Genomic DNA, 53009 nt, shown 5'->3' with positions numbered 1-53009 from the left:
TAGGCAACACACCTGTGGGAAGAGTTAAGGCTTATGTAGACATACTGTGCACAGTCCTAGAAAGATTACTAGAGAAGGTTGAAGCCTAGATGTATTTTTTCTTAACAAGCCCACCTCAATATAGGGGGCAGGGTACTTAGCACCTATAGGTTCCCTTCTTATCCTAATTAGAGCCTCTGGGGAAAACAAGCTAATTTTTGTGGGGATATCCTACCTGATGGGAGCATGAAGTGGCTGCTTTGAAGAAGGGCAGGTTGTTTGCTCCTCTGATAGCTAGCACTGGGCTGAGTTTTAAAGCTTGTCTTGTAAAATCAGAAAGGATTCAAGGGGAGAGTGTGGGAAGTACTTTAGGAGCTGCATCAGGGGGTTGTAAGAGGAGGGGGACAAAGAAGTGTAGGAAGTGGAGGCACAAGAAGTAGTAGTATGGGAGAATGTCTGCCACTTGAGGTAGGTTTCTTGAAAACTTGGTGGAAAGAGAAATGCTGGAAAGGTTGAAACTGGTACACTGGTAAGATGACCTGGTATCTGGGGAGAGTAAGTCTGGAGTTGATGTATGTATGAGGAGTTCTGAAAAAACAGTAGGATTTTTAAGAACTAGAGCAAAATGGGAGACTGATTCTAGCTGCTGGAAAAACTAGAAGAGGGGGATTTGAGAGAAACCTTGGTGTGAAGATAAGGGAGTGGGAGAGGATAGGCCTGTGCTCTGTGCTTTTGTGGAGTAGGGACCAAGAAAAAAAGCTTGAGGAGGACCAGAAGTATGGAGTATGTGGTTTTTTTCAAGGGTATGGCCCCAGTGATGAGTAGGAGAAAAGTTGTGAGGGAAAGCTGGGGCTGGGGGCAAATACGATTAAGAGAATTCTTTTCCTCAAGCAAAAAATTAGGATAAGCTAATATGTAAACTCTGATTATCTTATGCATGTGAAGTGTTAAAGCACAAGCTATAATCTGTTTGCTCTTATCCTGGCAGATACTGCAGATGAGATGGATGGGAAGGTTGAAAGATATGGTTATGAAGTGAAAGGTGAGTGTATATGAGAAAAGAAATGCCCAGCTCTGATATGAGCTTGAATGTTGGTGTCTTTCTCGGTGTATTTGAAGGAAGAAACACGAGGGTGTGCTGAAAGAAGAAGAGAGAAGGCTTTGGTCTGGCCTGTGCTGGTGTGTGCTCTTAATGATCTAAGATATCCTAACCTGCAGCTTGCCCCTTTAGCCCGGTATTGAATCGCAGGGAAAAAGAAACGTTTGATGGACTTGAAAGTTGAACTCGCGCAGCGGTATAGTAGATGGCATGCTTTACTTGGCTGCGAATTCCTGGTTTTGACTAATAAAAGAGGTTTGAAATTAATAGAGTCCTTGTGTTTACATTTTCAAGGAAATTACTAAGACCAAGCACAGAGCCAGCTTATGCAGAGAAGGACCGTCTAGCTGTGGTTATGGTTAAAAACTTTAGCAGAACTAAGGGTTTATCTTGAATTAGCTGATGGTAAATCAAAAGGAAAGTGTGCCTCAAAAGGCTACTGCAGAATTACTACTAATAGCGTGAATTATTGGGTTCTGATGTGTCCAGATCTTGTAGCAGTGTTGAGTGACTGTAGCCAGTGTGTATGGCGGGCATCGGTATCCTCTGTAAAAGCTCAACTATTTATTTCCAAAATTGTCTACCAAAATCCCTCCTAGCAAAGCCTGCTGCTGACATGGCCCAGCTCTTGGCCCGTTAAGAAGGTGCTTGGTCTTGGTATAGTGCGCTTGTATATGTTCTGAGATATCTTATGGCTGTAATTACCGCTCTGAATCCACCAACTGTGCAAAAGCTGCTGCCTTTTGGTTAATATGAGCAAATATATTTTGTGTTTCAGACTTTTTTTTCCCCAGTGTCCCTCTTCAGCTTCTCTTTTGAGTTGTTTTGGCTGCTTGCCTGTTTGTTGGCTCAGTCTTTGCCTTTTTTCTCTCAATAAATCAGTTGTTTGGTTCAACGGCCCAGTTGCCAATGAAACTGAATACTGTGACTAGATAATGATCTCTGGCTGCTTTTGAAAATAGTATTTTCAGCTGCACCTTGATGTTTGTTTTTTCTGTAAATGTCTCAACATTTCCCTTGCAGCAGGAAACCCATTATCCAGTTTTGAAGCTTACTGCCAGTGACATTTTTGCTTTGTTTTTTATTAATAAAACGTGTCATCATTATCACACAAATTATGACAATGTTTTTAATGAGATGGATAAAACGGAGAAAGCTATTGAGTCACAGTGCAAGTCTGACCTTTCTATTTAACACATTTCCTTTGTAAGACTCTATTATTTGCTGTTCTGCCTTTTTTGTTTTATGAATTTTATAATTCTGTTTAACCGCTGAGCGAGTACATCCTCGCCAGTGTTAACTGTGGGGTGTCTGGGGGGGGCGGCGGCCCCTTCTCATTCCACTGTCCCCTCAGCCCTGGGCTTCCCCACCCGCCCTGAGGGGCCGCCTCTCCCCTACCGCCCCGCGGGCTGGGGCCTGCTTAGGGGTTCCGGGGGTGGCGGAGGGGCTGGGCTCGGCGAGGGGTGCTGCGGAACGGTACCGCCGGCGGGGTGCGGGTGTGTGTGCACACAAAAAAGGCTGTTTTTTCCTTCAGGATTCCCGGCGGGTGGGAGGCTCTCCTCCCTTTTCCCGTCTCCCGCGTCACGTGCTGGGGGAAGCGCACGGGGTGCAGGATGGTGGTGGTGGCGGCGGCGGCGCCCGGCAGCAGCAGCGGGTAGAAAATGGCGGATTTCGAGGAGCTGCGGGTGAGGCAGGGGAGAGGCGGGATAAGATATCGCCAGGCCCTTTCCGCGGAGGGGGGACAAGAACCTTCTCGCCGCGCCCCCCCGGCCTTCCCTCCCGGGGAGCCCCTGCCGCGCGCCCCTCGGTGCTTACTGGGGACGGGCGGGCGGACGGACGCGGTGAAATCGTCAGCACCTCCCGCCGAGGCGGCGGATCGTAACGGCCGCCCGGAAACTACCGGGGCTCCGCGGTTGCCTGCGCCTTCCCCGGGGAGGAAGCGCGGCCGCCCCGAAAGGCTGGTGGTGGGGGCGGTGGGAGCCGGCGGCGCTGCCCTGGCGCGGGGGGAGGCCCCTTTCCATCTCTACCGTGTGGGTTGTGATGGCGGTGGGGTGTCCTTCCACCCCACCCCGACATTTTAAAAGCCGTTTCGGCTGTTGCGAGAAGCCGGGCCCCGGGCCGGTGCCGGAGGCTCGCATGGCGCCCTGGGGAGGGCCCGGCGCCGCGGTGCCCTTACTACCTACTGAAGGGGGGATGCCGAATAATAAATGGATTTTTGTAAATACTAATTATTACTGAGTTTTTTTAAAAAAAACTATTTAAGCGCTTTTACACCGGGAAAACTGTGCCTGTGAAGCGTGAGATCCAGTATTTCTTTTCAGATCTGTTTTATCTTTAGTTAAATGCCTTTTATATTGCACTCGTGGACTTCCTGTAACAGATTTTTCAGTGGAGGGGGTGGCCTTTCATATTTTAAGGTGTGTACACAAAGCTGACTACATCGTTTCTGTTTTTCCTTACGTTTCTTGAACAATCTGTGAGTATCTTTGTTCAGAAGGAGAATGTTGTCCTGCAACATCCACATCTGCAGAAGTGCTGCCGAGGCAATACTACATGCATGCTGAAACCCCTGACCTAGACTTTCCTACAGAAGGAATAAAAGCCAGTTAAATAGGAACAACTGAGTTAGGCTTTAGTGTAAAGAAAGGTCTGATAGCTGAACTGACTGTAGTCTGACCAACAGTGGAAAATATGTTGCAATTGCCGAGAATTTCCTATACTAAGGTTTCTTCCAGCACTGACACCGCTTGGGTCTAAGTGGCTGTAGCAGAGCTGAGGAGCTCGGAGTACAAAAATCTCATGGAAAGAACTGAGTTTCTTTATTTGAGGACAATGGTGCTCTATCTCAATCTTAGGTTTGAGAAGCATTGGCTTATTTTTTTTTCCTAAGTTATGTGTTGGTTTCTTTTTTTTTTTTTTAACTTGTTTGTGTTTGCGTGTTTGCCTGTTTAGTGACCTCACTCATTTTCAGTGCTCTTTCCAAGGTGTCTCAAAGAGTGTAGCTATATAGGTGGCTAAACCTCCAGTGTTAACTTTGTAGCAGAGGTAACTCTTCTTAGCGTAGCTTCTTTTCTCCAGGCTTGAGCCGGAGCTATGATCCGTGTTTTCCAAAGCACTATAATTACTTATCTAGAGATGCATAAGTATTGATAGACTCTGTCTAGGAATTGGGTACCTAAATACCTTTGAAATTACATATGCACTTGAGTTGCTTGCCAGAAGTAACACAGGAAGTATGGGGGGGGAAGGGAACTAGGTTTTAGTCCAAATACAGGAGTGCCCTCTCGTCACTCAAAAGAATAGGTATCAGTAAAAAAAAATACTAGTCTGAAGAAATGTCTTTTGATGTTCCCATTCATCCTATTTGTAAACTGGAGTGCCTGTGAAATGAATCTGTTAGTCTGGAGCTTCTCTAAATGTTCAACATCTGGCTGATGATAATTCATGGTCTATTTGGGGAAAGCTCTAGGTATTTTTTTTGGAAGAGAATAGAATAGACTGCCTCATGTCTTCAAGGCCTTTACTGACTTTTTTCTTTTAAGAGTATGCATTTGAATGTGTCTGCTTGAATACCAGGCACTTGGTTTGCAGGTTTAAGTTGTGTGTGGTTTCCCCCCCCAGACAACCAATTCTTCCTGCTTTTGGCCAAAGAAGACACACCTACCTCCCCCCCAGTACAATTTCCTGTAGTACGTGATCTCTACCTGCCTTATAAAAGGCCACTAGGGCAATTTGGAAAGCTGAATTTATTTTAGTAAATCGTTAAGGACTGACTAAAGGCAGGAGGTCAGAGTTGTGTCTTAAATCCTGTTTTTGAGGGAAACATGCAGGGGGAGCATTTTTCTATTCTTGGGACAAAGGATCTTTTTAATATTTGTTAGTACCATCCCTGCCATCCTCTGGATCTTCAGAGAAAAAGTTCTGGGGAGCTGTGACCAAAGGGTTATAACTGAGAGGCTGTAGTGAAAGAAAACAAGAGACTCAAAGGAACCTGCTGTTAACATCGTGCCTTTTGGAAAACTTTTGTTTTGTTAAAGGATTTGGAAGTAGCCGTAACCACAGTCACTGCTCTTCAAGATATTGGTCAAAATGTCCAGTTTAAGGACATTCCAGACCTTCAGACTAACCCTTAATTAGTTAGTGGTGTTTACTGAAATCTGTAGGTCACCAGTTTCTGGAATATCAGGGAGTTGCTGAGAAGACGTGGTGAGCACAACTTTATCTATCTTGTATTTTTGAGAAACGCTTTCCAGACTCGCTCTTCACAGATGTGTTTTTAAACATGACTCATACTTTTATCCATAATCCTCACTCACGGGCAGCCCGATGAATGTCAAAGGGATTACACAGGTATAGACAGACTTGGAACAGACGTCAGTAGTCTGGTGTGGAGGCCAGAGATGGCATGTAAACACATTTTTTGAACAGAATTGGCCCGGAAGTAGGGAACTACAGCTCCTTCCGAGAGCCATCTGTGAGAAAAATGATTCTGGCTCCCAACAAATTCTGAACTTCCTGAGATTTGGCTTGAAGATATGGTTTGCATACAGCAAAAATACTGCAGATAAGAGGATAGGTTATATATTATGACTGAAGGGGAGTGAGCGAGAGATTTCTTGGGTCCCCTGTGTTTCTGGTGGCATCCTGACTAATTTGGAAACAAGTGATACAGAGTGCATGCCTTGAAACACTGCAGATCCCTAGTTTAGAAAATAACAGCTTCAGCCTCATAGTTTGTATTTAATGGGGTTTTGAAGTAATGTGTTAGTTCCATCTTTATTGGGGGGGGGGGGGGGGGGGGGGGAGTTCTTTATAGGCAAATAAATATGCATGTACCAAAACTAATTTATGTGATGCTAGTGATCAGTTTCATGGCTGTTGTGGCAATAATCTCATTTTAGTGGGAAGAGATGGGAGTGGGCTCATAAGTCTGATGTGGAAGGGAAGATTACACAATTTACTGGAAAATCAGGGTTTATAGATTCTGAAAATAAGTTCCACTTTTAATTTTTGATCTTGCACACCCAGTACTGAAGTCATGTGATTCAAATGTCACTGTCTTCCATAACACCCTCATAGGTAAGCTTCGGAAGTGTGGGTTGGATGAGTGGACAGTGAGGTGGATAGAGAACTGGCTGAACAACAGAGCTCAGTCCTGTTCAATGTATTCATGAATGATGTGGATGAAGGGATAGAGTGTACCCTCAGCAAGTTTGCTGACAATACCAAGCTGGGAGGAGTGGCTCATATGCCAGAAGGCTGTGCTTCCATCCAGTGAGACCGGGACAGGCTGGAGAGCTGGGCCCAGGGGAACCTCATGGAATTCAGCAAGACCAAGTGCAAGGTCCTGCCCCTGGGGAGGAACAACCCCATGCACCAGTACAGGCTGGGGGCCGACCTGCTGGAAAGCAGCTCTGTTGAGAAGGGCCTGGGAGTGCTGGTGGACAGCAAGTTGACCCTGAGCCAGCAATATGCCCTTGTGGCTAAGAAGGCAAACGGTACCCTGGGGTGTGTGAAAAGGAGTGTGGCCAGCAGGTGGAGGGAGGTTATCCTCCTCTTCTATTCTGCTCTAGTGAGGCTGCATCTGGAGTACTGTGTCCAGTTTTGGGCCCTCCCAGTTCAAGGACAGGGAACTGCTTGAGCAAGTGCAGCAGAGAGCTATGAAGATGACCAGGGGACTGGAGCATCTCTCTCATGAGGAAAGGCTGAAAGACCTGGGTTTGTTCAGCCTGTAGAAGAGAAGACTGAGGGGGGATCTTATCAATGCTTATAAATGTCTAAAGGGTGGGTGTCAAGAGGATGGGACTGGACTCTTTTCAGTGGTGCCCAATGACAGGGCAAGGGGCAATGGGCACAAGTTGGAACATAGGAAGTTCCACCTCAATATGAGAAAAAAACTTCTTTCCTGTGAGGGAGATGGCAGCCTGTTCCACCGCTCTGAGGGAGGTTGTGGAGTCCCTTCCCTGGAGACATTCAAAACCTGCCTGGATGCGGTCCTGTGCCCCCTGCTCTAGGTGTCCCTACTCAAGCAGGGGGATTGGATGAGATGATCTCCAGAGGTTCCTTCCAACCCCTACCATTCTGTGAAATGTGAAGAGCAGTATGGTTCAGATACCATATTAAAACACAGAAATTGAAGTCTCATTCTTGTACGTACCAGCTCATACCAGACTTGGTGGCTTTCTACTCCTCTTGCTTTATTTTTTTCCCATCTGAATGGGCAGTGTCTGTCTGTTTACCAGGTAAAGCAGTGCTTAGTGCTAAATTGTTAGCCAAGAAGAAAACACTGAGAGTATTTTCATGTGTCATCTTAAGCCTGTTGCCAAACACTCTGTTGTACTCTATTTTATTTTAGCTGTGTTAATAACATTTTTTCTATGTGCTGACCAGTTTGGGGGTTTGATGTAGAAATCAAGTTCCACATGTTGATCTGGTATAAACTTGAAATGATGGACAGAATAGATATTGAGAAGTTTGTTGGTGATGTAGCAATCTTTAGGTTGCAGTTAACATTGAGTATATTAAATAAGATACCCTCTGATAATATACTGTTATCTTGTATCTGTACATTATTTCCCTGTTCTTTCTAGATGTATACTCAGTTTTTCAGACCAGCGAGGCTTATTGTGGTACCTTAAAAGTTTGTTGTATCTAGAATAGTTAACAGTTAATGATCATGCTGAGATACGTTGATGGGGGAGAGGAAGGAGATAATGTAGTTTATGGTACTTAAAAAAATTAGGTTGTAGTGAAATGGGTCAAGTTTTGTTTTCAGTGTCTTGTGAAATGAACGCAAGTATTTGATTTAGGATTTTCACTGTTAATTAAGTGCATGCAACTTTGATGACTAATGCCTAATTTAGGAGCCAGGCTAGAGTTAGTCCAATGAAAAAATCCCTGTAATACTGAGGACCTGATGGTCATGCTGTGTGCGCCAGCTGGTGTGTTCCTCAGAGCTGCTCTTGCCTTGCTGTACGTACTTATACAGATTTAACTAGTGACATCTTCGTTCCTTCCCAGGACTTGCAGTTCTTTATCTATTGTTCCATCAGTTTCCACAATACATTTATATTTGTCTTTAGGGTCAGCATACAGGTCCTCAGCTATCCTAAGGCACAAGTTGCTCTTTCTTACCAGTATTACACATTTTTAGCCTGCTATAAATCAGCATGTATGCAATTTATTGCAAAATATGTCACAAATGTGCTTCTCTGCTATGAGTGTCCAGAAAAGGGCTTAAAGTCAGTGTGCTGGTTTTGGCTGGTATAGAGTTAATTCTCTTCATTGTAGCTGGTATAGTACTGATGGCACACTGATGCTTTAGTTGCTGTTAAGTAGCGGCTCAGTGTCGCTAAGTAGTGCCTATACTAGTTAAGGACCTTTCCAGCTTCCCATGCTCTGCCACATGGGCAAGAGGCCAGGAGGGGCGGGGCCACAGCCAAGACAGCTGACCCCAACTGGCCAATGGGATGTTCATTCCATACCATGTGATGCTATGACCAGTATATTAACCGGGGCAGTTGGGGTGTGTGGGTGGGTGGTTGTGGCTTGGGGACTGGTGGTGTTGGGGCAGTGAGCAGCTGTGTCATGTGTTGTTTGTTTTGGTTGTTCATTCTCCCTTCCCGGGTTTCGCGCCTCTCTCATTGTTTTCCTTTCCATTGCATTATTGTTGCTGGTGTTGTTGTTATTGTTTTATTTTAATTATTAAACTGTTCTTATCTCAATCCACAAGCATTACCGTTCTGATTCTCTCCCCCATCCTGCTGGTGGGGGAGTGAGCAAGTGGCTGTGTGGGGCTGAGTTGCTGGCTAAGCCACAACAGTCAGGAGTGAGGATTTGTTGGGTTGGTCCTTGGTGTGTCCCTTCCCTATAGCCTTCAGACATGCCAGAAAATGTCTTGCAGCCAGTGGGGCTGAAGCAGAGCTCTTAGGTGGAGACTGACTAGAACTTGGGAGTTGACTTGAATTGTTTCTGCAGGTTCAAGTGCAGGGTTCAAAATTATATATATATAAGTACAGTGACTGTTAAAATTGCAGGTGGCTTTGTCAGGGGGAGTGTGGAGAATCACGTACCTCTTGTTTGAGAGATATGTTTGATCCCTTTGTTCTGAAACATGCCTCCCCTTAATTTGAGTGGCATGTCAGCATTTCCTGGGCTCCCTAAGATCATCATCCCTGTGAAATGAATGCCATTCCAGATACGCCTACGGCTTAATGCTTTAGAACAATATTTCTGCTTATGAATCATGGTTGCTATAGTTCAACAATAAGAAACAAAAAACCCTGTGAAACTTCTTGTGACCTTCAAGTTTGAATTTCAAAGGAAAGAGTGTTTCTGGAATGTAGAAGTACTTCAGTTATCCAGTCTGATTTCCTTCCTTGAAGTTCTGTCAACATTAAAAATAAAATGGCTTTGGTCTTCTTTGTTAAAAAAGCTTTTTATTGGGCTGTGCAGCTGAAAAGAACTCTTCTTAAGAGAAAATTGATGGCATTTACATGACACAACTTGAATGTCTAATCTTAATGCGGTGAAAAGCATGTTAATAGCTAGGCTGCAGCCTTCTGCAGTATTGCTGGAACCCCAAAAGAAAATAACTTGGTAGGATTTGTTGGAATTAATATCTGTCTTACACAGTGAGTATAAATGCTCATAAGTGTATGTTATGCCTCCATAAAACCTTGTTGATTATAACAACTGTCCACTTTGATATAGCTGTAAATGGAATAATAAGCTAAAACGTGTAGATTGGACTAGCTGTGTTTTCATGCACGTGGTGGTTGTTGCCTTAAAGGGAATGTAGAATCAGCTTTAGGGGGAAAATGTGGTGTTTGTTTTTTGTTTTTTTTTTTTTTAAATGCCATTGTTTAATTACTTCCAGTAGAACTCAGTTTTTGCAAGACTTCTTTCAAAAGCATATGTAAGATTTTTGTGTTGATGGACAAAACTTTTTTTTTATACTCCCAAGCATTTTTAATGGAGGTGTCAATTTAAAATCTTGCTGACTATGGTACTGAAGTCAGCCTGTGTGTTCTAATAAAATGAAATCCATCTTGTAACAAAATACTAGTTTGTGGAATTTCCACTAAAACATTAGCTGTTTCAAGGCATGATTGACTGCACATTTCACCTTGATTAACTTGCAGGAATGCACAGAAGGCAGCAGGCAGGGTAATAGACAGTATACATGCCATTTTCTTAATCTTACTATAAAGGATTATTTTATTCATTTGCATTCTGATGATGGAATCCAGAATAATGCTTACTGCCTGCATCTGAAATAAAGGAGCTGACATTGCTGTCAAGCTTATGCAACTATCCATGGAAGCATGTAACATGAAGTTCTCGGTAAATTCTTGAATGTCAGTATAATCTTTAACATAATTTCTCTTTTATGTGGTGTGACTATAGCGTGACTTCGCCGTACCCAAACTGGCTGTCTGGAAATGTTGAAATTCAGTATCTGAAATAGGATAACCTCATCCCCTCAACAATGAGGAAAGGGTGTGCCTGATGAGAGTACTACCACAGTATTTTAGATGGTTGTTTTGATATGCATGAATAATGTGGTCCTTGAAAAGGCAGGTCCTGGCCGCTTGCTCCTGCTGTCTTGTAACAGCACAAGTTCAGTTTTCATCTGGCTCAATTCCCTCATCTGTCTTACTGTAAAAAACAATTTTCTCAACATAAAGGAGAGAACAGGGAGCAAGCAGCTAGGGGCACAGGGGGAGTTCAGATTTCTTCTCGGTGGCTGACTGCGTGGTTGTAGCATAGCTGTGTTAAAACTTCAGCTGAGGTGTAAATGCTGTAACTGTATAGTAAGGGTTAAGGAAGGTGAACCCAAAACATTGTGTCTTGAGTTGTATCCCCTCTGAAATCAATGCCCAAAGCTTTAAATGTTGTATATTGGAATACTATTTAAAAGTCAACAATGTACTTTTGAACTGGTTTTAAAAATATCTTTTATCATCCTAGATGTCTATTACTTCATACTTTCTGTTAGGGCCTTTGCCTGCCAGTCCTCGGGCCTGGAGTTGGTACGGTACAGCAGTACAGATTGAAGTTGGATGTTCTTTCATCTTTAAAACTTACCCTCCTTGTTACAGTGGAAGAGTCCCACAGAAATGCGAAGGAAGTTGCTTAGAAGAATTCTGGATGATTTTATCTCTCTCTGAAAAGAGAGCTTGCTCACAAAACTGTGAGATGATGTGCCTATACTAAGTTACTCATTTGTAGTAATGGATGGAGAAGATTGCTGATTCTTGCATAGTGGGCTTTTTTATTTCTCGTTTTATTTTTTTTAAATGAGAATCTTTCTGTTTATGAGCTTCATAGTTGTGGAAGACAGGATTGAACTAATTCTGATAACCAAGTAAACAGTATTATTTCCTTTGAAGAGATCCTTGTACCAGAATGTGATATGAAAAGGACAGGAAGTTTTCTGTGATGTTCTAGAAGAATCAATTATGTTGGTTAAACAGTTTGTTAGTATGATATAATGTAGCTTTTAAAAAGTGTCCACCTTGCTGTGCTGTCCTTTCAAGAGTGAAACCTGATGTGCCTGTCTGTGCATGTTTTTAACATGTTGCCCAATATAAAGGATGTTTTAGAATAAACTCTGCAGAACTTAAACAGTTGCTTATTTTATTTCTTAAAATGTGTTGGAAGACAGGTGATAATAATGATTCATCTGATTTTTGTTGTTTGTTTCATGAAGTGAGACATATTTTATGTTAGAGCTCACACTTCTGCCTGTGAATTTAAGATAGCACTGCATGGGTTGCATTAAGATGTTGCTATTGCTATTGTTTGAGCATGGAAACAATTAGAAGTCTTTGAAATCAGTAACATGACCAAACTGAACCTTGATCCTAGACACTTTGTTTCTTAGCTTTAACTGTACCCTTGTGTCAGGTAAGGGTATGGGTAGTTCTTAATATGGCAAGCGTGAAACTGGACTGATGGAAGTTCAGATGCTTCACCATGCTTCTCAAAAAGGCCTAAATAGGGTACTGTTGGTTCACCTGTGCTTCTCTCTTGTCTTTCTAGAATATGATATCAAGTTTTCGTGTTTCTGAACTACAAGTGTTGTTGGGGTTTGCTGGACGTAATAAAAGCGGGCGGAAACATGACCTCCTGATGAGGGCACTGCACTTACTGAAGAGCGGCTGCAGCCCAGCAGTTCAGATAAAAATCCGAGAACTCTATAGGCGTCGGTACCCAAGGACGATTGAAGGACTTTCAGACTTATCAGCTATAAAACCTGCGGTTTTCAATTTGGACAGTAGCTCATCTGTTGAGCCTGACTTGGCTGTTGCTGGCATTCACCCACTCCCTTCTACTTCAGTCACGCCTCAGTCTCCTTCCTCGCCTGTCAGTTCTGTGCTCCTCCAAGACACTAAGCCCCATTTTGAAATGCAGCAGCCATCCCCTCCGATTCCACCCGTTCATCCCGATGTTCAACTGAAAAGCCTACCTTTCTATGATGTGCTTGATGTGCTCATAAAACCTACAAGTCTAGGTAAGTGTTTAATAGCTCTGCAGGTCACTTAATTAATGAAATGTGTTGCTTATGACAGTACTAAGTCTGGACTTAAATGGCTTTTTGCAGATGGGGAAAAGTGGAAACTCCCTTCCCTTTTCTCTTCTACCCTTGTCCTTTCCACCACTTGTCCCCAAAAGTGCCAAGCCACGCTTCAGAAAAGTGTTCTCTTCTGTAAATGTTACATGATTAAAGATCTCTGTCTTTTGACTATTAAATAATAGAGTAGAATACTTCAGTTGGAAGGTACCTGCAATGATCATTTAGCTGCCTGACCGCTTCAGGGCTGACCAAAAGTGAAAGCATGTTGTTAAGGGCATTGTCCAAATGCTTCTTAAACACTGACAGGCTTGGGGCATTGACCACCTCTCTAGGAAGCCTGCTCCAGGGTTTGACTGCCCTCTCGGTAAAGAAATGTTTCCAAATGTCAAGTCTGAACCTCCTTTTGGCTGAAAGATTTGGAGCTGAAGTCTCTGCCTGGTACAAGTGAGGAACACATCTGTCAGGGCCAACAGGAAAAGAATTTCAGGGTCAGTAATGAATAAGTTGCAACAACATAAGGAGAACAAGTTTGTTAGCTTGTGTTTATCTCACTGCAACAATTCTGCAGGTTGCATCTGGCACTGAAATAGATACTTTGTGCAACAAATGATCAGTGTTGTACTCAATTTAATGATGGTTTTCTCAGCCTATTGGTTGTTGCCATACTCTAATTGAAAATGTAGAGTGGACCTTTGTCTGCCAAATAACCTGAAACCTCAGTTTAACTTCCTCAAATGCCTCACTTCTAAACGTATTTATTTGGAAATACATTGTTTTCTGTCTTGAAGGTCAGCCTGTCTTACTGTACACAGTAGAAAATGTTCCCTATGTATTTAATAATATTGCTTAGAAACACTTCAACATTTCGCAAGCTGTTTGCGTCCTCTTAAACACTTTAGCTTCTTAACTGAAACTGAAAGTCTTTTAGGCTGTGACTTTACCTCAGCGAGGCATATACAGATGATTGGTCATCCTCCAGTATGCTAAAGCAGCAAATATTACTAAAAAGCATTATTTATAATGCCTGTTGTCACCTTTGTGTGTCATGCTACCATGCTCAAGAAGAGTTTACTATTGAACCCGTGTATTGGTACAACAGCTTCTGTGGTGTTGGACAGCTCTGTGGCTCATGCTGCCATTACCTTTACAAAGATAATCTGTCAGTGCCACGATGTCCTGGCTAACTCCTCCTTATGTTCACTGAGTGCAGTAGCTGAGTATCTTAACTAGCTTCCTGAATTGTTCTGTATTATGTGACACCTGTTGGCTCATAGCTAACCAGATCGGTTGCCAGCCACATAAGTCACTCTGTCCCATATAATGCAGCATGTGCTCTGCATTATATTTCTGCCGTGGAGTTACCTTTTTTTTTCTGGTTAGTGATATCTAGATGTGGTGGTGATATGCTAGAAATTTCCTGAACAGCTGTTTTCCTCAACTTTGGAAATGATCCTTTTTTTAACCTGAAAGAAGAACTCTTCCTTAGGGGTGTCACTGTTATTAGAGCTGCATGTAGATTCCTCTTTCCTTTGAAGACTGTAGGCTCTTTGCATGTTGCCCAGTCTTCGTGGGAGTGAGGATTATCTAGTCCTGTAACACTTTTGTGCTGGGGACCCCAGAGCCTGAGAACCCAAGACATGGACCTGTTGGGGTGGGTCCAGAGGAGGGCCACGAAAATGATCAGAGGGCTGGAACACATCTCCTACGAGGAAAGGCAGAGAGAGAGTTGGGGTTGTTTGGCCTGGAGAGGAGAAGGCTCTGGGGAGACCTTATTGCAGCTTTTCAATATATAAAGGGGGCTTCTAAGAAAGATAATGAGACACTTTTCCCCAGGGCCTGTAGTGACAGGACAAGGGGCAGTGGTTTTAAACTGAAGGAGGGTAGATTTGGATTGGACATAAGGAAGAAGTGCTTTACGATGAGGGTGGTGAGACACTGGAATGGGTTGCTCAGAAGTTGTGGATGCCCCATCATTGGAAGTGTTCAAGGTCAGGCTGGAGGGGTCTTTGAGCAACCTGATCTAGTTGAAGATGTCCCTCCTCTTTGCAGGGGGGTTGGACTAGATGATCTTTAAAGGTCCTTTCCAACACAAACCATTCTATGATTCTATGACATAGGTGATAGGGACAAGGTTAATTTAACTGAGTACTTGCTTGCCTTCAAATTCTTTCCAGAGCACAGTACCTGAAGATGGCAGCAGCCAGAGCTACAACTCAGATCTGTGTGAGGAGGAGTGGGGAAATGAGATGTGAGGAATGGCTTAATATGCAAATAATGGGCCCTTCTGACATTAGAAGGATATGAATATTGGCTGAAAATCACTCTAACATTGATTCATGAGCAAATTTGGAAATGAGGCTTTATTTAATAGTTTTAGATTGATATGTGTAGCTTGTAGTCCCCATTAGTAGACTGGGGTGATTGGGACATGGAAAAAACCAAGGTTTTGTGTTTGAGAATTAAGGATTCAGAAATCAAATGGATCAGAGAGCTAGGAGTATAGTCTGCTTCACTGCGACACTAAAAGGGATGAGTGTAGGTGGTATTTTGTGCTAATATGAGAACATGAGAGCAGGTGTAGGTGTGCGGTTTAGTTTTAACCCACATTCAATTCAATAACAATATTTCCATGATCTTTTACATGTGTTCAAGTATTATTTTAAAATATAAAATGCTGTCTGGTGTGTGTGTATGTGTGCATGTATGCACAATGTAGCTGTTTTGAATTGCTTGAGGAACTTGGTGTGCGTGTTTGCTCCACCTGGGTTCTATTTCATGCTTGTGTCCTTTTTGTGTGTGTTTTCTGGGCATAGAGATCATCTTCTCTGAATGTCACTGTGTACAGGAGAGTCTAGTGCTTCCAAACTTGCCTGGTTTAGTTGTGCTATTTTTACATTTGTCCTCCTTGCTGGTTACTTTAAACTGTTGGACAAGTCCAGTCTACCTTTATTTCAGGTCAAGATTTTTAACTTTTCAAGTTGACAAAGTAGAAAAGTAACATGTGCGTACTGTGAACCCTTAATACTAAAATATTACTGCTTCCCATCACTGACAGATAAGTAGGATTCTGATATGAAAGTTGTATTTATTTTTTTGCTAAATTCCACTGAGGGGTAATTCTCAGACGTGAAATCTAGCTGGCTTCTCTGGCATATTAGGGGTTGTGCTCCCTTCCTTCCTCCCCAAAGGCTTGGTTACCTTTAGCTGTTTCTGAATTGAGTAAATTTCCAGCTGTCCATTAATAACTTCTGGTGCATGTTCTCTTCTTGCAGTACACTAAAATAGTTGTAAACATCATCTCTGTGGTACTCTTTTCATCAGGTAACTGGTGTTGTATCTTGTTGTGTGACCATTTGAACCTTTCTCCCTTGGGAGAAAGGATTATAATGCGGCTTGCCAAGCTGCTTTAGTACTGAAGTATAACGTGATATTAAGCCATCTGAATATAGTTGAATGAATGATTTGTTCCATTGCTTTCGTGTTGACGGTTACATGCAGTTCGACCACAATTTGATTATATAAAGTGACTTATGCCTTGTTACAGGAAAAACTCAATTGCAGATCCTGTTTTAATCAATGACTTCAATCACCATGGTTAAACCTCTTCTGTTTTGTGTGTGTTTTTTTTTTTTGTTTTTTTGCTTGTTTTTCTAGTACAGAGCAGTATTCAGAGGTTCCAAGAGAAGTTTTTTATCTTTGCTTTAACACCTCAGCAGGTCAGAGAAATCTGTATTTCCAGGTAAGGAGTAAGTGTGGCATAGCATGGGTAAACTTTTGCAAAATTTCAGGAGAAAGTGTGGGGTTTTGTTTTATTTTATGCATCATAAAAGCTTGCAGATGCAGAGTGATAATCCTCACTGAAGTTATGCTGAGTTTATCTGTTCTGTTTTCTTCAGGAACTACTGGGCACAGAATTTATGTGCAGTTGGGATAAATCCTACACCATTAAAGAGTTAACAGTTACTTGGTTCCAAATAATTGTGACTAGAGAGGTGGTAAGCTTGTCTTCCCTGCATGTTTCTTGGCTGCAGGAATGGAAGGCTGCTTTTATCTCTTGTCCCAGGGTTCATGTTGCAAGATCTGTGGTGTAAGCCAAGAGAATTCATAGGGTTTTTTCCTCTCTGGCAACATCATACTTTATTGTTGCTATAAACTCCTGACAGAGGATGCTGATCCTTAAGTCCTGCTTAACTTGCAGTAGCTAAACAGAGGTGTCGCTCGTAAGACTTGTTCATAGCTCAGTAAAAGTCAAATAAGAGCAAAGTTTAGTGATGTTGGGGCAGGCGTGCCAGTTCTTTCTGCATCTGACTGGAATGATATCTGCTGTCTAAATGGGTACTTTTTTTTTCTTTTTCCTCCTCTTTTTGTCACAGGGACTTTTTGCCAGGGGGCAGGAGAGATTACACAGTCCAAGTTCAGCTAAGGTACCTTTTTTTATAGTGTTCTCTTATAACTTCTTAATTGGTTAGTTTAACATAAGTCTGGATGTTTGTGGGGACATACGAATGTGGTGACGCTTGAAAATGATGCTTTCTCTTTTGGGGAATATAGGTTATGCCTAGCAGAGACAAGCTGCCCTCAAGAAGATAATTACCCTAATAGTTTGTGTATTAAAGTAAATGGGAAGCTGTTTCCATTGCCGGTAAGCTTGTTTGTATGTGTTTGACTTCTTTGTGACTTGGGGTGTGTGTGGTGTTTGTTTGTTTTGTTTGTGGGTGTTTTGGTGTCATCCCCAGTCCCTGTCCCCCCGTAATGTTAGCTTGCTAAAACAATCAAGCTTTTTTTATTATCATCACTTAAATTTCTCTAGTTACTAATGTTAAGCATATGGTTTGTACATTTGCTGTGTGAGATAGCTATTACTACTATTAATCACGTTACAGCTCCTGCGTGGATTGTGTTTTAGCACAGTTAACACAACAAAATATGTCAAAAACGAACCAGTGTCTGCACGTGGAATCCTCCTTGTAGGTCTTCAAACTGAGTTTATTTAACTCGATTGATAGTAACCCTCACTGCTTGAGCTATCTATATTTGCTATTGGCTTGAGTTCCTTCTTGTTACATGGGAATGGTATCACCTTCTGGTGTACAAGTTTGAATGCTGCTCTGCGTCTGTCTGCTTAGAGCAGAACTCATTGCAGGGATGAAGAACAGACATGTTTTAGGGTTCCTAGCATTCTAGTATTTCCTGATACTGGAAAAGAACAGCGTTGGCAGTCATACACTTTACTGGTGTCTAATGTTGCAAAAGTTAGTACGTAGGCAGGGTCACCTCAAGGCTTGAATGTATACAAAAAGGGAAAAGCACTCTCATTATTCTTGAAAAAATCTCTGGATATTTCCAGGGATTTTGTTTTCTCTGGAGAAAAATCTCTGTACAACAGAACAGAGAGAAACTCTTACACAACCCATTCTGAAATAGTTTTGGAAGCTATAGAAGATGGAAAAAGTAGTAGTACAGAGGTGTTTTTTCAGCAGTGGGTTTGGAAAAATGCTGTGTGGAGAGAGGAGGTGTGGAACTTCTTTTTCAGAATGTTTGTCACCTTCTTGGTGTGTCAGATGTGTTGTCCTGTACCTTCCCTCCTGCCACATGCAACCATGACTGCTTTTTTTTTTTGCCTCTACTCATTTGCCTCATCTCACTAAATGAGACACTCTTGCTTCTCTTCCCTCTACTTCTTTAACCATTTCATCACTGTTCTTCTGTCTGTCTTCAGTGTGTAAGAGGATTTCTTTCATATGTTTTCCGGTCAGTATTTCCTGCAAATGCCAGTTATGTTTTCTGTGATTAAACTTGAGGGTTTTCTCCTTTCTTCTGCAGATTGTCTTCCTTTCTTTAAGCAACCCACCAAAAAGAATTGGGTGTGATGTTATCCTGTGGTTGTCAATGTCTGCTGGTTCTCAGTCTTGCTAATGTAGTTTACACCCTGCTATGCTTTGTTATGCTATCCATTTCGTGCACAACCTATGTCACAGTCATAGCAAAAATTGTAATCTTGGATTGTTGCTTTGCTTTAGATCTAAGTCCTTTAGGTTCTTCCTGCACATCATAAGGTGATTCTTTAATCTGTTCAGCAGAAACTTTAGGTGAGAAAGTGAACAAATAACTATTGTCTTGGCAACTTCCTTTCCTCTCCTTCAATATGAGCTGAATGACGGATATAGTCTCAGTCCGAGTGTTCCTGCAAGCATTTTTTTGTTGATTTGGTCACTGCCTGCATCCCTCTGGTGGTTCCTTTCTCTTGCAGGAAATGTAAGATAACTTCTTTGCCTCAAAGACCGCTATTGTCCAACTCAGTGTTGGTGTTAGGTCATTAATCAGCGATGCCAGCCTCTATTGCCAACTTGTACGGTTAAGTGAGTACTGTTATGTCTTTCCCTGGTATAGCAGTTCATGCCGCTGCAGATGGCTGTAAATTATTCTTGGTCATCTCCTTGGCTGCAATCCTTACCAGAAACTTCAGAAAAATGCTGCCAGTGTGCCAGTACTGCTTCAGGTTGTGCCAACTCATGTTAACATGGTGTTTTCTTGTATTCCTATAACTATCTGTGTCCCCCTTTTATAGTGTTGGTTCTGACTTACAAGGAGTAAATGTAGAGCCTTGCATGCTGGTTCCTTGGCAAGTAACCAGGATTTTGTACATCATGTACTAGAGCAGGTGGTTCTCCTGGTGACTTCTCTTGTAGGCAAGACAAAACACAAAAGTCCAAAAAGGTAACTTTTCTTCTCAGGGTACCTCCATAGACCACCACAGGTCTCTTTCAAAGGACAAAATCAAATATGTCAGGTTGGAACTAGCCAGATAGAAGAGCAGTCACACTTTCTGTTGATATATTTTCTGGCTATTTCAGATTCTACCTGCTTTGACTAATATGGTTCTCACAAGAAGCGTGGAAGACTTAAAGACCCAAATAATGTAGGCGCTTGATAACCACTAGAATTGGCAGCCCAGCTAAACAGTGCTAGACCGTGCTGGCTGTGGTAGGCAAGCAGAATGCTCTTTACCGAAGTCCTGGAAGGCTAGGAAGGGAAGGTTTTTGAAGTGTTCTAGGATTAGAAAACTGAATCTGATCTCAATATCGTTGCTCTGTGGAAGAAAACATCAAAAGCTTGACTGGAATGAAGTATGTGTACTGCAGAGCCTGTCTCTTTAAAAAAAGGAAGAAAAAAATTGGGAAATGTAAGAGAATGTGCATCCTTGCTCTCTTGAAAGCAAGGCAGCTTCATTTTAGGTTGGAGGATTATTGTGGCTGGTACAGTATGTGTGAAAATACTCTCCTAAACATTGCAGGGATGGTGTGCTCCTCCGCATAACCTCATTATAAAGTCACCATAGTAGAGAAAGGCCTACTACAGCAAAGCAATTGGGATATATACTCTCTAAATGGCTGCAGCTGTTATGTCTGATTAAAGAAATGGCAAATCATTCATTCTTTTGTATGGGGACTACTGACAATTTCACATTTATCTGCTGCCTTTGCACACGTGTTAAGGTTTCTGATAGCTACTGGGTCACTCATCATCTGGGGTGAGAACCATTTTAGAGTTCTTCAGCAATTGCTCTCTGCCACTCTGGCCTGGCAGACCTGCCTGTAGAAGCTCTGAGTCCCTGTTCTGTCACTGCAAGCAAGAGTCCTGTGTGAAATTAATAAAGGGCAGTGGTGAGGCACAGCCAGGGCTTGGTTGTCAGGTGAAACGTATGGGCTAGTAACAGAGCTGCTTCGGAAACCTCAGAAATGATGTGACAATTATCAAGTCCTCCTTGGATTAAAGGCAGTGATTATCCTATGGTATACTTGACTAGCGGGTGGAAGAGGCTGTTTATTTCTGGTTTTTTATTTCCAGTCTTAGTGTCTTTCAAAGTAACTCTTTTTCCAAGTACTAGGCTGTGAATGTGTGTGTTTCTCTGGGTAAAAAAATATATGTGTGTGTGTTTTTTCCAGCATAGCCTTTCTGGGAGAGTTTCTTGCGTAGAACACCACCAAATGAAATCTGGCAGTCAGTTCTGTGCAAGACATAGGGCTGCAATCTTTTATTGGCATCCTTCTGGTACAGGATGAGTTTCTGAGATGAGTGGACTGCAGGCTGTCTGTGTGAGCTCAGAACAGAGATTCTCAGAGCTCCTGTTAGACTGGCTTGCTTTCATAGTGACAGACATAGGGCAAGATAAATAAGCTGCAGTTAGGCCATGTGCTCCTTCACAAAGCACAAGTACTTCTTCCTCACGATATGCTGGAGGGTGTGTGCTGGCCTAGAAGCAAAAGGGAACCAGGCTGCTCCTGATTCAATTCGCACATGTCATGTAGGAGATAAAACTACAGAGAAAAGCGGTCTTGGTTATGGAATTCTTCAAAGCTGAGCAACCAAAAATAAACTTGGTAATTTATTTTACCAAAAGAAACCTAGTTTATTTTGTTTCTGCAGACAACAGCAAAGCCTATTAGCTCTTAAATACAGCTGATATTCCACATACAGCTCTTCCTCAGGGGCCTTGGCAGGTAATGACCTGTTGCCAATGGGGCTGGGTGTAGTTGATATGAGGCAAAGCAGACACCAAGGAGATGTGGAGTTGTTGGAACAAGACTTTATTTTTTCTTAAATAGAATCAGTGAAGTGTTTTCTGGCTGTGAAACACTGAATTAACTCTTCATGACTTGCTGTGTTTGTCACTAAGGCTGTATCCTTGCAATGTTCTCTCTTTCAGTGGGGTGGGGGGAAAAAAAGGATAAAGCACTAACATTGTGGGGTTTTGTTTTTGTTTTGGTTGGTTGGTGTTTTTTTATCTTCCAGTAAACTTACCTGGACCAAAACAGCATTCTCTTCTACCTTTTCAGCACTTCTGCAAAACCACTTTAAAACAGAAAATGCTTTAAAATTGTGGTTTACTTATGGTATTAGACTGTCAAAGACTAATGTTTCTCAGAATAAGTGTAGAACTTAGTCTCCAGCCTAGAGAGCCTCTAGGTTTACCTGCTTCCCATAGACCCGTTTAAAACTAACAAGTCTGTTGCAGCGGGTTTCAGAGTACAGCAGGGAGATGGTAACGCTTTCATTGTCCTTTCTTCCCATAGGGCTATGCTCCACCGCCAAAAAATGGAATTGAACAGAAGCGACCTGGGCGTCCCTTGAATGTAACATCTCTAGTTAGGTTGTCGTCAGCAGTGCCAAACCAGATTTCCATTTCCTGGGCTTCTGAAATTGGAAAGGTAAACTGTATGTTCTGTAGGATGTGAAAGTTACCTAAATAACCTCATCTAGTGTTCCTTCTCCCCTACTGCCTGATGTTGCTGGCAAGGCATACACTAGCAAGTGTTTAGTATTAGGTGGCTGAACTTATTATCAGTGCCAGGAAACAAAGTTTGCTCTAGAAGTGCGACTGTTTACAGTAACATAAAATTTGCATACAGATGGTGAAGGCTTCCTTATAGAAACCACGTTCGAAAGCCTGCCGTTAGGTGATGCCTGAAATGTGTGTCAAAAATATCAAAATCTTTTTGTGGTGTACCACAAAAATAGTACCAAACAGTTCAGATGTGACAAAATAACAAAAGGAAAACCTACTTTCTTCCTTGTAGCCTGATGGTGTGAAAAATTAAGTTACGTAGCCATGTATTCTAAGGTGTGTTTCTCAGTATCTGTTTTAACTGTCCTTTGGAGAAGGCTTTTTAGACTGACCAGATGTGCCAAGGCCGTGGGTGTGGAGACATGCATTTGCTTTTGAGGTTTTTTGTATTTTCTAACCAAGTAATACTAAGTAGTTTTACAAAAGCAATTTCTATTTTGTAGGAAGAACTGGTTAATGGATATTTCCATCTCTATTCTTTTGAGATTCCTTTTTTTACATGAAAATAGCCTGAGTTGACTTTAAAATTTTACTTGCAAATAAACCAAACCAGGCATGGAATTTCCAGCTCAGAAAGCTCTTAGATGGCAGGTTGCTGGGAAGGGTTTACTGGGGAGGTGTCAGGCTGCTGGTGTCAGATGTTTCTGGGCTTGATGGATCTCAACCGTGCTTGGCTGGACCATACTCATGTGGTGTCTGTGTTTGTAATGCAGGATATCTGAGCAGTGTGTGTTTTCTTCCAAATGAAGCGTATTCTGGAAATTTCAGTGACTTGAGGCATAAGTGACTCAGTGTGGGGAGGGATGGAGAGCTGGGGAAAAATATCAAAATTGGAACATCTTCATAATGCAATTCTGAACTTGATGGAAGCTTCAGTGGGGGAAAAGCATGCTAGGCTTCAGGTGGCAGGAGGTACAGGGGCTGGTGACTGAAATGTGATACCTGTTGCTTTCTAGTGCCTACAGTCATTAATCATAGTTGAAAAGGAATTAGCCTTTAAATGGCTGTGTGGCTGTTTAGAAATCCCCCTATGGATTTCCTAAGGAAAGAAAGGGAGAGCATGAAGAATTTCTGAATTCTTCTTAGGTTTAAATAGCTATTGCAGCAGCCCTTTCAGCTGTTGGTAAGTCAAGAACTACTTATTCCTCTATCTGTGACTAGTTACGTAAATCCTTCTGGATTCAATTATCACAGTAGCTTACCTCTTTTTTTTCTTCAAAGTCTGTGAACCAGAGACACCACATGTTTCAAAGTGACTCTCCAGTAAAACTTTTATACACTAATTAAAATTTATAAAAGAAATTGGAGAAAGCTACTGTTCAGAAAATAAATGAAGGGCAGTGCTGACAGCAAAGTTTTTCTGAAACAGAGGTGGAGGGAGAGATCTAAGCCATTGCTTCCCAATCATAAAGCACAAGAATCTTGAAATAACTGCAGTGTTGTCTGTGGTCTTGGCCTCTTCTGCTGACCCCTGCTTTCTTCCTCCCCTGTATCTGCAAAAACATATTCTCATGGAAGCAGATCAATTGGAGGTTGTCCCAGCATTCCCCCTGTCCTGGTTTCAGCTGGGATAGAGTTAAATTTCTTCGTAGTAGCTAGTATGGGGCTATGTTTTGGATTTGTGCCGGAAACAGTGGTGATAATGCGGAGGTGGTTTAGTTGTTGCTAAGTAGCACTTACACTGGTCAAGGACTTTTTCAGCTCCCCATGCTCTGCTGGGTGCACAAGAAGCTGGGAGGGGACACAGCCAGGACAGCTGACCCCAACTGACCAACAGGATATTCCATACCATATGACATCATGCTCAGTATATAAAGCTGGGGGAAGAAGAAGGAAGGGGGGGACGTTTGGAGTGATGGCGTTTGTCTTCCCAAGTAACCGTTACGCATGATGGAGCCCTGCTTTCCTGGAGATGGCTGAACACCTGCTTGCTGATGGGAAGGAGTGAATGAATTCCTTGTTTTGCTTTGCTTCCGCGCGCAGCTTTTGCTTTCGCTATTAAACTGTCTTTATCTCAACCCATGAGTTGCCTCACTTTGACTCTTCTGATTCTCTCCCCCGTCCCACCAAGGGGGAGTGAGCAAGCGGCTGTGTGGTGCTTGGTTGCTGACTGGGGCTAAACCACAACACCCCCCCTTGCCCTTGTCACCGAAAGCCGGGAATAAAACTCCTTAATACCGGGTGTATTAAAGAGCCGGCATTACTTTATTCGGCACCAGGTGCATGGGGGATAATTCCTCCTAGTGTGCACACCTACCGTAATTCCTTTTTGACAGTTATACATGAAAGTAACACACCACGCCTATCTAATATGTAATCATTGACCTGACTGGGCATCCCCTTCTTCCACTGGTCTATATCTTCTCCGCTTAAGTTTAAAGGTACAGTGTGATTTTTTTTTTTTTTTTTTTTTTAAATTCACTGTGCATGCTCAAGGGGAGTGTGGGGGTAGTCCTTTTGTCCCTCAATTGAGTCGGTGGTTGCAATATCCCCCTGCCGGAATTACCTTTCCCCTAGTTTCCATGCTTCGGTGCATTCTGGGCCAAGATGTTTCCTGCTATCGCTGCTGACTGATTTGTGGCCTTCCCTTATCTTCACACCCTTCTTTGTAGGAAGATGTTTCCACTGTTAGTCCTTGAAGTTCTACTGATTTGTATTCTTTTAGGAAGTTCTTGTCAATGGGGCATTCATTGCAAATAATGTCTTGTCTGGCCTAAGCATTATTTATTATCTTGTTGAAATTCTCAGGTGTTAGGTGTTAGTCACTACTCCTGACTAGGATTCTTTCTTAACTACTGCTAACTCCTGTGCTATTCCATTTCATCCAAGAATAATATATATGTGTGTGTGCGAGGGAGTACCCTGAGGTAAAGTTAGTTCTCTGGTTTAATGTTGGTGCTCTGCTCCAAGTATCGGAACTCACGTAGCAGCTGTCACTATTCCTCCTTTAAATGAGACCCTTGGGGATGGTGTGGAGTGTCAGTGGGCTCTCTTGGTAAGGGCTTCTTGGCATGTACTTGACTGAGAGTGGAGGGCTTCTGAGCAAGGGAGGCATTAATCCCACAGAGGTGGTCAGACTTCAGCCTGTAGAATTTCTGTAGGCTATAGAGAGTGCAATGTGTGGTCATTCTTTAAGGGGGGGAATCCATTTTTCTCTAGGTTTTCCCATGCATTTCAATAACTTTATATGCTCATCTAGGTAAGAGCGCACTTTCCTACAGGTGGCAAAGGAAGAGTAGGGCAGTAGGTGTTCTTGTTTAACATTCTTGTGCCATACCCAGACAGTATAGTAGCTATAAGAAGGTGGTTGGCAGGGAGTGGAAATAAGAGATGGCAGGCTGTGTTTGTTATACAGATGAAACCATTATTATTTCACAGTAGTTGGGACTTGGAGAATTTTCTCTTCATTAGTGACCTTGAAGAGAGAGTGAACACTGAACAAAAGCTGGCAAGTGGTGTGAATTCGGGAAGAGTAGTAAATGCTAGGGAATGTGGCCAGCCTCAGGGGAGTGGATATGTGCAGTGAGGCTTGGCTTAAAAGTGCAGAGCAAGCTAAAGAAAAGGTACAGTGAAATTGGTGCAGTTGTGTGCCAGTTGATGGTGGCATGTTTTGCGCTTGAAAGAGCATTCATCTTTTCTTTTGTCACCTGATTGTCTTTGAGCTCACCACTAACAGATTGACACTGAAAAAAGGGAAGGATTTAGGAGACAAACTCGATAAGTTCTTAAAGACCTCCTCCTTACTACCTGTTGGAGAAAAATGGGCAACTAGAAATAGGCAAATAATACAAATCAACTCCTGGTTATGTGGCTGGTGTTGACTTGGAGTTGCTGAATGCCTTCTTTGCCTCGGTCTTTACTGCTAAGGCTGGCCCTCAGGCATCTCAGCCCCCAGAGAAGAGAGGACAAATTGGGACAAAGGAAGACTTACCATCGGTTGAGAAGGATTGGGTCAGAGATCACCTAAGCAAACGGGATCCTCGCAAATCCATGGGCCCCGATGGGATGCACCCGTGAGTCCTGAGGGAGCTGGCGGATGTTCTTGCTGATCCACTCTCCATCATCTTTGAAAGGTCGTGGAGGACAGGAGAGGTGCCCGAGGACTGGAGGAAGGCAAATGTCGCTCCAATCTTCAAAAAGGGCAAGAAGGAGGACCTGGGGAACTATAGGCCAGTCAGCCTCACCTCCGTCCCTGGAAAGGTGATGGAGCAGTTCATCCTGGAGGTCATCTCCAGGCATGTAGAGGATAAGGTTATCAGAAGTAGTGAACATGGATTCACCAAGGGGAGATCATGCTTGACCAACCTGATAGCCTTCTATGATGGTGTGACTGGCTGGGTCAGCGAAGGGAGAGCAGTGGATGTTGTCTATCTCAACCTCAGTAAGGCATTCGACACTGTCTCCCATAGCATCCTCACAGGCAAGCTAAGGAAGTATGGGTTGGATGAGTGGACAGTGAAGTGGACAGAGAACTGGCTCAACAACAGAACTCAGAGGGTCATGATCAATGGGGCCAGAGTCTGGCTGGAGGCCTGTCACTAGTGGTGTTCCCCAGGGGTCTGTGCTGGGTTCAGTCCTGTTCAACATATTCATCAGTGACCTGGATGATAGGAGAGTGTACCCTCAGCAAGTTTGATGATGATGCCAAGCTGGGAGGAATGGCTAATACACCAGAAGGCTGTGCTGCCGTCCAATGAGACCTGGACAGGCTGGAGAGCTGGGCCCAGGGGAACCTCATGGAATTCAGCAAGACCAAGTGCAAGGTCCTGCCCCTGGGGAGGAACAACCCCATGCACCAGTACAGGTTGGGGGCTGACCTGCTGGAAAGCAACTCTGTTGAGAAGGACCTGGGAGTGCTGGTGGACAGCAAGCTGACCATGAGCCATCAATGTGCCCTTGTGGCCAAGAAGGGCAACGGTACCCTGGGGTGCATTAAAAGGAGTGTGGCCAGCAGGTGGAGGGAGGTTATCCTCTTCTTCTATTCTGCCCTAGTGAGACCACATTTGGAGTACTGTGTCCAGTTCTGGACCCCCCAGTTTAAGAAGGACAGGGATCTGCTCGAGCAAGTCCAGCAGAGAGCTACAAAGATGATCAGGGGACTGGAGCACCTCTCTTATCAGGAAAGGCTGAGAGACCTGGATTTGTTCAGCCTGTAGAAGAGAAGACCGAGGGGGGATCTTATCAATGCTTATAAATACCTGTAGGGTAGGTGTCAAGTGGATGGGGCCAGACTCTTTTCAGTGGTACCCAATGACAGGACAAGGGGCAATGGGCACAAGTTGGAACACAGGAAATTCCACCTCAATATATTGGAAAAAAACTTCTTTACTGTGAGGGTGCCAGAGCAGTGGCACAGGCTGCCCAGAGAGGCTGTGGAGTCCCTCCCCTGGAGACATTCAAAACCTGCCTGGGTGCTTTCCTGTGCCCCCTGCTGTAGGTATACCTGCTCAAGCAGGGGGTTGGACGGGATGATCTCGAGAGGTCCCTTCCAACCCCCGCCATTCTGTGATTGTGATATGAGAATGTGTATCCCCAGTCTAAATCATCTTTCCAAGAAAGGAGCCCAGGTTTTCCCTTGGTTGTGGAGTTATTCTTCTTAGTTAAGTCACAACTGGAGTAAGGCAGTTGGCCTCGATTGGCAGGAGAATTCTGGCAGAGGATTGGACTCTTTCACAGTAATGAAGTTGTCTGTCAATGCTTTTCATTAAGTATTAAGCAAAAAATCAGCATGTTTTTGTTTTTTACTGTATGCTACAACTAGTGTAAATAGTAATCTGTTGTCACTGTGGAAGTACTGTATGAAATCGATATTTAATCTTTAATCACTTTTTTGTAGAATTACTCCATGTCTGTGTATCTTGTTCGTCAGCTCACTTCAGCTATGCTTTTGCAGAGGTTAAAAATGAAAGGTATCAGAAACCCTGATCATTCCAGAGCACTAAGTAAGTCAAATTCATTTGCCTGTCTGTACTTTGAGGGTGGCTGGTGGCTTTTTAAAACTAGAAGTGGTAATACTTGGGATTTGCAGCATTTTGAAAAGAAAGTCCATGCCCAGAGTATCAAAGGTTCCTTTTGCTGTTGCTGAGGCATGATGTACTTTTTCAGTGGGGGTCCCTGAGCGGGTAGGGACACATAGATATCCCATCTGAAATGTTCTCCCGGTAATGACATGAGCACCACTTACCGCGGTGGGCTGTGAGGTGCAGGTAGATGCCCTAAATATGGGTTCTCTTCACTTGCATGTGATGCTGATTATCTTTGAAATAATCATCAGCAAGTGAGGTACATTTATCTCTCTGCATGCTGGGTTGAGTTTACTCTTCTAATCATTGTGGCTGTTAGTGCATCTGCTGCACATCAATCAATCTTGTGATGCACAGTGTTTGCCAGTTGCTTATAAATAGTGAAACTATTGTTTGATATTGCTATGAACTAGTTTCCTAGATGCTTATTTTTTTAGATTGCTGGAAATAAAGTACATGTACTGGCAAATCATGATTAGCATTTAAAATAATGATGTCTGTGTATAACTTCTTAATATATTTTAATAGTTAAAGAAAAACTAACTGCAGATCCTGATAGTGAGATTGCCACAACCAGTCTGCGGGTATCTCTGATGTGTCCTGTAAGTATGGCTGGGAATGACCATGTACAGATTTGTGTATTCATCTTTAGTGCAGACTTGGGCTGCTTCAAAAAAGCCCCCCTTTAGGAGCTTAACTGGCTTTTGGTCTATACTGATTCATTAATATAAAATAGTGGGGAGAAGAGTGCATCTATAAGCACCTGATTGTAGCAGCATTCACTCAACTATGGCTTAGAACTGTGAATGCCTCAGTTGTAATGCAATCAGAATCAAATTGCTACTCACGGGTGTGTAGTGAGGTCTTTAGAAGGAGTAATCTCATACATGGAGGCATTGAGACTAATTGGGCAGGGCGACAGAATAATTAAAGGATGCAGTGATAAATAAAAATTTTGGATCTCCTCATCTTGGTGGTATTGCTTATACTGCCAGCTACTATTAAAAAAAAAAAAAACCCACACTCAAAAAAAAAAAAAACAAAGAAATTGAGCACTGTGTAACAAGGTAACGCTGCCTTGGGGTTTCTCTTCCCAGGTAGAAGCTGGCCTTGTGTTAGTGACTGGTCTGTTAAGTCGAGTTTTAACATGGGTATAATGCTGTTCTGAGTCTAACATAACTGGAGCTCACAAAAACCCTTGAAGTATATGGCTAGAAGAAAATGATAAAGCAGGTGCTTCTGTAGGTCTTTTTATTAAAAATAAAATCTTAGAAATAACATCGATGCAGAACCATTAGAAATGTTTCTGACTGTTTTTGACTCAGTGAAGACTTTGAGGATGGCTTTATTGTTCCTTTAAGTGCACTGTATGTGCTTTGATGGGGTGGATTTGCCCGCAGCGACCTTAGCACTGGGCACCTCTGTAGTGAGAAGAGACAAGTTACTTCACCAACTGCCTCTGATTTCATTGTTAGCCATCCAGGCCTACTACACTGTCTTCTGTTCTGACACTCTTTAAATGCATCTTCTGCAGCTGGGAAAAATGAGACTGACAATCCCATGCCGGGCTGTTACTTGCACACACCTGCAATGTTTCGATGCTGCTCTTTATCTTCAAATGAATGAGAAGAAGCCTACCTGGATCTGCCCTGTCTGTGACAAAAAGGCAGCTTATGAGAGCCTAATATTAGATGGGTAAGAGACTGGGTTTGCAGATTACGCAGTTACTTATCATTTTTCATTATGTACTTGATAGCTACTTTTGTGACTTGAGGTTTAGCCATTTCATACTATTTTCTTTGTCAAAATGCTTTAGACTGGGAGGAACCATTAGACTCTGTTAGTTTCTATTCCCATGTAACAAACTACCTAAGTTTCTCCTAACTGTGTCATCAAACTCTTGAGCCTCAGTATATTTCCTCTGGAGAAATCCAAATGTGAAACCTAAGGATAGGTCTCCCCTTTTACATGTCTGTACCTCTGAAGCTATTAACTTGAAATTTTAAACTTTAATTCATAAACAAGTGTCAAACTTGATTCAAAGGATGATGATGTCTGTTTCTGTATGGAAACCTATGAATTGCAGTGATGTTGGAGTGGAATATGGGTAGGTTGAGATACTCTTCTAGGTTTCGATGTCTGCAAAGGCTGTAATTACAGGCTCTCGGGTCAGATGAACTAGGGAAAGTACATGCAATGGGTTGAAGGGGATTGTAATTAGCTTTGCAACTGTGTCTCCTTTTTCACTTGGAATAAAAACTTTACTTGGAATCAAAAATGAAACCACTCAACTTTATTTTTCAGGCTCTTTATGGAAATCCTTAATGAGTGTTCAGATGTGGATGAGATCAAATTCCAAGAAGATGGCTCCTGGTGCCCCATGAGGCCAAAGAAAGAAGCTGTGAAAGTCTCAAGTCCACAGTGCACCAAAACTGAAAGTACGTACATCTGGGTATGGGTCACAAACCAATAAAAAGTCTTGGGCACTTATTTGTAGCTCGGATAATGTGTATGGATGTTGATATTTGTTATTAACACTTTTAACCTTCTTGTCACTTAAAGGGTTGTATCTTTAAAAGTGTGCATTTTTGGGCTTTGTCTTTGGCCTTTATAGTAGCAGTTAAGAAAACGAAAGGTTGCTCTTGTTTTAGGTCCTTAAACTGATAAGCTTGTGCTTTAATATTCTTGACATGATGCAGAATGCTAATAAAACAGTTCCTGGGCCATAACGTTCTCTGTAGTGGCAAGGAAGATGAGCTAAAACAGGATTTGAGTTCCTGGTTCTGTTGCAACTAGAAACTGCTGGTGTTCAACAGCCTTTAAAAAACAGTGATATTTTACTTTCTTGTTTAGGTTCCAGTGTTGTTAGCAAACCGTGTTCTGTGATGGTGGCTAATGAGGTAAACAAGAAGAAAGTTGACGTTATTGACTTGACAATGGAAAGCTCTTCTGATGAAGAGGAAGATCCTCCTGCCAAAAGGAAGTGCACATTTATGTCTGAAACACAAGGAAGCCCAACCAAAGGGTATGTCAATTTTAAAGTTGGTTGTTATTCTGTAATGTCTCGGATAAGCTGATGTGTAAGACAAATGGACTTGTAATCTCTCTTTGGGATCCAGCTCCACACTTCCAGAGGAGAACTTCTAGATCTGTCCTTGCAGAAGGTTGTATTGATACAGTACCTTTGTACAGGCAAAATGCTAGTAAATAGCTTTACATCTCACAAAAGACTTGCGCTGACTGTTGCTGTGTTTGCAGGGATATCTCTCCATAGAAAAGGAAGCTGGTTAAGCTAATGGACAGGATTCTCCTGAGAAAGCAGATTATGCCAAGTGGAGGAGCTTTGTGCGTTCTTGTTAATTTAGTGTCATCTTAAAGGCTTTTCTCTTGCTGTCTGTATTTATCCAATCTGCTCAGGTACCCAGGAAACTAGGCTGCGTTGTGTGTTTCATCCATCCTGTCAGTCTTGGAAGGGAGGTGCTTTGCTGTTTTGAGTCAAGACCAGCTTTTCCTCCATCTCTCTGTTAAACTCTGGAATGTCTTGGACACTTGTTGGCCATGGTTATCAGTCAGTCCTGCGCCTCGGTTAGCACAACCAATGACTTCCCAAGTCCTCTGTCAACTGCTCTGGTTTTGTAGTCATGCCTGACTTCAGCGGTAGGCTTAACCAGCTGCTTTACTGTTGTGCTGCCTTCTGTCTGTCCCAATCTGTGCAACTCAGCTGAAGTTTCTGTTTATGGTTTCCATGAAGTTCTTGCTCCTGGCCTGTAGGGTGCAGGAGACCTGCAAGGAGAGAGGGGCACTGGTTAGGCTCACACCAGTCACTGCTCCACAAGGCGATTCCAAGCGTCAGCTTTTAGTAATGGCTTATTAGCTAGCGTTGCTGCATGCATGAGGTGTGTGCCTGTCTCTGTGTAGTGGCTTATGTCTTGTACTAAAGTAATAGTAATAAAAACAAACTCCTTCTGTTTTGCCAGTTCTTGACGTAACAAGCAGGTGTACTGTGTCTCTAGTCCACAGGAATGTGTGGTCTTTGAGCAGATAGTTGGTCATCTTCAACTTTCATCAGTGATACTGAAATGTTGTTGCTTTTTGTGAGGATTGTGGAGGAGTCCTGCAAGAGACTCTTTCTTATTTTTCTGAGGAAAAAAAATAGCTACAAATACATCTCTTAAGTTTCAGAAGGCACCAAGACTTCCTTCCATGCTCCTGTGTTTGAGATGGCTACATGCAACCATAATTGTAGGAGGGCTGAGTTTTCTTGTCTGTCTGTGACCAATGTATTTTCCCTACTGTTTGGGTATGGAAATGGCATGTTTTCATTCTTCAAATGCAAGTCAAAGCCAGGCTTTTGGGGAATAGTTTATCTCCTGTAAACAATGTTGCCCAAATGCTAGTTTTGGCAAAACTGTGGGGTGTCTTCCTATAGGCTGCAGTATGTGAGGTGCTTGCGAAGGGAGGGTCTGAAATCCAAGCTTCTGAAATCAGAAATGGCATAAATGCACCAATGCAGCAGTCTGGGGAGGAAGATGTGAGCAGATAACGCTCATGGCTGGTGGGTTGGAGGGAGCAATGTGGAGCAGCTGGGAGCAGGACTCTGGGTATTTCTACCTGACTTGGAGTTTATGAAATATTTTATGCATGTGGCTGGTGCCTGAATGCCTGTGGCGTCGTCTTTAACAGTGCTGCAAAGTTAATTGGGCAGAAGGTGGGGGTGCAGAAGGGTTTTAACTGGTTGCATGCTCCTGGAGAGCCAAACTTTGCTTGGCCTCAGGCTGTGAGTGAAGATGGGTTTGATATTTAACTCCCACATGTGTAATCTGTACTCCAGGGGCTGAATAATGGTCAGTCATGCCCTTGGTGTGACAGGTTAGCACTGAGGAACAGTTATGTGGAGAAACTGAAGTGAGTGCTCTCCTCCTGGCTCTGGCGTACCTGCACATCCCTCCCAGGGTGCTCTACAGACACAGATGCCCATTTCTGTCTCTGAATGGTAGACTATTATAAATGACTCCAGCACTGTACTTTGTTTTAATGCCAGCTTGCTCTTATGTCACAGCTGCTGTTGAGAGCCAAGATAGGGTCATGTTATTATGAAGACTGTTATGAAAGAGAAAATTAGAGTGGAATACTGTGTAGTGAGTAGCCATGCTATAGTTGTGTTGTAACATAGTGACCTTGTGAATGAGAGCACACAGCGGTGCATAATTTCTCTTCTGTAACTAACGGCCAGGCTGTCTGTAACTTCCCATGCTGTTTAAAACAGGGTTCTCATGTATCAGCCATCTACTGTCAGAGTGCCCAGCGTGACAACAGTCGATGGTGCTGCTATTCCTCCTTCATTAACAGACTACCCAATACCATTCCATCATCCACCAATATCCAGTATTTCATCAGACTTGACAGGTAGGTGGTTGCTATTTTTAATGTGTATTCTGATAGCCTTATTAATTTGTGGGGTGGGTAAAAATTGGAGCATTGATCAACTTTTTTTAATGGAACAAGACTATGTGCAGTATTGCACTGATGTGATGTCTAGACAAGTCCAGTACAGGCTGTGCTTCTGGTTTCAGATTGCACTTTGCAACAAGTGATGTGAAAAACATTATTTTCTAGGGTACAAATTGGCACTTTGGAATGGCAGCCAGAAACACTTCTCGCTATATTCAGTTAGACTTTGTAAACATCTGGTTGTTGTGTGTTGTAGATGCGAGGGAGAGTAGCTGCTTACTTATGTTATAGACATGGCGCTGACTCATCCCAACCCCAGATGTAGAGATGTTCTGCTAGCTGGTTCTAGCAGTGCTCTGTCTAGACTGTATGAAAAAGGTTAAGGTGAGCTACAATATGTAAGCTGACCTCTATTGACTTTCTTTACCTAGACATACCCTAAATGCCTATGATGTATTCTTCAACACTGCTGATAAATATCACACAAAAGGTGGGGATACTGACTGTTTTCTATCCTAGCTCCTTGAAAAGAACACTGTATATAGGGCCTCTAGGGGTTCTCTTTGCCAGCTGTAACGAACCCAGAGCCCAGGAAATGGTGACTTGTGGTGACAGGTGTCACGTTGGCCTCCTATACTTCCCTCTCCCCCCTCCATTGCCTGTCTCCATTTCTTCCCTGCAACATCTCTGGGTTTTTTCCTCTTCTTTCAGCACCAGTTTGGCAATGGGATGGATATCATTCCCCTTGTTTCTCTGTCCATTTTGGTTCCCTTACTGCTCCCTCCCGCCACTTCTCCCTTGTTAAGAAATCTGTTGTGTTCCCAAATTTGATAGGAGAGTAAGGTGAGAGAATGGAAGTCTAGAACTGTTGTCCATCTCTGCCAACTGAAGTTCTAGAACTTGCAAGACCAAAAGAAGCTGTCAGTTCTGTAAAAGCAGTTGAGCTTAGATCTCCTTCAATTATTTTTCTCTAATGGAGAAAAGGAGGAGGAGATGCCACTGGCCAGAACAGCCTTGAAGGTGAGGAAGAGGGAGGGAGGAAGTTTCCCATTTTTTTCTGTTGACATAGCAAACACAAGGCCAATATTTAGAAACAAAACAAAAAACCCTGTAATTTCTCATTGGTTTCATAGTTTTAAACATCTTGCCCTAAATGCTTACACGCTAATGGTGTATAAGATGGACGCTAGTTATCACTGCTCTTAGAGGATATACATTGAGCTACTTGTAGTTTCCTCTTCTTCGTTCCTTTTATTTGTCTAGACACAAAACGGGGATGATATTAGAAATATTTCCTTATTGGCTGCCCGTGGGTGGAGGAAGAGACCTGCTGCTTGTTTTTGGACTTGTGCATGTTGTGACTTTACTTCATTCCAGCATCTTTAATGTGATGACACTCTTCATGTCCCAGTTTGGCCAAGTCAGGTACAATATGCAGTGAAACTTGCATTATGAACCAACATCTCTAAATGGCAACCTCCATCTAAGCGACCACATTGAACCACCCTGCAATAGCCAGTGAATAATACATCATTATGTCATTCTCATTCTTAAGAAGAGTCACTTGTACTAGATAACTTGTTTTGCTGCTGTCTGAAGTAATCGTTGAGAGTGGTGTCACAGTGGTATATCCCATTTAGAAACTGTGTAACAATTGCAAAATCTGTTATACAACCAGAAAAAAAGTTCCTTAAATTTGTTGTGTATGAATAAAAAAAAGAATCATTGATTTATTATCCTTCTCTTCTTTCTAGGTCTGGATTTTCTTTCACTAATCCGAGTTGATTCACAGGTATGTTTCTGAACTGCTATGGGGTTAACTTTCAAGTCTGGTTTTTGTGACATACCGCTCGAGTATCTGTCAGGGTGTTGTCATCATCCATACCACGTTTGCAGTCCGCTTGCTTAGGCCTAAACACGGACCAAGAAAATACATTTTCCCAACAAGAGGTGGTGATGAAGATGTGTTAAGGGTGGATTCAGTTTAGCTTCACTGTGATAAATCCAGGCATGGAAACTCACTCTTTATTGATGGTTTGCCTTTCTAAAGTGGGTACTTGCACAGTAGTGACTTGAATACAACCATCATATACTTCGCCCTCTTACTTCGTACCGTGTATCTGTAGGCCAGATTAAGCTCTGCAAATACACTTCACTGATTGCTGTTTCTGTTGGTTTTGGTATTAGAGATTACGTTTTAAAGAAAATGTCTTTGTTAATTTGATGGGCGTATGACTGAACACTTTTATAATAAATCCCTCCATGTAACACAAACCCCATTGGCTTTGGCCTACGTAGAAATTTTGTAGGTCAAAAGTAACTGGGCAGTGCTTTTCCTTCCCTGGAAACTTAAACTTTACCCAGTTAGGTAGAACAATTCATACTGTAACTAGATTCTTAGACAAACAGGCTACAGCCTCAAAATGTGGGGGAATAGTGGCTCCCTAACCAAGACAGGAGGATCTGAAGCAGACCCTCTGTTTCTCTGTCACTAGAAGACAACAGTAACAGGACTCTACTGTAGAGTAACAAAGGATGAACTTGCTACTTTTCTTTCCACTTACTGCATCTTGCAATATTCTGTGCCTGACCTTGAGATCTGAACTGCCAAAAGTGGGAATAACAGCAGTTTGTTCATGTGGGAGACTGGAAGCAGGTATGCTGTTATGAAGTGTCCACTTTGGACAGTTCAAACAGTTCAGGCTTAGTTCTAAACATATGCCCAAGATTGGAACCCACAGGGTAAGAGAAAGTAAGATGTGTTGAACAATGTGTGTGCACACGTGTGGGGGTGTCTTATTATTCTCTTTGACACCTGGCAATCTTCTTCTGTTTCTAAGTGCTTAAAATGTTTAGCTCTGCTTTGAGAGGGCTTGTCTTCCACTTCAGAAAATTGAAATCAACTTAGTAATTTTTCTTAATCAGATTTGATCAGGGCTCATTTGTCACTGCTAAAATGTTGATACCTGCATGTATCATTGCAGGTATGTGCTATGAAAATGTTGATTAGTACAGCTGCTGCCATTTCAGGGGATGAAATTATTCTAACCTCCATTGAAGTAGCAAAAAGTATTCTGCGGTCTTGGGTGATGAAAGGAGCCTGAAATACGCAGTTGTGCCTAGTAGTTGTGAGCAGTGAACATTCTCCAAATGCTATGGGGTTGTTTTGTGATCATCATGTGGTCGTGGTAGTGTTTCTTAATGTGCTGGTAAATGCTTAAGCTAACCAGTTAGGGGAACAAAAAATGGGGAGGATGAGGGAGAAGGGCTCATGGCTCCCATCTCTGCTTGCTGGTTTGCAGAACTCCGGTTCTTGCTATGCATGTGTTAATGAGGTTCTGCCAGCGACGTGTTTTGCGCTTGTTGTAGGGAAGATGTATCTTCAGAGCATACATTTCCCTTGTGCAGTTAGTCTCTTCATTCTTCGTTGTTTGTTTCAAGCAGTACTGTCCTCCTATGTTTTTGGATAGTCTCACCTCAACCTTAACAAGCAGCACACCTGGCAGTATCATCACATCAAACAGTCACCACGAGAGCAGCATGCATGTTAGCTCCTCCAGCAGGAGCGAGACAGGAGTGATAACCAGCAGCGGAGGCAGCGTTCCTGACATCATCTCACTGGACTGAAACAAGGGGCATCACAGGACTCTGGGAGAAATTGCACAGAGCTTCTGCTTGTATCTCTGGAACTTCAGCATCTCAGAAGTTATTCTGATATTTATGGAAAGGATTTGCCTTCTGGCAAATGGAGTAAATTCATCTACACTAGGAAAAGAAGTGATAGATATTTTTGTGTTTTTTTTTTCTTTTTTTCTTGCTCATGAAATAGCTGGTTATAGCTTTTATGCTTTTGGCTTGTTCTGGGGAAACTGACTTTTTGTTGCTGGGTGGATTCCAGGAATGTTTTTTTTTTAATGTTGTTGTAAAACACCAGCAATAATGTAAAAACAAAAGAAAACTTTTTATTTAAAAAAAGGCACTCAACCACTCTAAAACACTGACAACCTGGACAAAGGTGCAGAAGCGTATGCATTGTTGAACTGAATATTTTAACTGGGGCCTGTAATAAACTTCATTTAAGACAATAAAGCTTTGTGACATAGCCATGACTTGTGTTCCATGTCTCTTGCTCCCCACTTCCCCCTTTCCTGGGGATGTAGGGGAAGCCTACACTTGGGCTGGCTTTACATTTCTCACAGAGATCCAGTAAGGACCTGAAGGAAGAGAAACACAAGCATATCCCTGTCCCCAGGTAAGCAGAGGAACTGGTCCTGCCCATTGACCAGATTCCAAATTCTTATAAAACACCTGGGGCTTCACAGTAGAGGATTCCTCAGCTTTAAAATGTCTATCTACCACGGAACTATATATTGTTTAGACCCAGATAGATTAAGAAAATTTAAAACATAAGTGGCTTTGTCAAATATTTCCTGCGGTGTTGTCCCTACTGGATTCCCCCTCTTTTGTTTATCAATAAGAGATTTCAAAGAATGATGGCACATTCTATAATTGCCTGACCAGTTGGAGAACGTGGGATTCCAGTAATCCTGCAAAAATAAGAGAAAATGGCGAGAAACATAAGCTGATGCATTGTCTGTCTTTATCTTTTGGGGAACCCTCATGGTTGCAAAACATTGCAAAAAATGTTCCACAACATCCTGGGCCCATTCCCCGGAATGAACAGTGGCTATTAAAAGCCTAGAGAAGGTATCGATAGAAGTGTGGACATGCTTAAGTTGTCCAAAGGAAGAAATGTGTGTGACATCCAATTGCCACAAGTCACTTGCATTTAAACCTCTAGGATTAGCTCCAGGCAAAACAGGTAATGGAGAAAGCTGCTGACAATCTGGGCATCCCCAAATGATGTCCTGAGCTTGTTCAGTTGTTAGAGAAAAATGTTTCTGTAAGGAGTGTGCATTTTGAAAAAATTCATGAGCCAATTCGGCCTGCTCAAAATGCCAAGGAGAAACTGCAGCCATTGTAAATTGCTCTGCTATTGTATTACCTTCAGTAAGAGGTCCTGGTAGGTTAGTGTGAGATCAAATATGGATGACAATAGAAATGTTGTCTTGTTTTCAAAAGCTGTGCCAGTTTTAACAATAAATCAAATAACTGTCCACCTCCTGTATAAAAGCAGATTCTAAATGCTGAATAATATCTGTGATGTATGCAGAATCTGTGACTATATTAAGAGGTTCCCTGGAAAATAATTCAAAAGGATGCACTGCTGCAGCTAATTCCATAATTTGTGTAGACCCAATAGATGCAAAACAGCTGAGGCCCATTCTTCACAGTCTGTTTGCTGCTAAACAACTGCAGCTTTACCTGTTTTACCAGAACCATCAATAAATACAGTATGTGCATTTTGCAAAGGAACAGAACTCAACAAAGATCGTGTTTGGAGAGGTAAGCAGTGTAAAGAACCTAATAAACAATGATGTGGCAGAGAATGCAAAACAACATTAGTATAATCGGCCAAGGCAGCCTGAAAAGTTAAACTGTTACACAACACAGCATGAAACTCTTCTTTTGTTAATGGTAAATGGATAAAGACAGGATCTTGTCCTGTTATTTTTTGACATTTCAAAAGACCTTGTGAAACAAGTCTGGCAATCATCTCTAGGGCAGTGGTTAACGTCTTGGCAAAAGAATGCGGTAGAAATAGCCATTCTAAAATGTGCAAAGCATCCTCCTGTGCTTTTTCGTCCCATTGGCCTAGAAGAGCATACGGTTGAAAAGAATGATAAATGACAAAAAATTGAACTGACAACTGGAGGGAAATTTGGTGAGCAAATGTGGAATTAATTTTATCTCACTGAAGTGCTAACTGAGCACCTTCTGTCAATTGCCTAGGAGAAGCTAGCTCAGGATTCCCCTTCAGTAAAGAAAACAGAGGTGACAGTTCGTGTGTTGTTATACCTAACAGAGGTCGAAGCCAGTTAATTGTTCCCAAGAGCTTTTGTAAATCATTCAAAGTACTCACTGTAGTAGCAAGTCGGACCAACTGTGGATATACAGACTAATCAAGATGTTTCCAACCAAGGTATTTCCATGGAGGAACTGATTGTACCTTTTCTGTCACAATTTGGAGGCTGTATCGCTGAAGCTCGGTTACTAGGCCTTCAAAAACTCGGGAAAGAAGTGATTCAGTTTTAACAGCTAATAAAATATCGTCCATATAATGATATAACACAGTGTTATTATATGGTCTGTGAATATTCGACAAGGCTTCACTGACCACCACTTGACATATGGTTGGGCTGTTTTTCATCCCTTGCGGTAGAACTACCCAATGAAACTGCTGCGTAGGTCGATCATTATTAATCACAGGAACCAAAAAGGCAAAATGAGCACAATCATCAGGATGTAAATGAGTAGCAAAAAAGCAAAATTTCAAATCAATAACCTTCAAATGCCAATTATCCAGAATCATAGTTGGATTTGGAGTTCCTGGTTGTAGAGATCCTATAGGTCCCATCACTGCATTAATAGCTCAGAGGTCTTGCAGCAATCTCCATTTACCAGACTTTTTAGGAATAACAAATATAGGGGTTTTCCAAGGGCTCGTGGAAGGGACAATATGACCTAATTTCAATTGCTCTTGCACTAATTCATGAGCCCTTTCTAGCCACTCACCTTTCAAAGGCCGCTGGTCTACCCATACTGGCTTGTCTGTCAGCCAAGTCAGCTTGAGTTGCAGCTGAATGTCAGTGGCCTGCATTAAAAATGTGTCGTTATTGCTATGTTCCATTGCTGCAAGGGATCACGACCCCATAAAGTACATGGCACAGTCAAAACATAAGGTTTTAAAACCGCTTGTTTGTTTTCAGGACCTTCTACTATCAAGGAATGCATACTTTGCCAAGGTACTTGTGTTCCTCCAATTCCAGTAACAGAGGCAAACGGCTGTACTAATGGCCATTTCTGCAGCCAATCTGACCGTTGAATTATAGAAACATCCGCTCCAGTGTCCACTAGACCCGTGAATGCCCGACTGTTTATTCTGCAAGTCAACAGTGGTTGTCCTGTGGTAATTTTCTGTGTCCAAAAAGTACGAGGCAAACCTGTGCTTCCAAACCCAGCAGATCCCCTTTTGCCAGCATGGGCGGGGTTTCCAGCTTGTATCTGTGTGTTGGGCAGCAGGAGCAACTGTGCAATTTGCTCCCCTGCAGGTATAGTGCAAGGTGGTGTAGGTGTCCAGACCATAATTTTTCTCTCTCCTGTACAGTCAGAATCTATGACCCCAGGCAAAACAAATAGGCCTACTCTGGAAGTAGAGGAACAACCAAGCAATAGGGCACATAAACCCTTAGGTAAAGGATCGTACGTTCCTGTTGCCAATAAATGAACAGATTGATCTCAAATTACTGTGGATTGACTGGTGGCCAGGTCCAACCCGGCACTGCCTGCTGTGGCTGGTTTGAGAGACCCGACTGTTGTAGGTTGCCGGTGCTCGTCTCACATGTGCCGGCCATGTCAAGGACTGCACTAGTGGAAGCTGAGTCCTGTTGTGCATTCTTGGGGTGCTGGACCTCACGTCCCTCCTCCCGTTTCCCAATGCGCTTCCAGGGAGGGGATTGCCCTGTTTGTCAAACTTAGAATGACATTGATTAGCCCAATGGTATCCTTTTTGACAACGAGGGCATAGCTGAGTAGGTTGCTGTCCCTGCTCTCCTTGACCTCGTCATCCTCTTTTTGCTTTCGGGCAATCCTTCTTTACATGTCCCTCCTGACCACAGGAGAAACACTTAGTAGCAGCTCTTGTGACCACCAACTGTTGAGCTAAGGCAGCAGCTAACATATCTGCCTTATGTTGCTCAGAACCTACATTTTGGTATGCTTTAATAAGATCATTCAAGGTTTTTGCTCGATTGCGGATAGGATCAATAGCCCATTTACAGTTGGTGTTTGCATTCTCAATGGCGAGCTGAAACAATAATTCTGCTGCTTCAGAAGACTCTGTCTCTGTATAGCAGTCTGTAAACGATCTAGAAATTGTACGTATGGTTCCTGAGGTCCCTGACAAATAACTGCAAATGATAATTCTGGTTTTCCAAAATCTGGCACCCGTCAGAGTGCCCTCAAGACTAACCCTGCCGCTTGAGTAAAAACATTTTGTGGCATACCAGCTTGTGCTGTCCCCGTAGCATAATTCCCTTCCCCCATCAGCTCGTTAACACTGATAGCGATTCCAGCTGTTAAATTGTCCATTGCCTGGACCTAAACTAGCTCATGGTATTCAGAAACCCACACAGAATATCGTGCTGCAGACAAGATAAGGCGTAAAATGAATTTCCAGTCCATGGGTATCATTACATAGGATTCTGCTATAGCTTGTAGCAAATTCATTTTAAATGATGCCTGTAAACCATATTACTTTATTGACTTACGCAGCTCCTTTATCACCTCATATGGTAAATGAGTATACTCCAGTGGCCTATGTGGTCGATATAACACAGGCATGGCTTGAAGGAGTGATATATCTCCTCTTTTTAATGTTTCTGTCTGACACTCATCAAGCAGCCTGCCTGGAGCTGTAGGCTGAACAGCTCCTTGCAATTGAGAAATGGGGGGGCACGCAGAAGGATACGGATGTGTCAAAAAGATAAACGTGAGAGAGTTTTTTGTCGTTGTTGCAAAATCTTGTCTGCTGTAGGGGCAGAAGCAGCCATCACTTTTACAGGAGTGAGCGGGGTGTGTGTGTACAAATCCAGCTCCTGTTCAGGATCAGCAGGACCGGGATCAAAAGGATCCTCAGCATTAGCTACCTCCTCCGATAATGGAGGATCGGCCACCACTTTAGCATAGTCTGGTTTCGGCTCAGGATCTATTAGTTCAAATGAACAGGGTTCTTTTCTCCTGTTTGACTCATCGGGCGGCAGTGCAGGATCATTTACTTTCTGCAGTACCTGTTCAGCAGGTAGCAGAGTTCTGAGCAGTATAAACCACATGCCAGGTAATCAATATAGCATCAGGGAGCTCCAACTGCAAAAGTTGCTTAGTCTGCATCTCCTCACCAACTTTCTGCCATAGGGCAAGATCGTATGAACCCTTGCTAGGAAGCCATGGACAATGATCCCGAATCCATACAAGCAACCTCACCAACTGCAGCGGAGTGACCTTAAAACCTTGCTCTTGCAAAATGCATTGCAAAATTTCCAGAATGTAACTTCTGTTCCCTAGTTGCTGACTGCCCCATAATGTAAAACAACAGTCTATAGGACTTCCCCGCAGCTGCTCACCTTTGCTGTCCAGCGACCGGTGATGAATGTGTATGAGCACTCGATGCAATATCCTCCGTCAGGCTGCGCAGGGGTACACCACTGGTAAATATCGTTGCTGCTTTCTCTTTGTTATTTTTCAAGTCCCTGTTCGGTCGCCGTTTGTGGTGTATGATGGACATGGACTCTGTAGGGTGTAGGCACAGAATCACTTTATTATAAAATTCTCTAATTATATATAGCATTTCAGTAAAGGGGAGGCCCCTTTACTCCCCAATCACCACCCGATTCATGTTCCCAGTATATCTCGATGCTTATATTTTCTGTTCCTTCTGGCAAGTGCTTGACTCTTGTTTCTCAGCTCCTTATCTCTGGAATTTAGCCAGCCACCTGTTGTTTGCAAACTGGTGGAACATGCAGAGCTTGCTTTGTACGTGCCCTTTCTTTGATCCATCGTCCTTGGTCATTTCAGCAAACAGGCCAAAGTTGCATATTTCTCATGCTGCTTTTATTAAACAAGATGTTGCTCTCCACATCTGCTCTTGTATTGGAAACCACGTTAAGGGTCCACATGCCTCCGCTCTTCCATCCCCCAAAGAAAACTTTAAAAATTGCTTTCATAATGCAGTAAAATTAACAGTTTTAAGTGAATGCTCATAGCAGGAAAAGGCAAGTTTTAATGAAACCAAGCTCCTTGAACACATGATAAATAATGTGTTTCATTAAAAGAGGAAGTTAAGTAAGGGTGAATGCTGGTATTAGGAGATGTGCTCTAAACCATTCACAGTATTACAAAATATGGTGGAATTTTAAGTGAATTCTCGTGCCCTGTTAGTAGTTACTTATCAGGGCTGAGGTATGGTTGTGTTCTCCAGCTGTTTTGGGCAGTTTTGCAGTTTTATTTAGCTTTAAACCTTCTAGACCCGTAACAGCAATGTCAAATGCAGACTTGAGGCATTTGAGCCTTGCCCATTTAGGAGAGAGCTAGATTGTCGCAGGCTGTGGCGCGAGGTAAGCGTTCAGGTGAGTGACGTAGTTCTGTAATGCTGCGATGTACACAGGGCGGGTAATTACTTGCCTAAATCCCGGCATTCACATGAGTTTATGGCTGATGTGTATCAAGGAGTTGGAGTACTGCAGTGTAGTCATGTCACCCATTCAATACGCCTTCTTCCACAAGACAAGAATGTACTTCAGCAGTTGTGGGTGTGGAGGGGACTGGGGGTTCCAGCTTAATCGAGGCCTGTACCACTCTAGCCCTGCTCTAAGCAAATCTGTCCACTGTGGCTAGATGACTTTTTGGCTGCTTATTTTTCCTTTAACAAGTTCTAAAATGCATCAGTATGAGCAGCTGTGCAGGCAGGACTTTGCTGCTGAACGACACAGCCCCAGCCCCAGGAGGTTCTGCGCCTGGCTGGCAGCAAGAATTGAGGCATTTCCAAAGTTAATGGGGATTTTCTGTGTCTGCCTTTAAATCTAGGGGCTGGATGCTAAGAAGCTTACCTGTAACTGCAAGCCTTTCACTATCAGTCTTCAAGAGCACAGAGGATTCAAGTTTGGAAATGAAAGAATGCATCTTCTGGCTGAGAGGACAAAAACCTGATAGTTCAACAAGAATTTCTGCAAAAGCAACAATGAAGGGAGCTGCTTCCTAGGTTAAAAGACAATTGCGGATTAGGCAAACTATGAAGAACATCATTAGTCCTAGGCAACTGGTTTTATTTAATGCATACTTTTGACATAGGCATCAGTGACTGCAGACACGATACAGGCAACACCTATCCTATAAGTCAAATTAGCACATCGTTTTTATTTCTTTTTTTAGTAGGTGATGGCACCATCACTAGTGGGAAGGCACCCAGACGAAGGGCTCCAGAGTGGAGAATCGCACCGGGGGACCCTTCCTAAAGCAGCAAAACCGTGAAGGCAAAAGAGCAGGGAGAGAGGGTACCCCAGCTTCCCCCAGAGTGCGAAGGAGTGAGCTCCTGAGGAGCGGCGGCTCTGACTCTGCATGGGCAGGGACATGAGTGACATCGGCCAAACCCCCTCATGTACAAGAGCAGCCCCGAGGGAGCACGAGCGACCGGAAGTGCGGTGAGCGTGGTGTGGCAGTTTGTGCAAGCAGGGTGTGCGGGCAGGGCACGGTCCCCTTCCTGGCTCTAAAGGCTCTGAAGGGTAACTACTAGTGTTTATCACCCCCCAGGAGAGGCCCTAGCTATGGTTTCCACTTGCCCAAAAGCTATTGCCAGAAGGAATGTGGTGACCCAGATGGAGCTCCCACACAAACACGCAGCTCTCCAGGTCTCTGGCTGTGCCTGAGCCTGTCACTCATACTGGACGGCAGCAGAGACAAGAGCTGTTTTTGGTGTGACCAGGTGAATGATCTGCTCAGCCTGGTGGCAGAGCTGAGGGGGGAAGTGGAAAGGTTAAGGAGTATCAGGGAGTGTGAGAGGGAGGTAGATTGGTGGAGCCACACCTTACCATCCCTGGGGCCAAGGCAGCAGATGGAGGCTCCACAAGGAGCAGAGGATCCCCTACCCTCTTGACACCAAGCAGAAGGAGGGAACCTAAGAGATGGGGGAACGGAAACAGGTCCCTGCTTGGGGCCACAGGTGAATCCCCTCCAGACCTCCTTCACCTTCCCCTTCCCAGCTGCCCTTACACAACAGATATAGGGCTCTGGAACTTGAGGGTCAGGCAAATGAGAATCTAGGTGAAGGTCCATCCAGGGGGTTGCCTAGGGAGAGTCGGTCAGCCCCACACATTATGACTGCCTCTGTTAAGAAAAGGAGGGTAACTGTCATAGGCAATTCCCTTCTGAGGGGGACAGAGGGCCCAATATGCTGATCAGACCCATCCCACAGGAAAGTCTGCTGCCTCCCTGGGGTCCGGGTCAGATATGTTACTAGGAAACTCCCTGGTCTGGTACGGCCCTCTGATTACTACCCACTATTGGTTATGCAGGTGGGCAGTGATGAGGTTGCAGAGAGAAGCCCAAGAGTGATCAAAAGGGGCTTCAGGGCACTGGGGTGATTGGCTGAAGGATTGGGAGCGCAGTTATCTACAAGTTATCTACAAGAAGGGCTCGAGGGAGGATCCGGGTAACTACAGGCCCATCAGCCTTACTTCAATCCCTGGGAAAGTTATGGAACGAATCCTCCTGGGGGCCATCACAAGTCAATTGAAGCACGTGATTGGGAAAAGCCAACATGGATTCACTAAAGGCAGATCGTGCTTGACAAACCTGGTGGCCTTCTATGACAAAGTGACTTGCCTGGTTGACATGGGGCGGGCAGTGGACATTGTTTACCTGGACTTCTCCAAGGCCTTTGATACGGTCCCCCACAGTCTCCTCCTGGAGAAATTAATGTGTTATGGCCTAGACAAGTGGTCTGTGCAGTGGGTGGGGAACTGGCTGACAGGCCGCACCCAAAGGGTGGTGGTAAATAGCTCTTTCTCAAACTGGCAACCTGTCACTAGTGGAGTCCCCCAGGGATCAATATTGGGCCCAATGTTATTCAACATCTTTATAAGTGATCTGGACAACGGCATCAAGTGTAGCCTGATGAAGTTTGCTGATGACACCAAGTTGAGTGGGGAAGTAGACACTCCAGAAGGGAGAGCTGCTCTGCAGGAAGATCTGGATAGGCTGGAGGAGTGGGCCAGCAAGAACCTTATGAAGTTCAACAAGGAAAAGTGTAAGGTCATGCACCTGGGAAAACATAATCCGGGAGTGCAGCACAGACTGGGATCCACCTGGCTGTAGAGCAGCTCTGTGGAAAGGGACCTGGGGGTCCTGGTGGACAGAAAGCTCAACATGAGCGAACAGTGTGCTGCTGCGGCCAAGAAGGCCAACAGGATGCTGGGTTGCATCAAAAAGGGCATCGCCAGCAGAGAGAAAGAAGTCATCATCCCACTCTACTCAGCACTTCTCAGGCCACACCTGGAGTACTGTGTACAGTTCTAGTCCCCGCTGTACAAAAAGGATGTGGACAGGCTGGAAGGGGTCCAGAGAAGGGCCACCAAGACGATCAAAGGATTAGGAAGGCTGCCATATGAGGATAGGCTGGGAGAACTGGGTTTGTTCAGCCTTGAGAAAAGGAGGCTCAGAGGGGATCTCATCACCATGTACCAGTACTTAAGGAGTAGCTACAAAGAAGATGGAGACTCCCTTTTTACACGGAGTCACATGGAGAGGACAAGGGGGAGTGGATGCCAATTGCTCTTGGGGAGATTCCGATTGGACACCAGAGGGAAATTTTTCACAGTGAGGGCAGTCAGTCATTGGAATAATCTCCCCAGGGAAGTGGTTGACTCGGCCATGTTGGACACCTTCAAGAGTTGTCTGGACAGGGTGCTGGGCCATCTTGTCTAGACTGCGCTCTTCCCAGAAAGGTTGGACTAGATGATCCCTGAGGTCCCTTCCAACCTGTGATTCTGTGTGATTCTGTGATTCTGTGATTAGTGTTTTCCTCAGTCCCATCAGTGGCAGGGAAGAATACTGAAAAGAACAGGAAAACTCATCTGATTAACACGTGGCTCAGAGGCTGGTGCCATTGGTGGAATTTTGGGTTTTTTGATCATGGGGAGGTTTACATGGCACCGGGCCTGCTGTCTTCACCGTCTCAAAGGGGGAAAAGGATTCTTTCACATGAGTTGGTGGGGCTCATTGAGAGGGCTTTAAACTAGGTTTGAAGGAGGAAGGGCCAGGCCCACTAGAGAGGAGCCATGCCCAATAGAGAGGAGCCTAGGGGTGGCATGCTAAGGTTGGGGGTGAAACTGATAGCCCAGCTCAAGTGCATCTACACCAATGCATGCAGCATGAGCAACAAACAGGAGGAGCTGGAAGCAATTGTGCAGCAGGATAGCTATGACTTAGTTGCCATCCCAGAGACATGGTGGGATGACTCTCATGACTGGAGTGCTGCAATGGATGGCTATAAGCTCTTCAGAAGGGACAGGCAAGGAAGGAGGGGGGGTGGGGTGGCTCTGTATATTAGGGAGCTTTTTGACTGTATAGAGCTTAGCAATTGTGATGATAAGGTCGAGTGCTTATGGGTAAGGATGAGGGGGAAGGCCAACAAGGCAGATATCCTGCTAGGAGTCTGTTATAGACCACCCAACCAGGATGAAGAGGGAGATTAAGTGTTCTACAAGCAGCTGGCAGAAGTCTCACAATCACTAGCCCTTGTTCTAGTGGGGGAATTCAGCTTACCAGATGTCTGCTGGAAATAAAACACAGCATAGAAAAAACAGTCTAGGAGGTTCCTGGAGTGTGTGGAAGATAACTTCCTCGCACAGCTGGTAAGTGAGCCTACCAGGGGAGGTGCCTCGCTTGACCTCCTGTTTACAAACAGAGAAGGGATGGTGGGAGATGTGGTGGTTGGAGGCTGTCTTGGGCTTAGCAACCATGATATGATTGAATTCTCGATTCTTGGCAAAGTAATAAGAGGGGTCAGCAGAACCACTACCATAGACTTCTGGAGGGCAGACTTTGGCCTGTTCTGGGCACTGGTTGGGAGAGTCCCTTGGGAGGAACTCCTGAAGGGCAAAGGAGTCCAGGAAGGCTGGGCTTTCTTCAAGAGGGAAGTCTTAAAGGCTCAGGAGCAGGCTGTCCCCATGTGCCGCAAGATGAACCAGAGGGGAAGACGACCAGCCTGGCTGAACAGGGAGCTTTTACTGGCACTCAGGAAAAAAAGGAGAGTTTACCACTTTTGGAAGAAGGGGCAGGCAACTCAAGAAGAGTACAGGGTCTCATTAGGTCATGCAGAGAGAAAATTAGAAAGGCAAAAGCCCAGCTAGAACTCAGTCTGGCCACTGTTGCAAGGGATAACAAAAAATGTTTTTACAAATACATTAACAACAAAGAGAGCCAAGGAGAATCTCCATCCTCTATTGGACGTGGAGGGGAACATTGCCACCGAGGATGAGGAAAAGGCTGAGGTGCTAAATGCTGCCTTTGCCTCAGTCTTTAATAGTCAGACCAGTTATCCCCAGGGTATTCAGCCCCCTGAGCTGGAAGGCAGGAACGGAGAGCAGAACAACCCCCCAATAATCTAGGAGGAACCAGTTTACAACCTGCTGAGCCACCTGGACACTCACAAGTCTATGGGGCTGGATGGGATCCACCCAAGAGTACTGAGGGAGCTGGTAGAACAGCTCGCCAAGCAATTCTTCATCATTTATCACCAGTTCTGGCTAACCAGGGAGGTCCCAGATGACTGGAGGCTTGCCAATGTGATGCCCATCTACAAGAAAGGCCAGAAGGAGGATTCAGGGAACCACAGGCCAGCCAGTATGACCTTGGTACTGGGGAAGATTATGGAGCAGTTCATCTTGACTGCGCTCACCAGATAAGTGCAGAACAACCAGGGGATCAGGCCCAGGCAGCATGGGTTTATGAAAGGCAGGTCCTGCCTGACCAACCTGATCTCCTTCTATGACCAGGTGAATCGCCTAGTGGATGAGGGAAAGGCTGTGGATGTTATCTACCTGGACTTTAGCAAAGCCTTTGATAGTCTCCCACAGCATCGTCCTACAGAAGCTGGCGGCTCATGACTTACACAGATATACTCTTTGCTGGGTAAAAAACTCGCTGGATAGCTGAGCCCAGAGAGTTGTGGTGAATGGAGCTAAATCCAGTTGGTGGCCGGTCACAAGCAGTGTTCCCCAGGGCTCAGTTTTGGGGCCAGTTCTGTTTAATATCTTTATCAATGATCTGGATGAGGAGATTGAGTGCACCCTCAGTAAGTTTTCAGATGACACCAAGTTGAGCAGGTGTGTTAATGTGCTCGAAGGTAGGAAGGCTCTGCAGAGGGATCTGGACAGGCTGGATCAATGGGCCGAGGCCAATTGTATGAGGTTTAACAAGGCCAAGTGCCAGGTCCTGCCCTTGGGTCACAACCACCCCATGCAATGCTACAGGCTTGGGGGAGAGCGGCTGGAAAGCTGCCTGGCAGAGAAGGACCTGGGGGTGCTGTTTGACAGCTGGCTGAACATGAGCCAGCAGTGCCCAGGTGGCCAAGGAGGCCAACAGCATCCTGGCTTGTATCAGGAATAGTGTGGCCAGCAGGAGCAGGACAGTGATCATGCCCTTGTGCTCGGCACTGGTGAGGCCGCACCTTGAATGCTGTGTTCAGTTTTGGGCCCCTCAGTACAAGAAGGACATTGAGGTGCTGGAGCGTGTCCAAAGAAGGGCAACGAAGCTGGTGAAGGGTCTGGAGAGCAAGTCTTATGAGGAGCGGCTAAGGGAGCTGGGGTTGTTTAGCCTGTAGAAGAGGAGGCTGAGGGGAGACCTTATCACTCTCTACAACTACCTGAAAGGAGGTTATAGTGAGGTGGGTGTTGGTCTCCCAAATCACTAGTGACAGGACGAGAGGAAATGGCCTCAAGCTGTGTCAGGAGAGGTTTATATTGCATAGTAGGAAAAATGTCTTTACTGCAAGAATGGACAGGCATTGGAGCAGGCTGCCCAGAGAGGTGGTGGAGTCACCATCCCTGGGGGTGTTCAAAAAATGTGTAGACGTGGCACTTCAGGGCATGGTTTAGGAGGCCTGGTGGTGTTGGGTTGGTGGTTGGACTTGATGATCTTAGAAGTCTTTTCCAAAACAGAATTGATTACAACTTACCTAGGAGTTATCCAGAGGTGCAATATCCTACCCTTCAAGCCTTTGCCTTTACGTGTTTCAGCCACAACTTGCTAAGGACAGGAATTTGCATTGTAAGGATCCCCAGGCAAAACCTGCCAGTGATCAAAGATGCACTGTGGAAAAGCCTGGCCACCAGTGTTGGATCTCAAGCCAGTGGTAAAACCTAGTGGGAAGGAAAAAATAAAAAGGGTTGAGCCAGCTCCAGGAAATAATAAAACTGGTTTATTGTGAATTTCTGCATAGACAAAACCCCCAAAACACTCTTTAGGGTATGGTACTGTTGGGAAACTTCTACTTTGCAGGTAATTCTTTCAAGCAGGTAAAAGTGAGGCCAACTCCAAATAAGTCCTGAAAGAGCTTGTGTGACTATGTCAATTTGCAATAAAAAGGCAAACAAAATTCAATTTCGATAGATAAGTATATGGGGAAAAAGATGTTTCATGTGTCTCAGGACCTGAACCAACCACTCAATTTGAGATTTTAGGGTTATGGTAAGTAGTACAAAATTGTTAGTTCAGTGTTCAGAAGCAGTAAAAATAATGAGAAATCAAGTACTAGTACCTGCTAGGAAAGGAACAGAAACGAAAACATTATGTCCAGTGAAAGCCTGCACCTTTATTATAAAGTTGTGTAGTTATGAGGGGGAGACTGAGTAACTTCATGAAGAAATCCATTGAGGGTTACTAAATTGATCTAGAAACCACTTCTGCCCCAGGAAGCCTCTGAAAGTGGTTATAAAAAAGTGACTGAGGAAGTTTTATACCAGCTTACCTCATTCTTCCTCTTCCCTAAGCACTCACTTTCAGTCACTGTCATGAACAAGATGCTGGGCTAACTCGACATTTAGTCTGACAGTACAGGAACTTTACATTTAACTGAAGATGTATAGGTGTTTCCTTTGCTGTTTCCTCATCTTCATAGCAGTGTCATCCCCTTCTCCCAAGTATTCAGTCCCGTGAAGAGCTGCTGCTTGTGAACGGAGACTTTGCTACTGTAGGACTACTTCTAACCACTGGTTCATAGGAATAATGATACTTCCCCACATCTTTGGTTCGCTGTTTTAGCAAGAGTTGACAGCAGCTTTGGCAAGGAACCAGAGAGGCAGTTTTGCATAATATGGATGTTAACGTGCTGTGTAAGTTGAGACTGAGAGCCCAGTGTAACATATGTCCAAGCAAGTCTAAGCTTACACTTCTTTTTGGTTTTCCATGTTTGGAAAATGTGTCTCTTCATGAAATTGTTTTAAGCTCTATACAAACTTGGAGAAGGGAGAAAAAAACCCACAAAATACCCAAAAGCCAGCCAGACAAACACATGTGTAAATTGTTTTTTAAGAAGTTAAGCATCTCTTATTTCATCACTGATTATTTTAGCAGTTACCACACTAATGTACTTTGGCAAAGAAGCCCCCCTCCAAAATAAAACATGGCATTTCCTACAGTTTTACTGTGTGAGGAGTTCCAAACACACCCCATGAAACTGGTAAACTTTCTGTCACAATGTCACAGGATACTCTTGAAGTGCATTTTTAAAGGGGGAGGAGGGAGATTGGGGACACAAACAAACCACAGTACCAGAGGAAGGGCTCTGTACCACACCAAAAAGTTGACGTTTCAGGGACAGCATAAGAAAGATCAGGTTATTTTAAAGGTAGTCTTAAGAATTGATAAGAGGGTTTAATGCCATTTAAGCTACTCAGGCTGGCACTCTGTCCTTCTTTTAAAGAATCAAATTGGTATCAAATTTTCTAGCCTATTGCTGCTGAACACCAATTCTTTCTTCCAGGCTTGCTTCAGAGGAAGAACTTGATTTAAAATGATAGAAACCGAATCTGGTGTACATTGAAAAGTCTTAAGGTGCAGAAGCTGCCACATCTTTTTGGCACCCTCTGCTGGCACGAAAGCCCAGGGGATTAGGCTGCCAGATAAAGGAGTAAACTATTTCTTCTGAGCTGAAGATGCAAAGGGACAACAGGAGGAAGCTTGGAGCTAGTGAAATGGGAATTCTGAAGTCCCTTTCATCCTGCAGAGGTCTTTCTTAATTGCATGTGGGTAACAAAAAAAGTGTTCTCTTACCAAATGAGTCAGGTAGGAATGACTTGACCAGAAACATTGGAGTTCCTGCTACTTGCGATTCTTCAAAACCGTGTCCCCTTTTCCTGTTCAGCACACCATAGATCACACCAATCACTTGTTATGGGAAAAAAAAAAATATCAAGTTATGTAAACAGAGGAGATCACCAGTTATTAAAACACAGCCAGGCAGCATTAGACAATCCCTCTAGACAGCTCTCTTGATGTTTTTCTCATGACGGCTCCTCACTCAGAGAAATTTCTCTCATGTGTAAGAAGTGGCTTCACTCTCACTTCCAAGACACCTTTCAGAAGCTCTGCCTGCCTTCTCTGCCTCACATGACTGTGAAGTTTCCAATTACTGTATATACTGACTGTACTGGATTGTAGTTTACATCCACAAAGTGAGGCAAAAAGTGCATCTGCTCCATTAATTACCTTCAGCAAGCCTTGGGCACAAGAAAGCAGAGTCCTCTAGTGCTTTGTAATAAATGTATTTACTACAGGATGCAAATTTTACACAAACAGGATCTCACTGTACCTTGTCTTAAAACATACAACATGGCTGACAAGTACTCTGATAAAAAC

At 43.7% G+C, this 53009-nt stretch overlaps 1 protein-coding gene and 1 long non-coding RNA gene across 13 annotated transcripts; one reads left to right on the top strand and one right to left on the bottom strand.

Moving 5' to 3' along the window:
- Positions 1 to 2520: 2520 nt before the first annotated feature.
- Positions 2521 to 37581, top strand: LOC142049267 (E3 SUMO-protein ligase PIAS2-like). 8 transcript variants are annotated; one of them, XR_012657656.1, is made up of 15 exons: positions 2533 to 2763; positions 12125 to 12596; positions 16314 to 16398; positions 17033 to 17083; positions 17211 to 17301; positions 21734 to 21868; positions 27842 to 27947; positions 28557 to 28630; positions 29563 to 29723; positions 30333 to 30466; positions 30882 to 31053; positions 33295 to 33434; positions 34743 to 34904; positions 35234 to 35271; positions 36950 to 37581. XR_012657656.1 is itself a non-coding variant. In XM_075076775.1 (14 exons), the coding sequence occupies exons 1-14, from the start codon at positions 2740 to 2742 to the stop codon at positions 37104 to 37106; spliced, it is 1866 nt and encodes a 621-aa protein (XP_074932876.1). In that variant the 5' UTR covers positions 2521 to 2739; the 3' UTR covers positions 37107 to 37581. The 8 variants fall into 8 exon arrangements, 5 of the variants coding, with proteins under 5 accessions (XP_074932876.1, XP_074932877.1, XP_074932878.1 ...); XR_012657655.1 differs by having other exon boundaries at positions 36924 to 37581; XR_012657657.1 differs by lacking the exon at positions 34743 to 34904 and adding an exon at positions 33911 to 33969 and having other exon boundaries at positions 36950 to 37000.
- LOC142049269 (uncharacterized) lies at positions 31046 to 52543 on the bottom strand. Of its 5 annotated transcripts, none has more exons than XR_012657662.1 (6): positions 52425 to 52543; positions 50329 to 50512; positions 44204 to 44283; positions 42722 to 42887; positions 40116 to 40194; positions 31046 to 31811 (listed from the first exon to the last, which is right to left on the bottom strand). It is a non-coding gene; the product is annotated as an uncharacterized LOC142049269 (long non-coding RNA). The 5 variants fall into 5 exon arrangements; XR_012657659.1 differs by lacking the exon at positions 31046 to 31811 and adding an exon at positions 37422 to 38026; XR_012657658.1 differs by lacking the exon at positions 31046 to 31811 and having other exon boundaries at positions 37422 to 40194.
- Between the last annotated feature and the right edge of the window lie 466 nt (positions 52544 to 53009).

The sequence above is a fragment of the Phalacrocorax aristotelis genome, chromosome W (genome assembly GCF_949628215.1).
Source record: "Phalacrocorax aristotelis chromosome W, bGulAri2.1, whole genome shotgun sequence".
NCBI classification, from domain to species: domain Eukaryota; kingdom Metazoa; phylum Chordata; class Aves; order Suliformes; family Phalacrocoracidae; genus Phalacrocorax; species Phalacrocorax aristotelis.
The sequence above is the reverse complement of the archived record's forward strand: the minus strand, read 5'-3'. Positions and strand labels throughout refer to the sequence as shown.

What these genes read in the sequence shown, in the direction of transcription:
- LOC142049267 (XM_075076775.1), top strand. Translation starts at nt 2,740, where the DNA reads ATGGCGGATTTCGAGGAGCTGCGG. An exon ending in CGGATTTCGAGGAGCTGCGG is followed by an intron (nt 2,764 to 12,124) that starts GTGAGGCAGGGG and finishes TTGTCTTTCTAG; the next exon opens with AATATGATATCAAGTTTTCG. An exon ending in CATAAAACCTACAAGTCTAG is followed by an intron (nt 12,597 to 16,313) that starts GTAAGTGTTTAA and finishes TTGTTTTTCTAG; the next exon opens with TACAGAGCAGTATTCAGAGG.